General features: G+C 38.7%; 1 long non-coding RNA gene across 1 annotated transcript; it reads left to right on the top strand.

Moving 5' to 3' along the window:
* The first annotated feature begins 31,439 nt into the window (after nt 1–31,439).
* LOC124861642 lies at nt 31,440–56,420 on the top strand. Its single transcript, XR_007036700.1, has 4 exons — nt 31,440–31,568; nt 36,895–36,949; nt 37,051–37,132; nt 56,012–56,420. It is a non-coding gene; the product is annotated as an uncharacterized LOC124861642 (long non-coding RNA).
* Nucleotides 56,421–72,089: the final 15,669 nt, after the last annotated feature.

Genomic DNA, 72,089 nt, shown 5'->3' with positions numbered 1-72,089 from the left:
CATCTCTTCCTTTCTCTGGATACATCACCATGTAAACATATTTGCATATTACTTGCTGAGTGACTAGTTTTCGTTACCTAAAATGCTGCATTCCAGTTGCACTGGAAGTTGTAATCAGAATGCGGTTATTAAATCAATTCCAACTCAACTCCAATCCAATTGTAACTTAGAAAAGGAGTTGGATTTGCACATTGTTGTTAATGTACAAATCAAGTAGATAACAACACATAATATTAATATCATAGTTATATGGGAAGCAGCTATATTGGATTTTGAGATTGTGACCAACAGGGTGGTTCAGTTCATATTCATGGAAACCTAAACTTCTGTATTCAAATTGCATACACTAACAATCAACATTTGGGTTACCAGTAAGAAGACTGGGCCTTGCAGGAAGACAAACTTTCTTTAAGAAAGCAATGTACTGTTTGGTGAAAATGTTCAATTTGCCCATTGTTGTGTGCATTGACAAGGCTTTTGTTGAAAATATAAGCTTTGAACGAGGCAAAAAAAAGGCAAAAAAAAAGAGAACGTTTTATTTTAGGTTTTTGGTTAAAAAGTTTTCTATCTAAGAAAAACCAGCAGATTACATCGAGTCACTGACTTGTAGCATTCCCTCCTCCTGGGCAAACATGTAACGACAGTGGACAGTCGCTTGCATTGTACTGTTAACTCATAGCGACAGGGGAAAGGGAAATTCCCCTTTTACTGGAACGAACCTCCAGCAGAACCTAGCTCAGTGTGAACTGTCATCTGCCATGGCCGACTAGGGGTTTGTGAAGACAGAACATACACATGACCAAAAAAAACTAAATCACTGATCTAGGAGTACCTTCTATGTGAAAAAAAAGTTGAAAGTTATTGGCAGTGGTGCTTTGGCGGCTTCATCTAGGAGAGAAACACTATAACATGATCACTTTCATCTTATAGTGCAGATTAGTTGCAGCAAAAGCTATGTCTATGAGAGAGACAGGGTTAAACACTGAAAGACAGGGCAGAGTGTATCATCTCTAGTAGGAGAAAATTAAGTTGTAGGCAGTAATGCACCCCTCCATGAAGGTGGCACAGTTAAACAGAATGCAGGCTCATATGAAGAAAAAAATCAGAGAGAGAACAAAACGTTAAAGCTGAAATAACAGCAAATAATGCAAAATTGGAAAGTAGTAAAAGAATGTAACAGAGTTGGGAAATGTGGTTATTTTGTCTTCCAGCAGCCTAAGCCTATAGCAGCATAACTACAGAGATAGCTCAGGATAACCTAAACCATATTACTATAAGCTTTATCAAAAAGGAAAGATTTAAGCCTAGCCTTAAAAGTAGACAAGGTGTCTGCCTCACTGACTAAAACTGGGAGCTGGTTCCACAGGAGAAGAGCCTGATAACTAAACGATCTGGATCCCTTTCTACTTCTAGAGACTAGGAGCCACCAGTAAGCCTGCAGTCTGAGAAGAATGTGCCCTGTTAAGAACATATGGAACAATCAGATCTCTTATTAAGGGCTTCAGATATGTGAAAAGAAAATATTAAATTCTGTTCTAGGTTTAACAGGGAGCCAATGAAGGAAAGCTAAAGTAGGAGAAACATGATCACTCTTTTTCATTTTCTTCAGAATTCTTGCTGCAGTGATTTGGATCAACTGAAGTCTTTTGACTGCATTTTGTTTACTTACTCATCATAAAGAAGGCTTTTAACAGCCTTGAAGTAACAAATTTATCAACTAGTTTTTCAAATATGAAATAAATATTGAATTGCCCATACTTGTTACAGGAGTGTATCCTGCACAGGGGAAGTACAGTTGATCCCAGGGTGGCTAAATTGATTGCTGGACAAGTAAGGCTACGTTCACACTGCTGAAATCAGATTTTGTTTGAGTGTTCATTCAAACTACTAACTAAATGCGACCGCCATCAGACTTCAGTCTGAAGGAGAATGTAGACACCACACACTTTAGCATACTGTTTACGGAAGTAATAATGGATGTCTCTGTTTCTGTGTTGTTATTAAGTTGTTGAGCAATGGGAGCTGACGATATTATGACTACATCATAAGACATAGAAAGGTAAGAAAAAAGAGCATACCTATTAACAATGGCCTTTTATGGAGAAGTGCTAATTCTATAGAGAAATCTGTGTGGATGCGTAGTCGGAGCCAGGACGATGAGACAAAAGTCGGATAAAACGCGACATGACCGTTCAAACTGCTGACGCTCTGAAAACTACCGGCTATGTATCCGATTTAGTACCACATATGAAAGTGGCACAATTCTGATTTTTTTGGAGGTGAAGAGATCAGAATTAGGCCATTCAGATCTCATGTCATGAAAAGGTCAGAAATGGCCAATCCAAAAACATTGGATTTGGGTGTTGCACTTGCCCACAGTGTGAAAGTAGCCTAAGTGGCAGTAAGCAAACCATCTGTGTTTCCTATATTAGGCTGGCTGAATTCAGGTTGCCTCGTTGTTGATGTAAGGTCAGCAGGTGAGTTGTATTAAATTCAATTTATGTTTAGGACCAGCAGTGAGCTCCAATTGCAAGGAATTCATTTCTCAAGTGTGTATTGAAGTGATGTTCCAATCAACTGACTACTTAAAGAGCCAAGTACGAATAACGAAGCATTTTAGGCAGCAAGGAACAAGAGCTGCAATGTACAAAGTGGTACAAAAATATATAGATCTATTATTCTGTCCTTATGTTCAGCTGAATCTAATGCTTGTACAAAATTAAAAAATACAATGTTGAGTAACCAAACCATTAAGAACATGAAAATCCATTTATCTTCACTAACAGAATGTCTTCCTGAACAGATGAGATCATCCAAGGTTTCCTTACCTTCCGATGCGTGGGCTGACATGAGTGACAGCACATAAAAAAAAAAAAATAACTACGCTTTATCTAGCATGAAACCAGCACAAATTTTAATTTTGTTTCCCTACTTCAGATTTGCATTCCAGGTCTCTGTGTCAGCTAAGCAAGAATATGTTTTCCATATGAAGCTGCTGCTGCACTCCTTATCTGGCTGCCCTTGGTGTTAGTACAGAATGCAGCACACACCCCCAGACAAATAAAGAGAAAGTGAGCGAGTGAAAGAGGGCAATGGGGGCATTGAAAAAAAAGAGTTTTCTTCACAAATTACTGCACCGGCTTTCATAACATTGGAGGAGGGAGTTATTTGTTTCACTTCCACTGTTGGAGTCAAGAGAAGAGAAAGGAATGAGTGAGAGCGGAAGATAAGGGACCAACTGTAGGGAGGAGATGCTCTCTGTATGGCAATGGCAAATAAAAGAAGGGAAATTTTGACCCGGATTTCTCCCTCTGTTTTCTGTGTTACACTAATTCAAAAGCTTTGCTCTGTTTACAGAGAACGCACTGACATTTTCTCCTTGCAGGCCTTTATGTTGCTGTCACTCATTCACAGCCTGCATTGTAACTTAGTAGTCGTTAAAAGTCAATATTGAAAAGATGATTATGCAAACATGTGCATGCAAAAGGAGTGATGATGCCAAACAAACCAAAAATAGATATATTAAGCAAATAGCATAATTTCCTATTTTAAGTAATAATCAACATGGATGTCAATGTTATAACTAATTCAACGGGATGGTTCATTCAGAAATTAACCAATCATTTTACAAGAAATGCATGCCACATCGAAGTTAGATCACTTTCTATGTGCTCTGAAATTAGATTTTCATAATGGTCTTTATGGCTGTTACTTGTGGAGAAAGGGCTCTACATCTTTTGTCAGCCATGACTGGATTTGAAGACTCTCAACTGGAGCAGTTATAACGGCAAATTGTCTTCACAAGTGCCCCTCACCTCTGTTATCTAAAACTCCCAGGGCCTTCGTGAGTTGGCATCTGACGTCCAACCCCCAGGAAAAACAAAACAACCTGGGAGGACAATTGTAATCTCACAGCAGGTGGGGCAACAACAAATTTATCTGACTGGATATTGGGCAATTAGCTCCAAGTAACGTTTAACATTTTGCCGATTCCTCTTGGGGCTCCTGAATAAGAAGGTTGGTGAGAGACAAAGACACCTTGATTCTGTTCATTTAAAGCATGCTATGATTTTTAATTACGCAATAGAGGAAGTCTTTTATTGAGCTTACATGGCTTCCCGCTGTCACCTGTCCTTTCTAATTGTCTCTGCTGAGGGGAGTTGAAGGCGAATATAATTACAGTGAGATCAATAGACAGGCATCAACGATGACACAGTGGCAATTCAGACTATATGCAGATTAATTCATTTTGTGGACGTTGTTCAGCTTAATTTAATGGAAGCTCAGAAGCTTCAGGGGAGTTTTTTTTTCGTTTAGAGAACAAGACTATAAAGTCAATTATATGGGCAAGTTTAACTGTCTAAGAAATATATGGACTGATTAAGAGCAAATAACAGCAGTCTTCGAGGTAATTTTGAAGGGATGTAGTATACTTACAAAGTCAGTTAATTTTGTTACTTTCAATATTTTATAAAGATGGCCTAATCTAATGCTCTGAAGCTGTCTCAGGCAGATAAATGTTAGAATCGGAACACATTTTATAAACTAAATGATTATTAAACTAAAATTATAGGGTGGGTACACACAATTGTATTCATCCCTATGATTTTTAGACACAAAAATCATAGACACAACTTCCAACAACATGCTGTTGGTAAACTGTAGGAGAAGAGCTGCAATGGGATGAGATTTAGCCAGGGAAACACCAAAATAGATAATTTATGATACTGGTTTAATGATAATGTTTATTTATTTGTATAAAATGACTTAGTAACCCTATTATTTTGCATAGGACAGCCTTTATTTCACATTTAGGCAAACTCCAACCTGGTTTTGATCAATGTATTTTTATTATTTACCCCAAGGTATAGACTCGTACTCGTACTCGTCGTCTTCCGCTTTATCCGGGACCGGGTCGCGGGGGCAGCAGACTCAGCAGAGACGCCCAGACGTCCCTCTCCCCAGACACCTCTTCCAGCACCTCCGGGGGGAGCCCAAGGCGTTCACAGGCCAGCCGAGAGACATAGTCCCTCCAGCGTGTCCTGGGCCGTCCCCTGGGCCTCCTCCCGGTGGGACGTGCCTGGAACACCTCGAGGAAGGCGTCCAGGAGGCATCCGGTATAGATGCCCGAGCCACCTCAACTTGCTCCTCTTGATGTGGAGAAGCAGCGGCTCTACTCCGAGCCCCTCCCGGATGGCCGAGCTCCTCACCCTATCTCTAAGGGAGTGCCCGGCCACCCTACGGTGGTATAGAGTCATTGGAAAAATAGTGCAACCTCTTTCATGTCTGCCATTTTTTAAGTATATCCCATGATTCAGTTACATTAAGACACATCTTGAGCAGTTATAACTTGAAATTGTAATTTGTAAAGCTTTTCAATCAAGCTGTGGTCTGGGCTGGTCCATTGCTAAACCCCGATTCTTGTTTACAATCAGTTTGTTGTTCTGGTTTTGGTGCCTTTCAAGCCAATCTTCAGCTGCCAGACAGACAGCCTCAAATATGGTCTTTTATATTATATATAAGATGGTGTTCATGGTCATTTCAATAAAGGCAACTTGTCCAATATTATCTGCTTTGGTCTTATCTGTCCAAGGACCTTCACATAGTTTGGAAATGAGTTGACCTTCCCAAATTGATTGGCATAAACACATTATTCTCCATGATCACTACTAACATCTTTATTCCTTGGCACTTTCCTATGCACATGTATGCTCCACAGCAGCAAGCCTGTTCAATAAAACATGTTGGCTGCTTTCCCATTTAAATTTAGGTAAGAAACAAGGGTACACAGAGTTTATCTTTCTCTAAAACATATTTATGTTGTAGAATCTTTTTTGTGTTTTTTTATCTTTAAGATCATATTACATCATATGCTTGTCCATTTTTATTTCATAAAGCTCCTTTTGCATTACGTAATTGTCATAGTTTGCCATCAGATAGTTTTGCCACTATGCTATATGGATTAGCCTCGTAATACTTATGTAAATTAACACATGATTTATAACAATATCTCGCTCTATTTCTCAGAAGGTTTAACCTGCATTTACACATTTTGTTAGGCCACTATGTGCAGGTTGGTTGTTTTGTGTTGTTTCTCATTCACTCCACCAGGGTGAGGCAGGCAGGTGCAGCTGCACAGCTGTTTCCTATTAAGACCAATCACCTGAGGAGCTTAAAAGCTGCTGAGACCTTGGAGGAGGTGTAGGATTGTTATCTCTACCTGAGTGGTAATCAGACCAGCAACCCTTGCTCTGTTCTTGCATTTGTCTTGACCAGTTGGTTGCTTAACCCTGCTCTGTTCTCCAAAAGGTTGCTGCCAGCTGAACCCTACTCTGGATTCGCCTAGCCCTGTCACGTTTCTGGTTAGATGTCAGTGAACCTTCTTCCCAGATTACCCGCCGTGGTTCAGTCTCCCTTCAAGCTGGTAAAAGCCTCTCTCTCTCTCTCAGACAGCTACGGAGTGCCATCACTGCCAGAAAACTATCTTTCAATAAATTTAAATTGACCCCATTTAAATTATTCTTACCTGTGTTTTGTGCTCCTCTAGAGTCTCCTGGTTCATGCTGTAATATGACACATTTACTTCATTATAGATTATACTGATGTATCTTCTAAAAGAAAAATGTCATCACACATTACTTGTTGTTAGTATAATTTATTGCCAGAGTGTTGTTTTGATAGAGATTAGCACATTTACATTGGATTGAGTAGTTTGAATGACATTTCTTGAAAAAAGAAGCAAGAATATGCTTGCTTACAATAACAGATATTTTCATGCCACCTTGTGATGGGAAAAACAGTCATGACTTAATAGATACGATAACATTAACAACATCTCAGTTATTCTACAATTGTATTCTCTGTATTGAAAAAGACAGTAAAATGCAAACTTTGCCTCCATTCTAAAGCCAAAGGTAACTATCTCATCAGAAGAGGAGGGTTCTATACACTGCAAAATGCCCATAAGCTAAAACATCTCATCACTACACGATAGCTCATTGGTCCGTGAATAAAAAAAAAAGGTTTTTCATATACCCTGTGTAATTACACAGTAGCTGTATGTTGGTGTACAACTGGGGTCACGAAAAAGTTTTCAAATTTGCTTTTTGTAGAATACAAGTTGGAATATTGAGTTATAGTCAAATATTGTTTAAACTGTCAAAATTTCATTTGACGAATTCCCAAAATGTGACAAATGCAAATGTCACTTTTTTGGGCATGCTGATTTCTTGTCCTTTCAACATTAACCAACATTAAAGCTCTTTGAGTGGCTGAGCCACTAATGTGATGTCTTGGATTTTCTGTGAAGAGTCTACATGAAGCAGACAGGCAGCTTTAAGGGAATATTCAAGAGTTCATAGGTGGATCATTATCATACTTTTGGTGCATCTGCTTGCTTTCATCATTTTCCATAGAGTTGTCATAAAAGAGAATATTTGATGGATGGGGCATTGGTTTGGAACATTATAGATAATATGTAAAAGCATCTACCACAGACTTTCAAGTGCAAATAAACTGCTGAAAGATTTTGTACATTGAAGTCTCCCTCGCGTGACATAGCTACAGCTCGGTGCTTGTCAGCTTTTACTGACACTGCAGGCGTGAACTCTCAGACAACATCTGCAGTAAAACGGCACCCTGGAAAAAAATGACAAAGGAGAAGTTCTTTGAGTGTCTGAGTCATCATATGTTGACAACAGGATATTTGGGAGGGATAAAAAAAGAACAAGAAGTCACGGAAACAGAGCTGTGGAATAGACGTGTTGAAGGAGTCTTTGTCATGTTTTTATTTAAGACCCTCCTGCAGGCAACAATTACGGACACCAAAGAGAAGTTTGAATAATTAATTCATATATGTGAATGATTCTTCAGGGTTTACAGGAGAAATCCAGGGTGGCACTGAGGAGAGGCAACTTATAAGAAGTGGGACATGAGTCAGATCTGATGGAAATGATGGGTGAGATGGTTAGCTTATTGCTGGAGATAGTGGAGAAAAGTGAGAGGCTGAGAACAGCATGTGGGGGTTTTCGATGTCCGATGAGTTAACCCCTCCCTCCTACTTCACTATATCTAAGGGGATTGCTCAATCCAGCTCTCCATCCAACGGGTCCGGACTTCCCTAAACCTGGAAGATCTAACTAAGCAGGTTTACTGAAAGCTCTGTTTAAGCTGGTGTCAGAAAATGACTCGCCTAGCCTCTGAGAGCCTTCATACAAAAGTTTTTCCCCTTCTTCAACTGGAGGTCTGGACGACTGAGTAGCCCACAGTAGTCATTCACACTTCAACAGTCACTTTTGTTCACGGCTGCTCATTCCCTAATTTTACAACTGGCTCTTGATATATGGGCTAGGTTAATTTTAGTGGCTCGGCACGAGCCCCAAGGGCGCTGTTTTAACAAACTTGGCTTAGGCAACCTATAAAAACCTCCTAAAATATCTCAGAACCAGGCGACAAGACTTTTTACCACCAATGAAAAACCAAAAATACGGTGACTCAAATTATTGAATGTCCACGATGTAACTAGAATTTTATGTGCTTTCTTTAATTAGTAACACTTTAGCAGGGGTCAGTAACAGCTTAAATTCGGCAACACATAATAATTTCAATAATAGAAATGAATCAATCAACTCAACCTGTGTTTCCCTGATGCTGTAACTATTGAGTTTGGAGAGGCTTTGAAGACGGAGGTTCATCCATGCACCAGATGGAGATGTTTCTTCTGGTAACGAGTGATTTCTTGAAGGAAATACAACTTAATCTTCAGTTTTCTTCCTTTAAGTGGCAGGCACTGATGCTCTAGGCTTTGATGGTTAAACAGGAACTTTGTTGTCATATGTTTCAGAGGACCGTAACTTCCGGAGGCTGAAGAGTTGAAGGAAACATTGGAGAAATAAATGAGGTTGATTCAGGACTTCCAGAAGCCTGAAACTTAGAGCAATCAGCTGTTCACCGATCAAGTTAACTTCTGTTGTCTGGATAAAAAGGCTTTGGTAAAACTCCTTGCAACACTTCATTCAACATCATGCCAGCGTAACATTGCTGTCAGTGATCATCTGCTGAATGTGCACAAACCTGATCATGGCCAAATGTGCACATAACTAATTAAACGCGCACATATTATGGCTATTTATGATAAACTCCAAACTCTTCAAACGTATACTCTCAAAGATGGCATTGTCTCAAAGATCAAGGAAGACAAATTAATTAACAGACAAATTTGTCTTTTATATTGTTAATATTGATTGGCCAATTTGTTGTGAGTTACATCAAGCAAGATAAGAGAAATAATCTCGTCAGGGCAGATGACAAACCTGCTGTGAGTAGCACAACAAAAGTTAATTAAACCTGCAAGCAGCATTGAAGGCCCTCGCACCTCAGCGCAACTCGGCCTGTGCAGCGATCGCGGGAGCCTGACATCGCCGGCTGCACGCCACCGACAAGGCCACTGTTCGGTTCCAAATGTCGCCTCTAGATGGTGCTGTGAGCGTCATGTCATGTGATCTTCGGTCATGCAGAGTTCTGGTGTGTCGAGAAGCATTCAAAATTTGGAGTAAATTGGACCTTCCAGATGGAAGCTGCACTCAGTTTTTTATTAGTGGGCAAAGCTGAAATGATGTCATGAACTGACTGTGGCAACATATTCAGCATTGATCCATGATGATGTACAGGTCCTTCTCAAAATATTAGCATATTGTGATAAAGTTCATTATTTTCCATAATGTCATGATTAAAATTTAACATTCATATATTTTAGATTCATTGCACACTAACTGAAATATTTCAGGTCTTTTATTGTCTTAATACGGATGATTTTGGCATACAGCTCATGAAAACCCAAAATTCCTATCTCACAAAATTAGCATATTTCATTCGACCAATAAAAGAAAAGTGTTTTTAATACAAAAAACGTCAACCTTCAAATAATCATGTACAGTTATGCACTCAATACTTGGTCGGGAATCCTTTGGCAGAAATGACTGCTTCAATGCGGCGTGGCATGGAGGCAATCAGCCTGTGGCACTGCTGAGGTCTTATGGAGGCCGAGGATGCTTCGATAGTGGCCTTTAGCTCATCCAGAGTGTTGGGTCTTGAGTCTCTCAACGTTCTCTTCACAATATCCCACAGATTCTCTATGGTGTTCAGGTCAGGAGAGTTGGCAGGCCAATTGAGCACAGTGATACCATGGTCAGTAAACCATTTTCCAGTGGTTTTGGCACTGTGAGCAGGTGCCAGGTCGTGCTGAAAAAGGAAATCTTCATCTCCATAAAGCTTTTCAGCTGATGGAAGCATGAAGTGCTCCAAAATCTCCTGATAGCTAGCTGCATTGACCCTGCCCTTGATAAAACACAGTGGACCAACACCAGCAGCTGACACGGCACCCCAGACCATCACTGACTGTGGGTACTTGACACTGGACTTCTGGCATTTTGGCATTTCCTTCTCCCCAGTCTTCCTCCAGACTCTGGCACCTTGATTTCCGAATGACATGCAGAATTTGCTTTCATCCAAAAAAAGTACTTTGGACCACTGAGCAACAGTCCAGTGCTGCTTCTCTGTAGCCCAGGTCAGGTGCTTCTGCCGCTGTTTCTGGTTCAAAAGTGGCTTGACCTGGGGAATGCGGCACCTGTAGCCCATTTCCTGCACACGCCTGTGCACGGAGGCTCTGGATGTTTCTACTCCAGACTCAGTCCACTGCTTCCGCAGGTCCCCCAAGGTCTGGAATTGGCCCTTCTCCACAATCTTCCTCAGGGTCCGGTCACCTCTTCTCGTTGTGCAGCGTTTTCTGCCACACTTTTTCCTTCCCACAGACTTCCCACTGAGGTGACTTGATACAGCACTCTGGGAACAACCTATTCGTTCAGAAATTTCTTTCTGTGTCTTACCCTCTTGCTTGAGGGTGTCAATAGTGGCCTTCTGGACAGCAGTCAGGTCGGCAGTCTTACCCATGATTGGGGTTTTGAGTGATGAACCAGGCTGGGAGTTTTAAAGGCCTCAGGAATCTTTTGCAGGTGTTTAGAGTTAACTCGTTGATTCAGATGATTAGGTTCATAGCTCGTTTAGAGACCCTTTTAATGATATGCTAATTTTGTGAGATAGGAATTTTGGGTTTTCATGAGCTGTATGCCAAAATCATCCGTATTAAGACAATAAAAGACCTGAAATATTTCAGTTAGTGTGCAATGAATCTAAAATATATGAATGTTAAATTTTAATCATGACATTATGGAAAATAATGAACTTTATCACAATATGCTAATATTTTGAGAAGGACCTGTATACTACCATTCAAGTGGATTTGATGATGTATGAGGGAGATATAGCCCTTGAAGTGTCCTAGGGGGCGCTATTGATCCAAATTTCAATGTAATCCAATAGAGCTATTTGGGGTCTGACAAACATCAACAATATTCAGTTTGGAGTAAATCGGACCTTCCATATGGAAGCTACACTCATTTGTTTCTTAGTGAGCGAGGCTAAAGTGATGTCATCAATTGACTGTGTAAACATGTCCATCATTAACTCATGATCATGTAGACTACATTTCAAGTGGATCTGATGATGTATGAGGGAGATATAGCCCTTGAAGTGTCCTAGGGGGCACTATTGATCCAAATTTCAATGTAATCCCATAGAGCTGTTTGGGGGCTGACAAAGATCAACCATATTAAGTTTGGAATAAATTGGACCATGCATGTGTAATTTAGAGCCAAACGTATGGGGGTGGCGTGACATCAGAATTCGCCACGCCGTCATAGCTGCACCCTCCAGCTAAAGCAGTCAGTACTGGCTACTGTCTTAGACCATCATGTTATCTGTTACTTGGGACAGTTTCACATTGATTAGGTGAAGAACATAAAAAATTGATTCTCTAAAGGAAAACATGACAGGTCCTGTTCTGAGGGGGCGGCGCTTCAATGATGTCAGCATCTGATCATTGAATATTGTTCATGGCCAGAGGCAGATATATCTCAGAAGGTTTCAGGTCTCTGTGACTTTCCTTGTAGGAACTATATCAATTTTGTCTTTTATGGCGAGAAGTCATATTTTGAGGCTTAGCCATGCCCACATACTTTCATGTAGCAAAAAGCTTTTAATAACTTTTAATCCCCAATGCCTTAAGACTATACTCATTGATTTCGAATTCTGTAAGCCAAAAGCTGTAGGAAGAGTTTGCTCAGATACGTGGGCTGGAAACAGCAAAAATGGGGTCAAAATGGCAACTTCAATCCAAAATGCCCGACTTCCTGTTGGGTTTGGACAATTGCTCCAAGATACTTTTTTGTAGGTCCTGAGAAGTTACATATGTGTACCAAATTTCAGATTCCTCAGTCAAAGCATGGCTTGGGGCAGTTTTTTTTTTTTTCTAGGGGGCGCTGTGGACGAATTAGGCCACACCCACCAAATATGTCATCAGATCTCTCTTGGGGACTGGACTAGGATCAATCACATTGAATTTGGTGCAGATCAGATGATGTATGTGGAAATTAAAGCCAAACGTATGGTCATGGCATGACGTCCTACTTCGCCACGCCACGCCACCACGGCCATGCCCTTTTATGAAAAGTCACTGTGCTTCAAACAAGGTTAGACCCACTAGTTATCAGTCACCTGACACAGTTTGAAGCAGATTGAGTGTAGACAGGGAGATGGCGACCTTTCCAAGTAAAAAAAGTGACTTCCTGTTCCTGTCCCAGCATATGTCAGCATATGACCCCATAGGATCGTTGGAAACCCGGAGGTCCTCCTTCATACCAACTTTAGTGTGATTTGGCGTTTCTTTGGGAAGGTTATTGCATTTTTTTCACTTTGTGTGCGAATGCCGTTTTCGTGCCCCGTACACGCCCCCTAAACATGGCGGAAAACTCACGATTTTTAGATAACTTTTAATGCCTCATGCCTTAACTGCATATTGACCAAATATGAAGCCGATAGCTCAAAATCCCTAGGAGGAGTTCATTAAAGTTCGAGGTGAGTAAAAGTGAAAAAAGGCCAAAAATTGGCCTTTGACCCAAAATGGCCGACTTCCTGTGCATTTTAGGGCATACCCCCAAGACACTTTTTTTCTTAGTTTGAATAGCTCTACCTGTGTGCCAAATTTCACATCTCTACGACTTACGGTTCGGCCTATCTCACCCACTGACAATGACATGAAGGAACAAGAATTTCACGTGGGGGACAATTTTGTGTAAAATTGTGTGAGTTTTCGTCCATGGCAAAGTCCCCAAAATGCCCCGCAAAGACCCAGCGGAGAAAAGAAAGAATAAGAAATCCTACGATTACAATAGGCCCTTGCAGGTTTCCTGCTCGGGCCTAACTAACTGTAACGGTCCAGAAAAGCAAGGGCCGAACGGAACAGAAGGAAAAAATCTGCAACTGAATCATCTATAATAATGCAGCGTAACAATCCCTGTATATTTCTAGCAACACAGCAGAGGATCTGTTTGCTTTTCCTCTTGTTCCAGCCAGTAGCACATGCAATTTTCCAATTTAAGTAGGCAGGTCTGCACCTGCTTTGCACCTGCTATCCATTGCACGCGCAATCTTTTAAAATCGCACGTAACCTGCCCACTTATTGCATGTGCCATTTATTTATAGTAGATGCAAATTAGTACCCGCTATTTGGGATCTTTGAAGATCACGCCCATGGTGTTTTGCATGTAGGTCGAAATTTTCATCCGTTGTCTAATCTTACAAATACATCTATCCTTTCCCTGAAGATGGAATAAATCCACTTGTGAAAATAGGTTATTCAGTCACAGAACACTAACTACCCTGTACTGAAACTCTGAATTCATGCTACATGAAATGGGCAGGAGCCCATCTGGTTACTTTCTCCATCTCAATGACATTCAATAGTATAAAGCCTTTTTAGATGTACTCGGTAAAAAGGTGTGGCATGATGAATGTTGACCAGTGTTTGTCCAAAAGAAAGAGCTTGATTTCATTAGAGATTTTCAGCAGCAATAAAATGCCCCTGGTGAGCCATTGTAAATAAGATCCATTAAAAGGGCATTCAAACTGAGGAAGGAAAAAGTATTCTTGAAAAGATTTATGACTTAGACAGGGAGGGATTTATGAAAACCAATGTGAAACCATTATGTGAAATGCATGCCACTAATTGTAACTATGCTTTAGGAGAAGATAAATGTGTTTACCCTGATTCAGCTTTTGCAGGTGATTATGTTTTAGATGTTTTTCCTTAGTGATATAAAAGAGAATGCAAATAAAAGGCAAAATGGGCTGAATGTATGATTTTTTTGATAAATATAAAACTTAAATTATGGCCAGATGAGCAAACTTAGATTATACAATTAAAATATATAGCAATGATATGACCACCAACCAAAGAAAAACAGCAAAACTACAGACATTTACATTGCCTCTTACAGATTTCTTGTTTCTTCTTTTTTATTTAATCTTTAAGATTATTATTATTATTATTAATTTCGACATTAGATAAAGATAATCTGAATACTACAACAATCTGTTTTTAAATGATTATTTCAGTTACACCCTGGCCTTTTGTGAAAATGTAATGTCCTCCAAATCCTAATAAAAATTGTGCTTTCCTTGGCAGCAACAAATGCCATCATTTGCAAACTACCAGTCAGTCTTTTAAACCAATGTAGAGGCATTGTGGCCAACTCTACCTTGCATAGAAATTTAAGCTGTTTCTAACATTTTTATTGGATTTGTAAGCTATTCAGAGGTGTCATGATCCTTGGGTGTTCGGTTTTGAATTTAATTTGTGTTTGTGTTTTCACCATTTTCCTTGTTGTTTATTTGTTTTCTATATTCTTGCCATATGTCATCAATTTCTCTGTGTTAATGTCAGTTAGTTATTGCCTTATAAGTTAATTTATTTGTGTTTAGTTTCTTAGTTCATTCCTGTGTTCTGTACCTTGTATATTCTAATTTATTACCCATAGGTTAATATTTGCCTTTCTCCCTGGTTAGGTGTTTCCTTGTGTCTTAGTTTAACTTCTCATTGTTTATAAGTCTCCTTTCCTCAGTCTCTGTGCTTACCTTTTGTCTCAGCTGCTCCACATATCCCCTGATTGACACACCTGTATCTAATGTTATTCTCCACACCTCCCTCGTTGTATTAGTTCTCTGTTGTTCTCACTGTAAGTTGTTGTCTTTTGGTTATCATTGAATCCTTTAACTCACCATGTTGCTTCCGAGTTTCTGTCTGCACTTTGGTCCCACAAACAACCCTCAAATTATGATGAGGAGGACTTGCTAATAAACTTTAAATCATATTCCTGCTGCATAACCCAAATGAACTTGGCTGAAAATTCTTCTGAAGGATTTTCTAAAAAAGAGCAGAATTTAAGGTTCTATCAGTCACAACACATTGACCATCAAACTGCCACCATCATGTTTAAGGTCTGTATGATCTTGACGTAACAGGATAAAAACCTTCGAAAGAGACTTTCAAGCTGCCAAAAACTGTTCAAACATGTCAAAAAATGTGTCAAGCATGAGCATATATTATTTAATAAAAAATATTAAATAATTAATAGTAAATATTAAATATGTTGTGATAATGAATATGAATATATTATTTACTATTAATACTTTAATAATTTATAACATAATATTTCAGTCTGTTAAGGGCAGTCCTGTAAATAACAGCCCAATAAGGCAGTGGTATTAGGACAAAATTGAAAGGGATGAGCCCAGCTCTGGCATTATTGAATAGCAAAACTCTGTAAACACACACGATGAATTTACACAATTTCTTAAAGTACAAGAATTTATTAACAAAAATAAGTCAACTCAAAGTCAAACATATTTCAATCAACAAACTCTTTACTATGCTTAAACAACCCAACTAAACTACCAAGCAGAATGAAAGAATAGGGAAGACTAATGGGCTATGTATAATATAAACAAGGGAGTCAAAGATGGTTGAAAACCATGACCACAAGAGTGATGCAATATTCCAATGCAATATTTATGTTTGAGAATCATGGATTAATTTGAAGAATCTGGAAATGTAGTTACGTTAGTCTTGAAACCAACTTAGGGAATATTTGATACACCTTTAAACAACCATTCACAATGCAAGATCAGATAAAACATTTTGATAAAACATTTTAAATAATGATTTGCTGAATAAAATCAACCTTCTGGATGACCAATTCTCAATGGTGTTTAATTATCTGCCTTGTGCGTTATGGCCGATGTTCTCTTTTTAAAATCACCCTTTAAATAAAGTTTGTCTTAACTTTAAAAACACAAACACAGAACACATAAACTAAGCACATGCGCTGAGCAGCTAATCTACCGGAACTAACATAGCCGAGTTCTCAACACAAACAAAACCAAGCGTCATAAAACAAACATTGTTCAGATTACATCATTTTAAACTAATCTTCTCTGCCCAAACACTTCCTCTTACGTGAACCGTGCTGAGGAGAAGTTGTCCGAGGCGACGAAGTTGAAGGAAACATCCACGTGTGGGTAAACAAAGGGTTAATTTGCAGCTAACCTCCGTAGCTGTGGGAAAGGGCTTTAGTTGGCCTGACCTGAACTGTGACAAAGGCACGTTTGATTCCTTGAGTGGGTGTGATGTGGCGGGGTAGCTCTTGCTACCTGCAAGTACACGCAGGAAGGCATGCGTCGCGGTCCTGGCCTCCATTTCCAGGCCGAGGGGAAATCCTCTTCGATTAGGGCTGCTTTTGAAGTCCTTAGAAGAAAGGTCAAGTCAGGCTTGTCTCTTTACACCCTTTACATGAATGAATGCTGGATACTCGAACAGCAAATCATTACTTAACTTTGTTGCATGTGATCGTAGTCCCTCTGGATCCAGTTTAAAGAGTTATGTCTGTTTGCCAGCAAAGAGACATTAGAGCGCTGTGTCCCTCCTTCCAGTTCCGCTGGGGAACTGCGTGGAAGAGGTCTGTTTGTTGCAAAGCGGTGTAACTGTTGCAAAACCAGCTAATCAATTTTGTTATAATGTTTATTTCATAAATAATTAGCAAAAGTGGGTAACATTTAAATATATGTGAAATGTAAAAAAAAAAAATTAAATATAAGTGAAATGTTAAAAAGGCAATACATTGTTTACCGCTGTTGTTGTTATCTTGGTTGTCACGTGACCTGAGTGGGTAAGAGCGGAAGGGCTCTTGTGGGGCAGATTGAACATGCTAGCAGAAGGGAAACACAGCACTGAAAGTACGGACATTCTGCACTAGATTTACAAGGCGCAAACGGTAAATATGACATAAGTATGGCATGTCGTAATAATTGTGCAGTTTGTTGTAAACGTGTAATAGAAATGACGGTGACACTGTATTGTTCTTCGTTTGTTGTTTAGTTTTCATGGTGTTAAGGTGTTCCAACGTCAAGAGAGAAAGAGAGAAATTAAAGATACCAAGACATCAGTATGAGACGTGGGTCTTCATTTCCAGTGTAAAACCGGTGCAGCTATATGCAGGATTTTTAATGCAGCGTCACGGAAAGTTCGCTGTTATTCCCTTATTCCTGGTTGTGCTGGAAGTAGGTTAATGCAATTTATTTTCAAAGTTCCAGAAAAGTTCTTACTGGCCTTGTTGTAACCCATGGCTGGGGTCCCAGCAAATGGAGTTTAAACAAAAATTCAGAATGAAAGATTCACCCTCACCATCTCCGCCGTCCGATGACACCTCTGTGCATCTCCCAGCCTTCCAATCGGCATCCTGTCCGCCTGATTCATCATCCAATCACCTTCCGACATCTTGTTTTCAAAGGACCTTCGGATGTGTTCCTCCTCGCCTGTCAGCTGAGTCCACCCCACCCCCACCATCTTCCTCCACATCTATTATGGCTTCCTCGCTCCCTGGCCGCCAATCCATCACCAGTGTCGGATCAGGGGGAAGATATCTCTAAATCTAAGCCTTACAAATGTTCATATCATTCTCAGCATTCATGTCTTCCTCCCAGGTCTGAGCGCCAAAGATGTAATTATGTAATTCCTCATCATTAAAACTTTTCTAATTGCAAACCCTCTCTCTGTGAGTCTTTTCAGATTGAAATAATATATTCATATTCATAATCACAACAGTTGCAACTTAGAGATACCTCATAGATATTTCCACAGAGAGGCCACTGCTAAAAAAATGTACTCACATGGTTCTCAAATGCTGGTGCAATTGCTTAAAAAAACATCTTAGTCAATTTGATTGAAGATTTGCTCACCACGGTATGCCAGATTTCTTAGGTAGATTTTCTTGCAGCTAATAATTATTTGACCATTTAGGGCACTCATAGGTTGTGTATAGCATATTTAACTTGCATCTCCAGATTGTCAGTTAATCTTTAAATCAATGTTTTACAACAATGAATGTAAACATTTTCTTATGTTTACACCATGTAAAATGGAAATTTAAATATATCAGCATGCGTAGCAAGGTATGAAATGGTGTGACAAGAACTTAACAAAGTTAAAGTCATGTTTAGATCCACTAAATGACTTTTTAGTCTTTTAGTACATCTAAAGCTTTTTGCTTAGGAAAACATTGTTAGAACATCTGAAATAGAATCATGATGTTTTGTTAAATTCTAATAAATTAGTTTTTGCCCCTGTTTTTGAATCTTTTACACATCTTGGTTTTGCATTTCTTTGTTTTCCAGCATCTGCCGGGCAAAACCACTTCTGACAAGATTGGTGTGATCATGGTGAAGTGAAGTGGAGAGGGCAACGAGAGGGTGGGAGCAAATGCAAATGTGGGCTCCATCCTTACTCCAGCCCACCCTAAAATCTGGAATGTAGGTATTTGGGACAGAGAAGTGTTATGAACATCTAGCGGCATTATTTCATCAAGACAATTAGGATTTAGTTGGAGCAGACTTGGGCATTTTAAACCCATTTTAAATCCCTGTCTGACCCGCGGCACCCAGTTAAAAATAAAAACTTGTTTTGGTGTGCATGCGATGCAGCTGTCTTTTATTTTGAAAGGGCTTGACGCACTGTTTATGAATGCATGCACATAGATGCTAACACACAGTGACCAATGATGCTAGCAGCCAAATCCCTGATCTCTGATCCCCACAAAATGTCATCTAACGGTAAAAAAAGAAAAGTTGATTCTGAATGCCATGTTTTCAACAAGGCATGGACAGGGAATCCACAGTGAATCCAGAATCCGGGACAAAGTGGCAGAAAAGAGCCATGAGCAGAAATGAACTTTTTTTCAATGTATTATACATCAGGAAGTGTTGTGCAAGTTAGTGTTTAAACTGAATCATGTTGTTGATGTTGTAATTAAAACAGTTAACTTTATAAGATCACAGACAGTTTGTTTCACTTTTAGAGGAAACTGAGACTGACCACCATGGCCAAAGCTACCACACAGCCCTCAGGTGGCTCAGTCTGGGAAAAGTGCTGAAAAGCTTCTGTGACACTGAGAGAGGAGATTCAGGAGTCAAAAGTACTCATCCATGTTAGAAGCACTGCTTGTTGAGTTTTCAAGGTGATTCCAAGACTTCCAAACTGTTGAGAGTGAAATGCACATGGTGTCTTCTCCCTTCACTTGCAGTGTTGATAATGCTTCCAGTGATGTTCAGATGGAACACATTGACGTGCAGTCTGGCACACTTTTGGCAGAGCGTTTTGGATCAGTCCCACTGTTTGAGTTTTATTCTTCACTCAAACAGAAGAACTTTCGCCACTTAAGGAGACATGCTCAAAATATCCTTGTGCTCTTTGGATCTGCATATGTATGCGAGCAGACATTTTCAGTGATGAAGTTCAACAAATCCAGATACAGGCCTTCCATAACTGATGATCATCTCACTGCTGTCCTGTGCATAGCAACATCAGATGATCAGCCAGATTTCAGCCCAAGACAGACTGGACTTTTCTCATTGAACAAGTAAACTGAACTGTTGACATGATACTTGAAGCATTATATTCGTTATAGTACTTCAGTTTTGGAATACTTTATTTGTAGTAGAGGATTTTGCAATATTTAGAGTAGTTTGATGCTTTGTCAGTTCTTACAGGTCATTCCAGTTTTATTTTGTAGTTATTGTATTGTTACCTAAAATTCAACTTTTTTGTGTGTACCTCTTTAAGTTTTTGCTGTATTTAAAGTACTTTGTGGTACTTTTTTCCATTCATTTTAATCTGATTGGAGGTACCTTTGTGTTATTAAGTCATTTTCTTCAGGTTGCAGCACCTCAGGTCCTTCAGGCCTGTCCAATACTTAAAACCACTTATTGCTCATGTATGCAGTTGATCAGTAGTTCAACATAATAGACACCATTTCAGTTGTGAAAATATTAACAAGTTAAAAATACAACTTAAATGTAATGACTGTTTGTTTTAAACCATTAATTTGATGAAATTAGTATTAATTCTCACTTCAACCTAAACCACAATTTGTTCACTTTCATAAATATTTACAGAATATTTGTATTTCTTGTTACCAAAATAATCCAGTTTAAGTATTTCATTATAAAAAAGAGATAAAATGAGAAAACGTATAATGAGCCAAGATTAAATTTGAGTCATTGCTGGTTCTGCCCTCACACATTTCAGATTTTTCTTCCGGCCCCATGAAAAAGTTAATTACCCGCCCATGATTTAGAACAACAAGCTCCAAATACATAAAACATAGACTACTGCCTTATTTGGTGAGACAGTTGACTTGGCTTGAGAGACACTGCTGAGCCTCCTCTTTTCCACTAATCTGCCTAAACGTTTTCATACTGTGGTTCATATCAAGTGTTCTACTGAGCTGGTATTAAGAAGAATGTGGTTTGTATCTATATTGTTCAGCACTTCTTCCCCAGCCATTTCTAGTAGTACCATAACACACTTCCCTTTATTATGTACTGATATTAAGATCGGTTATATTGTTTTAATACCTATCAACAAATTAGTTTTATAATTATCAAAGATGAATCTTAAAGATGTATTTTAACCTTTCTACTGAGTGTCTTCTATTACATATTGAAACAAAATCTGTAAATATATGTATATTTCTCAGGATAATAATTTAATTAGATTCAAGGGACTTTTATATTTGATCATTTCAAGCATGTAACAAAAGACGTAAAAGAAAAGAAAACAAGTTCACATTAAAGGTTTGGCACATTAACCGTTAACATTGAAAAGTACAGTTAGAATTTTTAAAAGTTTTTTTTTACCCGTTTGAAAGTTTTTAACCAAACAAAATAAAATTCCCTTATTAACCTTGAAAATAAATATTTGATTATTTTGTCTTTAGAATGAATTTTCCACACATCTTTTTGCAGCTTTTATTTAAACAGGCAGGACAATAACAACAATCAAGATTACAAAAACATCCTTTATTTTGAAAAATTAATTAACATTGTTTGTTTTGACTAAAACTAAATTCTGGCAAAGTAATTAAAAATGATCAGGAGAAAAAGAGTTCTTATAGGTTAAATGTCAATCTGAGGTACGTATGTACACTATAGTTATAATACAACACCAAAACAAGTGCGATCTGGTAGGTTACCTTTAATCCAGTCACCAGTTGTATGTGTTATAATTATGTAGAAAGAAAAACTAGAACAAAAACAACCGACAGAAAATAAAGATGAAAGTAGTTAAAATGTCAATTTTTTTTTTTTCACTAAATAACAATATTGAATACATTAAATCTTGTTTTGACAAAGTGCAAAATCTTACTTACTGACTGTTAATATGAAATATGCAAATATCTCTAATCTCAGATCTTTTTCTCTGTGGATGTCATTGCTCCCAGCGTTATTGCATGAATTGTATGCATTTGTTTGAATTTCTTTTCTTTTTCTCTATGCCTCTCTCATGCTTGTTAAAATTACTGTTCTTTTGTTTTTTACTGAATAAATTGAATGTTTTTTTTTTTTTTACCTTAAACTCATAAACTTATAATTTCATAATATTCGGTAGAATTGCCTTTCAAATTGTATGACTGTATGGGTATCCCACCACAATGTACCATAGTAGTTTGCTGGAATTTTGGCCCTTTTCTTTGCACCGAACTGGTCTAACCTTTTAAGCTCTGCCCACAAGTTTTTCCAGGAATAATTCAAAAACATTGACATTGGGTGTGTCCCAGTTCAGGGGCTGGATCCTTTGAAGGCCGTATTTGTAGGCCGGTTATGTCACAACGCGGCGACGAAGGCTGTCCTAATTCATAACTTCTTCCGAGACTCCTTAAAGGCCACCGACAAATGTGTCCATCTTTTGACCGATTTGAATGATGGGTCGTACGCTTTGCGGTCTATCATTTACCATGATTCATTGCGGGTCGAAGTGGATTGGTCAAGCAGGGACAGCGATGGCCGACCACAGCGGCAAAAGCTGTGATTAAATTGTGAAAAAATTACACTTTATGTGACACTAATGTACTTCTACAATGTTTTTAGTGCGGGAATATAACTATGTAGACATGAAATATCTGCTTGATTTATCAAGACATCGCCTAATTTCAAATGTGCTCCGACGTGTTCGGAGTTTTCTGCTCCAGCCGTAGGAACTGCCGTCTTGCCTCGCCAGCCTTCCCAGCGGTGAGGCTAGACCATCCCAATCCACAGCTGCTCACTTCCGGCCTCTGTGGTTTTAGCGGTCGACGAAGGACCCAGCCCACGTAGACCAAGTACTTCGAAGGATGCAGCCCCTGAATTGGGACATACCCTTTGTTGTGTTTAAGTCACTTTGTAACCAATATGGTGGTATACTAAGGGTCATTGTTCAGCTAGAACACCCTTTTATGTCTAAGACAGCATGTAATGGCTGTCTCGCTTCAATAGGTCCACATAACATTCTTTCCTTATGTTGCTATTTATTTTGTGAAATGCACCAGTCTATCCTGCATCAAAACACCCACACAGAATAAAACTGTACTTCACAGCCGGGATAAATCTCAGACAAGCTTCTTCCCGTGTCCTTCAAATGTATCAATAGTCATTATGGCCAAGCACTTTGATTTTAGTTTCATTAGACCACATAAGAATGTATCCAAAAATGTAGGTCTTTGTCCCTGATTTCATTTGCAAACTTTAATCTGGTTTGTGTGTTGGTTTACATTGATGGCTTCTTTATTCTGTAAGTGACATTCAGATTCATGTCACGGCAGGACTTGTGTCTCTGTGGATAAAGACAAGCTTACCAACTTCAGCCACCATCTTCACAAGGTTGTTCCTAATAGTACCTAATACTTTGTAGTTATATTGTATAAATTAGTCAAATGGTTCTGGAATACATTGAACACTAAAAACAATATATACTGATTGTCCAAAAACTGAAAACTTGGGGTGAAATGACAAAACATATTTATCTTCTGAAACAATCTTTTATTACTATTTATTATAGTGAATGTAGCATGCATGCTATAACAGTCTATAGTCTATTTTTTTTATTTATATTGAGTTAAAAATATTGTGCATCATAGTATTTAGTACTCAAGGATCTACATTCCAAGCAGCTTGCCAATGGCACCTTAAAGCCTTCAACCATACATATATTATGCCTTCATCGTTGTGCATATTTTCAAAACATGACTCATCTCTTGGGGCTGATCTAAGCAAACTCAGACAATCTAATTTGCAAGCTTACCAACATGACACATGATAACAGTCTCTCCATGTCTCCTTTTGCTCTACCAACAAGCTGCCCTTCTATAGAAAATGTGTTAGTCATCGCCTATATGGCAGACAGACACAACCATACTACTGTTAGTCAGCTGAAGGCCATACAAGATCAAGACATTTTGAAGTATCATTGTTTCTATAAAGAAAAGTTCTTAATAGAGTTCAAAGAAAGCACAAGTTGTCTTATTCATAATACCATATGCTTGCAAGAAACCTGAAGTTTTGTAGGTAATTTAGAGCAACTCCTAAATGGGGGTTTTATGACAAACAAAAAACTTCACTAAAACTCAGATATGTCTCTGATGGTACTACTGAATCTAGTATTATTATACCCACCATGGATTTATAACAATAAAAGAAAAAAACATTAAGACTCAAATGATGCTAAACATCATGTATTTGTGTATTTAATGTGTCAGCTGCTCATAGCTGCGGCCGTAATGGTCTGAGGTGCCTGTCACGGTGGCAATCTCCGAACCCCGTGGTGGACACCGGCAGTAAGGGATGCTGTCAAGCTGAAGAATGAGTCCTATCGGCTGTGGTTGGCTTGTGGAACTCCTGAGGCAGCTGACAGTTACCGTGAGGCCAAGCGTGCTGCGGCCTGGGCTGTGGCAGAGGCAAAAACCCGGGCCTGGGAGGAGTTCGTTGAGGCCATGGAGAAGGGCTACCATTTGGTCTCAAAGCAATTCTGGCAAACCGTCCGGCTCCTCAGGAGGGGGAAGCAGTGCTTCGCCAACACTGTTTACAGTTGGGGTGGGTGGCTGCTGACCTCAATTGGGGACATTATCGGGCGGTGGAGTATTTCGAAGATCCCCTCAATCCTGCCATCACGCATTCCCTGGTGGAAACAGAGGCTGGGGACTTGGGGTTAGATTCTTTCATCACCCAGGCTGAAGTCACCGAGGTGGTTAAAAAGCTCCGCAGTGGAAGGGCTTTGACGGTGGATGAGATCCACCCTGAGTACCTCATGTCTCTGGATGTTGTAGGGCTGTCATGGTTGACATGCCTCTTCAACATTGCGTGGCGGTCGGGGACAGTGCCTCTGGACTGGCAGACTGGGGTGGTGGTCCCCCTTCATAAGAACGGTGAACGGAGAGTGTGTTCCAACTACAGGGGGATCACACTCCTCAGCCTCCCTGGTAAGGCCTACGCCAGGGTATTGGAGAGGAGACTCCGGCCGATAGTCGAACCTCAGCTTCAGGAGGAGCAGTTTGGTTGTCGTCCCAGGCGTGGAACACTGAACCAGCTCTATACCCTCTACAAGGTACTCAAGGGTTCATGGGAGTTTGCCCAACTGGTCCACATGTGTTTTGCCCTGTGGGGGGTGCTTATGGAGTATGGAATCGGGGGCCCTTTATGAGGGGCCATCCGGTCTTTGTACAAGTGCAGCAGAAGTTTGGTCCGCATTGCCAGCACTAAGTCGGACCTGTTCCCTGTGCATGTTGTACTCCGGCAGGGCTGCCCTTTGTCACCGGTCCTGTTCATAACTTTTATGGACAGGATTTCTGGGAGCAGCCAAGGGCCAGAGGGGGTCTGGTTTGGGGACCAGTGGATTTTGTCTCTTCTTTTTGCGGATGACGTGGTCCTGCTGGCCCCCTCTAGGCAAGACCTACAGCATGCGCTGGGGCGGTTCGCAGCCAAGTGTGAAGCGGCTGGGATGAAGGTCAGCTACTCCAAGTCCGAGGCCATGGTTGTCGACCGGAAAAGGGTGGCTTGTCCTCTTAAGGTTGGAGGAGAGTTCTTGCCTCAAGTGGAGGAGTTCAAGTATCTCGGGGTCTTGTTCACGAGTGAGGGAAGAATAGAGCGGGAGATCGACAGACGGATCGGTGTGGCTACCGCAGTAATGGGGGCACTGTGCCGGTCCATTGTGGTGAAGAGAGAGCTGAGCTGATAAGCGAAGCTCTCAATTTACCGGTCGGTCTACGTTCCTACCCTCACCTATGGCCATGAACTTTGGGTCATGACCAAAAGAACAAGATCCCAGATACAAGCGGCTGAAATGAGCTTCCTCCGTAGGGTTGCCAGGCACTCCCATAGAGATAGGGTGAGGAGCTCGGCCATCCGGGAGGGGCTCGCAGTAGAGCCGCTTCTCCACATCGAGAGGAGCCAGTTAAGGTGGCTCGGGCATCTATATCGGATGCCTCCTGGACGCCTTCCTTGGAAGGTGTTCCAGGGATGTCCCACTGGGAGGAGGCGCAGGGGATGGCCCAGGACACGCTGGAGGGACTATGTCTCTCGGCTGGCCTGGGAAGGCCTTGGGCTCCCCCCGGAGGAGCTGGAGGAGGTGTCTGGGGAGAGGGACCTCTGGGCCTCTGCTGCCCCGCGACCCGGATAAAGCGGAAGACGACGAGTACTAGTACCAATTTTTTTTGTTTCTTAGCCACTGATATGTTAACATAACACTGGTTGCCATCTCAACAGCATAATGCATCATCTCCAATGCACAAAAGGTGGAGAACAGTCAAAAGAACATTAGATGATCTTCGTCAGGTTCCTGTGGCTAAAATTATAAGTGGGAACAAATCAAGATTTTTCTTTGGATGACACTGTGTTTTACTCTTTTTACATTATTTGTTTTTACCTTCCCATAGAAACTACACCTGGCCTAGTGTTTGCGTTTATTTGTGCCTCTTTTTTGACAAAGCTCTTGTTGTAGGTATTGCTGCTGTTAACTGTCCCTGATTTTTTTCCAACAAGTTATAAAAAACATTTTTCAACGTGTCATTCTTGGCCCCTCAACCCAAAGTTATTAGGAGCATCAGATGCTTACACTGATCCTTAGATCGCCTGAGTTTTCTCCGGGTTTAAAGGTACTTGTTTCTTTCAACTGTTGCTACATGCTTGAGGATTGCTACAAAGTCAAAAACTCTTTTCAATCATTTGAGCTTATTTGGAAAACCTTTTGACAAATAGCTTTAAACATTGTTTTCAGTTTGATTGTATTTATAATAATTTAGATAAAATTTAGCTTGAAGTAATTGGACCTAAATCTGACCATATGATGAAATTGTGCTGTAATAAATTGGTTTGTTTGAAATTTAATTTGAATGGAATTGAGGTCTTTGTGTTTGAATAATCACTTTATTTCTCTTGTAAAGAAATTGCATTTATTGTGAATTGGCACAAAAAAGTGAACTGGGTTAAATTAAAGAGAAAATAAATTGAATTGAATAGATGGGCGGATAGGCCTACCACTGATTACAGCTGGAGAGTAGCAAGTGTTCATCAGTCCAGAGAGGTAGCTAAGGTTATAGGAGTCAAATACAGGTTTTTATTGCTGTTTTTTGCTTTGATGTTTTTTGCATTGTATGCCAGATTATGGTTGGACCTTTATCACTGTTTTCTAAATAAATTCATAAGTTGTAGCTGTTCTGAAAATTTGTATAACCAGGCTGATAAATAGTTGCCTAAATATTTGCATGGTAGTGTGTCATAATCTTTAGAAAAAAAAAGAAAAAAAACTCTGTTGTTGAATCCAGTTAAAGCATTACATATGCAAATCTACCAGCACACATCGACTTTCATAATAATAAAAAAAAAAAAAAATCAATCAGTTTGCTTGGATATCGCAGGGGCTTATCCAGCTCTCACAAAGCTTCAAAAAGCTGCTCATTTCTCGCCTTTTTGCAGCCATAAATTGTCAGATTTGCCGCTTACATACGAAGACTCCAATTGAGTCAACACCATCTGAGTATATCCCATGTTTCTCCTCGTAGTGTGTGTATGCGCGCCCAGCTATGGTTGCCATGGTTATGCCTTTCATTGGCTCAGTCTGCAGGCGGATAAATAATGCACACTAATGCTGGCGTGGTGACAGCACTGCAGCAAGCTGTTGCTCAAAACGGCTCTGCCCTGGAAACACTCACTAATACAGACATAAATATGTTAATGCACGAATGGAGGCGCTCCAACGTATGAACACACACGTCAGTCTGTCTATGAAATGCTTATAAACATTCTTATAGGGAAAGTGGACAGCTAGAAGAAGGTGTGATCTGTATCAGCTTTCGTATTGATTGACCAAAATCCTAACGGATCTGCCAGGCTGTCAGGCATGTTCCAGGAGAGTGAGATATCAACGTTTGTTTTGACACAGGCCTGTTTAACGAAGCAGGTGAATAAGCTGTGATGGACTAGTGTCAATACCTTCTTCCCTGTAGGGTGTATTTAAACTTTTCTATCAGTGATTGCCTTTTTAAAAGCTGGCTGAAATGGGTGATTTGATGTCAAGTGATGCAGCACTCTGCACGTGTGGTCCAGGGGTTAATTGAGATAGAGTCTGGTTTTCCTTTGTGCTGTCACTCATCAAGCATTAATGGTATTGTTAATTTGCATATTTTTCTTTGGTATACATAGTGAGTGACAACAACACAACACCTCTTCATTTGGAAAAAAGCTATCTTTCCCTAAATCAAAATGTACAAAGCATTGTAAAAGTATTGACACCCATTCACACTTGAACTTCTCCATATTTTTATTGTTACAACCATAACCTTGTATTTTATTGTCAGACCAACACAAAGTGGTATAGTAAAGTAGAAGAAAGGTTTTCATGTTTTTTTTTAAATAGATATTTTAAAAAGTGTGGCGTACATTTGGATATAGCCCCCTTTACCTGCTAAATAAAATTAAGAGCCAAGCTATGTTGGGGCCACACGAAGTATGTACAAGAAATTGCTCTGGTCAGTTGGGACCTACTCCGAGCTTGTTTGCCTACTTATATGTGGCAGAAAATGAACACTTATCACCTATTCTCTTTTTTTTTTTTAAATACCATTCTGACAGTGGAACACGGTGTTGGTAGTGTCATGTTGTGGGGAATCTTCTCTTCAGTAGGAATATAGGAACTTGGTCAATGTTAATGGGAAGATGCATGGACTTGCAGACAAGTCAGTCTTGGAAGAAAAAAAGCTGCATGATGTTAGAAAAACATTATTTAGCAACATTACTGCTGAATATTGCAATGACTTTATCTAATGTGACATCCACATTTTCCTTAATTTGTTTTCTATTCAATAATCAGAATTTACCCACCATTTTTTGAGAGCTTAAGCATATCTTATTTGTCCAAATACTTCAGTCAATATTGCAAACATTGATATTGCAGTAATAATTGTGATTCATATATTGAGCGGCTCTCCTACAACTCTACCAATACATGGCCATCCACCTAAAATGACAAGTCAGATAAGCAGAACATTAATAAGAAAATTATGAAATCATGATGACCGAGCGAGGTACAAGTTCAGGAAAGTATCCCCATACCATGACACTTCAACCTCCATGCTTTACAGTTGGTATATGTTTTTTTTTTTTTTTTTTTATATTTGGTTTAAACCAAATATGTCAAAATAGTGTCAAAATATTTATTTCTATAATCCAAAGAACATTGTTTCAGAAGCCTTAGGCCCATAAAATCCTAAGATTAAAAGTAGCTCCTATTGATGTCGTTCTAAGAAAAATCTTTTTTTTTAGTTTTTTTTTTTTTAGACCTTTCTCTGTAAGATAAAAGTTATCCACTAAGCATCTTATGCCTGGTTCACACCACAGAATTTTCACATTGTCGGCAGATTTTCAAAATCTGAGAGACCCCACACATGATTATATAATATCGTAGGTATAACAGGTTTGGTCCTACAATGTGTGGTGTCCAGTCACACTACAAGCACACCACACATGAACAGATTTTTACTCACAAACATTTAGATTTCAGATGGGAAATCTCGCAAACCCTCTCGAGATTAAACGTGAGTTCAGAGGAATTCCCTTCAATATTTCCATCACCTTGCTGTCTGATTGGCTATACCTCTCATTCAACAGGCTGCATGCTCATTTATCTACAGGGAAAACCCCACACAGTAGGATATCAGATCAAGACATTCCAACATGTTGAATATCCCCGATTTGAGGTTTGAGCGGTCTTGACGTCCACACCACACATGGCAGGATTATCTCACAAGATTGGCCATAACAATAATCGGGGCATGTCAGAAGGGGAAGATCAGGGCAAAAATCAGCATAAAATTCCTGCTCTGTGAATGAGGCATTAGTCCTTAAGAGTGCTCTTAAACTGGACAAATGTTAAGGGTAGGGAGGAGGACTTTTAGTGAGCCTAAGAGTGTCTTAAACAGAGAAGATGGTAGAAAAGCAGAGAGAAAGGAGAGATATTCTCTGTACAATGAACAAAAGTGAATTTTTTAATATGCTACCAGCTCGATTGTGCAGGGATCCACCCCCTAAACAGGCAAGATAATGAGCACATGAATTTCTCTAACAATCATATAATTATTACTATAGAGATAAGTTTAGCTTTATCATCCACTAGGGCAAAATTAAATAGTTTTAGCAGCAGATTAAAGGTGCACTTCTAGTAAGATAATATTAGGAAAGATAAATAAATGGTAGAAACAATAATGAATAACCATGAATAAAAAGTTAACAAATTGCACACAACATAGTACAGAATTATTTAAATATTTACAAACTGTAAAAATCCTTTAAAAAAGAAATTGGAATATGAAGAAAAAAAAAAAAAAAAAGAAAAGTAATTGGAACAAAACGGGAATAAAAATGTGTCATGTAAACTTGCTGATCGGAATATTTTGTTGGCATCTAGCCAGAGCGACTGGCCCCTCAAGCCGGAAATACGTCACGTTGACATGTTGCACATACGCACTTAGGTCAGTTTGCCTCATTCAGAAGAACTTGATCCTGTCAAGCAATTACATGCATGTTGATCGGATTGTCAATCAACAAAAACCACCCCTCTCAATCAGATTACAATATAATTCCGATCCTCCTGAATCCATTCCAAATATTCCGACTGACATGTTTACATGTCACATTTTTAGTCCAATCTGCTGTTTTTTCCAATTACTTATGTCCATGCAAACAAAGCTAGTGTCACACCTAGTAACGGGGTCAACCACAACTCACCTTTCTCAGAGTCGCACTGCAAAATGAATCACTCTTAAGCTAGGAGTCCTTGGCAGGAATCTTCAGGCTAAGATAGAAGCTCTCTAAGAGGACTCTGAGAATCTTTGTAAATATGATCTCTGGTCTTTGCCTATGTTTTTTCCTTAAATTTTTATTGTGGTCTTCATGTTTTTCTTAGGGAGCAAAGGTTTTCTCCTTGCATACCTCCCATGAATGTTAAACTTGTGCAATCTCTCTGTGATTATATAGGCATACACTTTAATATCAACAAAAGTAAGAGCCTGCGGTCAATCCTTTGATATTTTATTGTTTCTGTAGCCTTCTTTTAGCATCTTGCGGTCTGCTGTCAGGGTGAACTTGCATGGACTATCAGACCCAAGTAAGTTGGTAGTGGTTTTGAATGTCCTCCACTTATTTCATATTTTTCTCTGGAATGGCTGGTTTCATATTCTTTCAAGACCTTTATAAAACCATACTATATTATGCTGCGACAGTCTTCTTTCTGAAAGCTTAAGACAGCTCCATGGATCTCTCCATGGCATTCACTCTCACTTCAACAGTAAGGAGCATAACAAATGTTTGCGGTTAAAATATGGCAAACCTTCAAAATGAGTAATGTTGTTGTAATTATCTACACCTGATGTGAAATAAAAGAAGTAAAGATGGAAAAGATATTTATTTTTTTATGAAATAACCATATGTCCAAAAATATAATTAAATCACACAGGGTTTCATAGGGTTTCATAATTTTTTCAAATGAACATAAATCAATTAAGAATCTGTGACAAGATTTGTCTTGAGATGAGCTGCAAGCCCCACCAATTTCTGACTAAGTGCAGGTGTAGGTGTGTCTCCTAGCCTAGAGAGAGCGAAGTGCTTGCACCAGGTGGAAATGATTTTGTGATTTGGGGAGTTTCAAGGAACTCACTCACAGAACTGCAAGAAGCAAACTGTGTGAGAGAAGTGCTGGGAGAAGCTGATCTTGGCAGAAGACACTGCAGGACAAAAGCTTGACTCAAAAAAGGAAGAAGGAGCCGGTGAGCTTCTAACTGAACTGTCTTTGTTGCTGTGGATTAAGATATTAAGCTATGTGGTCGGGCTTTGGGTTAGAAAATGGAATGTTTAATGTTATGTGATTTAAAATGAAATTTACAGGAAGTTTATATTTATCAAAGTGCAGTTAAACATGTACATGTTAAAAATAGTAAAGTTAAAATGAACTTGTTAGGTGATTTTGTGTATTTAAATGACTTATGGGTAAAATCTTCACTAATAGTATTTTAAATGGAGTTACTTTATTTTCGGTGCCTTAGATGTGAGTATTTCTACTCAATTTCAAGGTTAGTTATCATAGTTCAAAAATAGGTGATTTGGGGAATTATTTGATCTTACATTTGTTGGGCTACATTTGCTTCAAATTTTCTGTTTTCTTGTTTATACTTAAAGGTTTTAAACCTGCATTGGCCTTGACAACTTTCAAAATAAAGTAAAGAGAAGAAATAATTGATTCTTGGTCATTGAGTGAGTTCCAGTTCAAAGTCTTCTGAGACAAGCTGCCCTTTCAAGTGGGGAAACTGCAGATTTAAACCCAAACATTGGCATCCACTTGACAGTGAAAAAACGGCTGGAAAGATCGGAAAATACCTGAACAGCAGCTAACGCCTGGGAGTCCAGAGGCTAACTTAAAGTTACTTGAGCAGCTCAAAGCTAATAGGACATCTGCGAAGCGGCTGTTCTCCCGGCTGGCCAGCAATATTGTCAGGATGCATGCCATAATGGCAGAGGAGGAGCTCAGAGACAGTTTCAGAAAACTTGTAATTGAGGCTAGCAAAGTCATAGAAGCAAATGAGGATGTGGAGGCCCAGTACCTTACAGAGGCAGGCTGATATCGGCAAGACAGCCAGTGAGTGTGAAATAAAACTGAAAGAGTTGAAGGATCCTGTCCAAAAGATACTCTGGGCAAAATTTGGAGAAGAGGAATTGGAAATGACAGTAAAGGCTGCAGAGCAGAAAGTATGATGTCCTGTGAACTTGGTGGAAGTAAAGAGGCATTTGACTTCACATTTGACTACATGGAAGGGCTAGTGAAGAGAGTAAAAGAGCTGCACACACAGTGGAAGTACTGGGCCCCTCCTGTTGAGCAGAAAGACTTTAGGCAGTGTGTGCAAGAGCTTGAGCAGATTGTCCCAGATTTTATGTCTAGAAGAGTTAATTGAATCAAAGGCTATGCCGACAAAGTTGTGAGTGCTGCCGCTTCCATCAGCAACCCAACATCAGCCATTAAACTGAAGCCAACCTCCCTCCCCAAGTTTACCGGCATCAGGCGAGACTTTCATCGCTGGAAATGAGACTGGGAGGCTTTTCAGAGGCAAGGAGACCCCACTGGGTCAAACAAAGTCAAAAAGTTCCAGCTCATTAACAGTTTAGATGAGAAAATAAAGAGAGACCTTCGATGGGTGACCTACAACACAGCAGATGACATTTCTGTGTCTTTGAGAATAGGTTTGGAAGCCAAACTGCAATCACTGTTGAAATAATTTAAGAGCTCCAGTGAGTTCCAGCTGTTAAAAATCACCAGCCCAAGAAAATCTTTGAGCTTATCCAGACTGTTGAGAAAACTCCACTAGATCTAAGGGATCTTGGTGACACAGGTGCCGTGAAGAATCCTTTGTTGATCAAGTCAATTGAACGCCAGCTTCCTGATGGATTGAAGAAAGAGTGGCTTCTCTATGCAGCTGAGAGGAAACGTGCTGAGCCAGAGAAACACTTTGACAGTCTTCTCGCTTTCCTCAAGATTCAAGAGAGCATCTATGAACAGTTCGAGCAACTGAAGGATGAAGAGTTACAGAAGGAAATCCGAACTGAGCAAAGGCAAGCCAGGACTGGAACTTCAAACTCAGGATGTGTTGTCTGTGGGGATATTAAGCACAAGAAAAAGCTGTACTTCTGCAAAAGATTCCGTGTGCTTAAGTTCACAGAGAAGAAGGATGCAGTTAAAAAATTGGGAGCCTGCTGGAAATGTCTGGAGGTCCATGAGGATGGTGATGATGATGGTCGCTGCAAGACTTCATGTCTTTGCAAAAGTCCTGAGTGCAAGGACAAGGGAGTCACAGACCACCATTACTATCTGTGTCCAAATGCTGAAGCAGCACAGCCCAGAGGAAGAGCAGAAGCAGCACAGCGGGAGGCAGCAAAAGGAAGAATTACACTGAGGCCTGGGAAGAATTCTTCAAAAAGCTCTCACCTGAATTAGCCCAACAATGCGGGATGTATTTTGTAACACGGCGTCAAGAACCCCCCATGTTGCAAAGAGTCATTCAAGTCTTCTGGTAGAGAGCGGGCTAATGGAGTGGCCTGTTATAATAATGATTCTAGAGGTCTCAGATAATGCTGGACAAAGAATTGAAACCCTGATCGACCTAGCTTCTGACACCAATTATATCACTCACGAGGCAGCTGAGTGAAGACATGATGCTTGTGGTCCATGGGGTAGGAGGCATGGAAGTCTTTGTTAAAACAAAGCGGTACCTCCTGAAAATCCGTGTCCGCAACTCAAGAGGCGCTTTCAAGTCCCACCAGCTGATCTGCTATAGCCTAAACAGCATTGCAGACATTCGCAGACATGTCGGCTAAAAAACTGCAAAAGGTCTTCCCAGATATCCCGCTCAGTGACCTGGTCAGGCCTCCTAGTAAGCCATAAAGAGGGCCACCTAGCTCCATAGAAGATCCGCACTGTGGGAGATCTTGTTATGGGATGGACCAATGGGAAAGACAATTGCTGGCAGCCATCCTGAGCTGTTTTATGATGCCACTGTACCAGCCCACACATCAAGAACACACTTTGCAAGCTCTATGAGAACTGCTGCTGTGAAGTATGACAAACACACACGTGTAGTCCCCAGTCATCCTCCACAAAGCCAGCAACCCTCAATTGCTGTCTGATCTCAGCAATCCAGTTGTGCAACTACTACATCCAGCTTTCTCGAGTGGTGGAAATGGGACAGTACTGGTGCTGGCTATGTCCCAACATGTGGGGGGTGTCGCCGGGGAAATTGCCAGCCATGCAGCAAGAAATTACCCTTGCTGAGGAAACCGTTTCTGGAGGTGGTAAAGAGTGGCCTCACATATACAGTTGCTGATGATTAAAGTGAAGAACCTAACTGGCATGTCAAGTATCCCTGGGTAGAAGATCCAGCCACATTACCTAGCAACAGGAGTGCAGTTGAAGCCACATTCTTGAGGACTGAAAAACAGCTGTCTAGGGAACCAGAGTGGAAGGCCACCTATGCTGCTCAAGTTTGTGAAATGATAGAGTGCTGGGCCGTGACAAAGTTGTCTGAAGACATCCTAAATGCATGGACTAGTCCAGTATGATACATCACCCACCTCATTGGACCCAACCTGGTCTAAAACAGTAGTCAAAAGTTCAAAGGCATGAGTTTAAATTATCTCTTGTTAAAAGGCCCAGATATCCTGAACTCAATCCGTGCTGTGCTCCTCAAATTCCGGAGGGGACTTTGCTGCCTTGGGAGACATAAGGACGATGTACAATTCAGTGTGGCTTGAAGACTAAGATGTGCATCTACATAGGTTCCTGTGGTGTGACTCTGAGGAGGAGGAGCTGGCTAAATATGCAGGAACAAGAGTCAACATTGGAGAGCCCGCAGGTTGTATTGCTCAGCTTGTCCTGAGGGAGTCAGCTAATCTACCCCAGTTCAGTCATCTTGTGGAGGAGCGTTGGGTGATAGAGGAAGACAGTTATGTCGATGACCTCTCAAAGAGGAAGGCAATAAAGTTCTTGCCCTAGGCTACATTCTGGAGGATGACAAGCTCCATGTTATGGTTGGGATAAACGTTTCAAAGAAGAAGAGGAAAATTAGACTTGGCCAAGACCTTCAGCTGGAACAGGTGAGAGCTGAGACACCAGACCCACTAACATGGTGAAACTAACACTGCTGAGTTTCTGGACTGTATGATCCAATTGGTCTATCAACACCTGTCAAGCAAAAAGATACCGTTTTGGTTTGAAGAGCATTTCAGGAGGCCAGATATAGAACCATTAAAAACACATGGGACCTGGCACTATCAGAAAAACTCAGGGAAGATCCCATCAGGATTGGTGGTGGATCTCTGGTGCCCTAAACATTGCTGACATCATCATTCGTGGAGCCAGTCCAAATGATTCGGATGAGGATTCCCCATGGCAGCAAGGTCCAACATTTCTGAGTTTACCAGCTGATTAGTGGCCAATTTATTCTGCGAAGGATGTGTCATCAGCTGCACAAGAGTGTTGGAAAGATGCAGAAGAAGTCATTTGCTGCTGCACTCACAAGAGCTCAGGTGAAAAAGGAGCCACCGGATCCCAACCATCAGAGGCCACCTGCTGGTGCTGCAGATTTAAACCCAAACATTGGGATCCACTTGACAATTTGACTGAGGTTGAGATGTTTTTAAAGAAGAATGGTAAAACATTTCAGTCTCTAGATATACTAAGATAGTAAAAGTATACCTTCAAGACTTATATCTGTAATTGCATTTGAAAGTGGGAACTGAGTACAACTGCATGCCACATTTGCAGATTTCAGTATTCATAGGTAAATATTTTTTTTCCTTCTAGTTCACAATGGCGTACTATTTTGTTGTTCTTCTCGAATTCATCATAAAATGTTTTGTTTGTGGTTGTAATGTGACAACTGTTCTGGAGTGATGCAGTCCACATCACAAGATTGAGAGCTCTTTATATTCTTTACAGAAAAATTGGATGACTCATTGTTCATAAAACCATCTTGATATATGGAGGAAAAAAGCGTGTTTCTTTGGCAAAAAGATAGTGCTGGCATTTTTATGGCGTATCACTCTTGCCAGAGAGTAAGCTGACATGGTATTGGCACGGACTGGGAGAGAACAGCAGTTTTCTGCCTAAAAGGCTACAGATGAATGAACAAATCAGTTCATCAGTAGTTGGGAAACTACTGCTATGCCAGGCATGCTCCATTCAGCTTTTTATATTTGTTTTGCCATGACCTTTCACATTTAGAATGCAAAGTAGTGTCATGTTTGTTTGAAGAACAACTTGAGTGCAGGCAACAATAACAGTAAAGGTTTAACAAAAATTAATTGTTCTGTGGTTGGTCAACTGGTTTTACAGCAGGAGTCTGACAGGGCACTGAGAAGGAGAGGTAAGGGATTATTATATAAGTGGAGAACGATTATGAAAATAAAGGATTAAGGAGACAGGAGCTTTCTATTGGTGATATGCGAGAACTTCCAGGATTAGGTGAGCTACCCACAGAGTCCAATGTTGGCAGGTGATGGTGTTTAGTGGTTTGATTGTTTCTAAACATAATTTCCTTTTTCCTTCAGGAAGTCTGCAGTGGAGTGGGTTGCGTTGGAGGGTAGACAGGCAAGTGACCATGAGGTAAGTAGCTGAATGAAGAAACTGTCCTCTGGAAAAAGGTTGGAAGAGCAGTGTGGAAGGTAACAATGGAGACCAGATGAGGATTCTTCTTTGCTTCCAAGGAACGAAGAAACAGAGCACCAGAGTGAAGGAACTCAATCACAGGCATGGACTGGACCTTGACAAGAGGGAAAACAGACTTGGGTAAGAGCAGGAAACAATGAGAGCAAAAGATATTTGAAAATGTAGGCCTGATTACCACGCCAGAAGAGCTAACAATCTGGCATCTCCTCAATATCTGCTCCTCTTTATGCTCCTCCCGATTAGTCACAAATTATCTCCATTTGTAAACAGTCTTTGTCACTGTAGAATGGTGGACTTCGAATTGTTCGTTTACTTTATAACCCTTCCCTGAATAATGGGCTGCAACATTTGCCCCTCAAAGGTTATTGCTAATGTCCATCTCAGCATTGCATCTACACATGCCAATGTGCTACAAAATATCAGCCTTATTAGGGTGGCCAGAATTGCTAATAACCAGTTAATGAATGCATTTGGTTAGCAGCACCTAACTGCTACTTTGCCTCTTAGATGTTCTGGTAGAAACATGGATTTGCTCAGTTGTTTTCCTCATGAAGCTATTTCATTATGGCTTCAGTTTAGTTTAATGGATCATGGCAGGGTATGATATTTAGTTTTTGTACACTTCAGGTTAAATTTATTACAATCTAGTAAGACATATTTTCCTTATCAGCTGATATGTTAAAACCTAGAATTAAAAGTGGTAGCTTTGTTTTTAACTGGTCTAGTACATTGTCTTTAGATGCAGTTTAAAATATGTAACCTTTGGTACTCTGAACAACAAGAGATGAAAGTATTCAGGATGTAAAGGTAACTCACAGAAATCTACACAACACCTAGCATTATGAACTTTCTTAATATTGTAAGCAAATACACACAAGCAAGGGGAAAAGAAAAGAAATAGGCTCATAAAGGCAGTAACAGTTGGGAGAGCACATACGGGTTGGTTCATGAGAAAGGAAGGAAAATAGAAAAGTGCAATAAGGCATAACCACCTTCTTTTCAGCATCTTCTGTTGCCAGTCGAACTAAATCAAATCCCACCTGCAAACATCGTTTGAAAATGAGGAGTGCACTGGTAAAGAAAGAACATTCAAGAGAATATCAGGCTACACTGGGCTGCTTGTGTGAAAAGACCCACAATAACCTTTATTTTAGCCAAAAGTCATCACATCCAGTCAAAAGTTAGAATCAGAAATTAACTGAATTTACATAGCTAATAAATGCTGTTTGTGTCCATTTTTTTTTTTGGAATTTGTTTACTACTCTGTGAAATGTTGTCGTCTCTGTTAAAATCATGTTAGTGATAGTTTTATAGGGGATTTCTTTCCTTTTAAATGTAGTTCCATGGCCTTTATAATTGGAGGTAATTCCACATAGGCAAAATAAAATAGTGTTAAGGTTAAGTATAAAGACCTCAACCTAATAAATGTTAATTGTTGTCTTTAATATTAGGTTTTATAATATTGGTCTTCTTCTAATTCGTGCAAGTGTGTAAGATGTTTTAATTAACCTTTCCCACCAATGAGGATGTGATGATCCAAGCTTTTGTCCAAAACACAGTGTTCATTCTTTTTGAAAATCACAGTGATCCACACAATGAACAGAGCGACCTCTCACCTTGGCAAGAGGGCAAATGGTGTTTCTTTGTATTATAATTGTAATAATTTTAAGTTTTGTCGTGCATGGTGTTCCATATTTAATCTCATTTGTGTTGAAACCTTTAGCTAGTCTTGGAGGAGATCCTTTTGTCCTCTGTTTAGTTTCCCAGTGTTGAGATGTTTTCCTTCAACTACCCTTGCATGTCTTCCTCACAGCGAAAATTTATTTTTCTAATTAGACCCATCTGTGTTCGATCCAGTAATGAACCTCCTCAATATTTAATATTTGTCTCTCAGTTTCTTTCATTCTTGTTTCTGTTGTACTTGCCCTGGGGTCCTGGTTTCTCACATCTTTGTAAGTTGCCATAGTTTTCTGCCATTACATTATTACTCCACCATGCACCTGATGTTTTAAAGCCGGCAACTGTAACCCCACAGGGTTATAAGCAGTACTGATCAGCATTTTTGTAAATTATACAAATCTGAATTATTTAAGGGTAAGCATTGGCACATTCTTACTTGGTGAGTGGCCTTTCAGCCCATAGGGTACATGACTCGTTTCACTTTGGATAAAAACATTCTTTATTGAGTTGCAGAATCCAAACACAAAACTATCTGTTAGCCAATTGTTTTAACATAGATTTGGCACCATCAGGAATCTCAAAAGGTTGTTCAAAGATGAAATAGTCAACTCAAATGCTACAAATTACCCATCAGAAGCTTAAAGAACCATGACATCAGTATCAGGGGGTAAGTGTACTTAAACAACACTTAGCCCAGCTAAAGACCCACAAGCAAGTTTAATGTTGAATTCATTTGGAAAGGTGTAGCCAGTATGAGCAATGAATTATTTATTTGACTCTCTTCATTTTAGTTGTAACATTTAGCTATTAACTGAGTCATACATAAATAGAGAGGATTCAAGCTAACTGTGTAATAACTTTATATGTGAGGCAGGAGTTTATCTAAGATGTACCTAAACAAAATGATTGCCACATACCCTAGTGTAAAGCGCTGGGCCTATGTTTCCCATTAGATCCTATCAGTTCATTTAGCCCTTCATTTTTGGTCATTCAGGAAACAATGGAAAGGCCAGTTTGGTTTGTCTTTCTGATGATTTGACAGCCAAATGTCTTAGCTGGAACCAGAGAAGGCAACAAGGTAACAAATGTTTTTTCCCACCATGTCTTCTGCAGATAAAATAAATCACGTGATTCTGTGATGTAAGCGGTAAAGGCTCCATTGGCAGATATCTTAAACCATTCAGATCAGTATCAAGGGATGAATTATACTAACTACAAGTCTATTCCCTGGATATTTTGACAACCTCTTCAAAACAACTGCATTATGGAAAATTTGCATTATAATCCCCAATATTATTTTCAAGGATTTAAATCATCTTCACACTGTTAATCCACTGCCATTCATGCTTACATGTCCATTCATCCATATTACGGTGATCCTCTGACCTTTTCTTGAAAACCACAAGCTGGTTGACATTTATGGTTCAGAGTTAGGTGTCACCAACTGTTTGCTGGATTATCATGCAGTACATTTGTTGACCCCTTGACACTGAATCAAGGTGAAATTTCTTGTCTTAAACCTTGGGTTAAAAATAAAAATAAAAATCACAATACTGAATGTTTATAAAGAAACACCTTTTTAAGGCTTGGAGATATACAACCAGTACAGAAATCTTCATACAATAACAACAAATTAGAGTACAAGCAAAGTGACAAAAGTATGTAAGTAATAAAGCATCATTATACACACAGTGATGTATTTCGGGAACTATTTCAGGTAATTTGGATGACTGACTTATAGCTAATGAAATTAATTTTAGTTTTGCAATGCTTTAATTATCTGAGAAACTTAATTTTGGTTTTTTTGAGCTATAATCTATAATCGTCAAAATAAAGAGAAATCATCACCCAAAATACTGTATACAACTGTGTATAATTAATAAATATTAGCTTCACTTTTTGAATTTAATGTCGAATAAATTACATTTTGTGATGTTATTGAGATGAGCTTGTAGTCAATTTCAGTCTTACTTGGATCCATGTTTAGTGGTTTTAAATGGGGATAAATTAAATAATAAATAAATTTTGCAGTGACCCATGACAAAACTGTAAATAAGGACACGAGCAACATTTTCAGGGTGTTTGTCCTTATGTTCTTTTTTCATGATTGCAATCATGTCAAAAGGCTGAGAGTCTCTTATTCATGCTTACTTATTTTGCACTCCTACTCGCCCCCCTTTTTTTAATATATTTTTTCAAATTACAGTTGCATAAAGAAAATTAGAGCAAAATAGCCAAAAATGAAGACATTACCATGCATTCAATGTTTTCAGTGATTGAGTCCAATCAATGCCAGTCCTTTTCCAGTTTGGGTCTGGTAACAATCTCAATTTCTCAGTTATCTGGCAAGCCAGACTGGTGAACTACTCTCTAACATCTTTTGATACTAACAAGAACACATCCCATAACAAAAATCCAGTTTGTGCAGTTTAAGGCACATCATGATTACAAAAATCTAAAATTAGGCTCAAGACTTTAAATTCCTCAAAGATCCAAACTTTTTCCATTAGAATTCAGATTTCAATTTTTAGTGGATCTGCATATTAACATCCCCCATTGTTCCAATTATTGATGACTGAGTCCCATGTTACAAATGACTCATTGCAACTTGTTTTTTATACTTAATGTATTTGCTTTTATTTAGTTTCTTATTATGCTCCAGCCATTGCATAATGCCATGTTGAATTGGATGGGGAAAGGGAAAGTCAGAAACAGAATGGAATCCATATCAGTTATGGATTTCATAATGTTTCTCCCTTTATTGTTATCATGAAAAAAAACTGAAAAATTGCAATGCCGACTATTGGTTTCTGCTTATTAAATGTGGTAGATAATGTTTTTTCGCTGTCTGAAACGTTTACATTTTTTTAGCAAATTGAAAAGCTTACAAACTGTATAGAAGTGAATGGAAATAGTTGCAAAGTGCTTATTGAAACCATAAATAGAACTATACTCAACATTATTTTTGGAACATTTCTTTTAAAATAAATGTTATCATTCAGACATCAAAGCAGATATAGAGCACCAATCACACTTATTTGTAATCTTGGTCAAAATGTGTAAAAAAACCTTTTTCTTTAACAGTAGTGGGTTGATTTTTCACAGGAATAATAGAAAATTTGACTATTAATTTGAATACATTTATTCAGTGAGAAAAACCCAATGTTATTTGTTCATTTATTTATTTTAGCAAAATCAGAAATGCCAAACTTATTTTGCTTTATTCTATACAATATGCCTCAGATTTCTTAGCTACATTTAAAATAGAGTTGTGTGTAGACCTTTCATAGGCTGGGCAATAGCTAATCAGCTACACTTGCACACATCTACATTTAGAACAATAAATGAAAAAATTAAAATGATGTGAGACAAACAAGACTGGGTGAGTTTGTCTTGCCCCCACTCACAATAAAGAGGATTGCAAAAAGACAACATACCAAACTGACTTTCCAACTGCAAAAACAGACATTTTGAGGTCACTGGGGCTTTTTAACAACCATTAGACTCTGTTAACCAACTCACTGTTCTTGGAGGCAGGCCTATGAGCCTTTTTCTGTCATACAGTTTCCTAAATGCTACCGAGACTTGGAACACTGCTTTGGTCCAGTGAGAGTTTGCAACAGTCTTCAATCAGATTTCAGAACTGGCTATGGCTACACAGCTGCAGCCCTTACAGTGCTAAATGACAACACTTCAGCCTTGGACACTAAATTCCATTGTGCAGCAAATTTTACTTATTTTTTGCGACTTTTCTTTTCATATTTAATTTTTTCTAGTGGCCAATATTTTGTAAGCTGACCGACAGGAGACTAGCCTCAGCAAATGGGTGGTGCTCTTTACCCTGCGCCATCGCCACACCCTTCGTGAAACTTTTTAAAGATTGTTAGTCCATTAGGTTTTCTTTGGTTGTTTACATTTTGGTAAAGCCTCCCCTTTTTGTGTTTAATTTAGCTGCCTCTGTGAATGTTTAGCTCATATGGTACCTGTCTCTTTCAACAGGGGAAATGGGGTTTGCCTTTTGTCAAGGTGAAGTTCTACATGTGGGTTAATCTTAATCTGTCCTGGTTGGTTAAATAAAGCTCTTGACAGTTTACCATTTCCCTTATCAGAGTGTGACAATTTTTCAAGTATTGTCTCTAGGTTTTTGCAGCCCCCTAGTTCCTTAAATGGCTTTAACCAGCTGTTTTGAATTGCAGTTGTTTATTCACTTCCCTGTCTGTCCTCAGTCTCTCTACAAAAACCCAGCTGTAGCACATCCAAGCAAATAAAAGTATTTATACTGAATGGCTAAAGACATTCAGATTTGCACTAACACATTCTTCTTACTATACTCAAAAAGAAATACACTGAAAGAAAACTCAGAATTATCCAGTGTTTGTGTTAGAGGAATGTCAGATCTGGTTTGTATGGTTACTGCTTGAACTGTTGTGCTATAATCACTGCTAAAACCCACACAAACCTTTTTAACAGTCTATACAAACCTATCGCCCTCAATTTAGATAACATTATTAATCTTGGGGTTAGCAATAATCTCTGACACACTGCATGGAATAACAATCTTGTCAGATTTAAAGTCACATTTTGTTGAAAGTCTCTTTGTAATGCATATAAATGGTAACCACAGCTAATACATTTAAATAACTGAAAGTGGTTGAGTAAGATTATGTGACTGGAACTGTAGCATGAAAATCATGTATGAGAAACCGTAGAATTTGGAGACCAGTGTCTGAGAATACGTTTCCTTTGCTCCCTATTCATCCCATCTGTGCTTCAGCTGGGTATTTGCGGCACTCACATCTCTGGTTTCCCCATTAAAGCACTGAGTACATTTCAAATTGAAATACAAATCCATGCTTAATATGCTGGCAGCATTTTTAACAGATGTCCTGTTGCCTAATGTGAGGTAACTTCACCAGAGGCGTTTGTACCCAAATTTGAAATCTGACAAGATACACTACATCTCCCATGCGAAATGCAAATAAACTATAGAAACAGGTCAAAATAATAAAGCAATTGTAACTTTAGTAAATGTAATGCAGTTTCTACTGAGAATTCTAAATAAGATTTACAGTTTAAAGTGGATGTTTTTGGTTGAAAAAAGAAAGCAGAAATTAAACTAAGGTTAAAAAAAAGTACCTATTGTCATAAATCGTGGTTTGTTTGGACCAATGTGCAGACTGACACTTGTAAGTCGCAAGGTGAGTAGAAAGGTTTCTTCTTCTTTTAATAATAATAAGAACTTACATGGTTAAGCCAGAACAGAGACATGGAGCCAGGTAGCAACAGGAGGAACCAGCGAGGAACAATGAATGAAAACCAGGAAGGTAGTATACTGAGGGAAATAGAGTATGAACTAATGAACTGGGAGAAGAGCTAATCAGGAGAATGTGAGACAGCTCGGGACTAGGGATGCAGGAGAACTGAGGGAGAGTGACTAAGTAACACAGAAGAGCAGGGAGTACAAGGAGGTAACCAAAACACATCTAAATGAAATTAAGCAAGTAAACAATGAAACTAACTAAAGAACATTAACAGGAGGGAAACCAGATCTAAAAGGGAAGGGTAACTAGACACCGAACTAAACACCGAAACACAAGAAGCAAAAAAACTAAACACATGTAACAAAACTAAACAGAAGGAATCTATTAAACATGAATGAACAGAAAAGCAAGTGGCTTAGAAAAGAACACACTGGCACTGGCTTAGAAGAAGGAAATAAACATAACACAAACTCAAAGCCTAACACTGGCAGACCCTGACACCTATCCCATGCATGGAAAACAAAATAAAAATTATATATTTTAAAGTTCTTATGCAGCACTGAACCTTATGGATCTTGAATGATTTAAGACAACAGAAAAATTGAAAAGACTGAATTCAAGTCTTAAATACCTCATCTGGTTACAGTAAAGTAATTTAACTGAGCAGAAGAGCGTTCACAACTATTTGAGAAGCCTCAAGAGAGATTTCAGATTCAGGGAAACTATATAAAGAGTTGTGAGTGAGTAGGGTTATACAAATAATAAATAAACGCGAAAAGGTTAATTATTTTTGGCCTTTTTATTTTTGTGTTTGAGCACAGAGCATAAATAAAACAGCTTCCTGAAGAGTTTGGAATGCAATTATGCTATGGATGTTTTCTGAAATAGCAGCTTCATGTGAAGACTTGTTTAATGGCATAAAAGAGGGTAATAACTTTGACCTTAACTGTAGCTAATCAATATAAAAGCAGATAATTAGGACATTGTCAGAAAAGCAGTTTCTAACAGTTTACTCACTAAATGTAAGTCAGACTGTATTTATGAAAATAAAGAAAATAACTGTGCACACTAATCAGTGGAGGACCAAAATGGCAAAACTGTCTATAAACAAAACATTATTTTATATAGTAATTTGACTATAGCTGTAAATAATATATTATTAAGAAAACTTAGAATTTCAGTGTTTGAATAATTCTTGGAATTCACAATCAAACAGGCTGCCGTGCAGCAACTAGGTCCTGGGTTTAAATCACTGCCTAGACTCTTTCTGCATGGAGTTTGCATGTTTTCCTCGTTAATGCATAGGTTGTGGATACTATGCCTTCATCTCGCAGTCCAAAAAAAGGACTGTTAGTGTAAAGGTCAGTTGTTGTACAATACATTTAGCCATCCAATAATACAGATAAAATTTACAAAACAAGATTTAACTCAAATTATAATTTCAGTACAATTCCACTCTCATCTTGAGCCCACTGGTCTGCCCCAATGAGGTGGATGATAAGGAAACTTTGACCCAAAAGAGAGAGAGGTTACAGGTCCTTCTCAAAATATTAGCATATTGTGATAAAGTTCATTATTTTCCATAATGTCATGATGAAAATTTAACATTCATGTATTTTAGATTCATTGCACACTAACTGAAATATTTCAGGTCTTTTATTGTCTTAATACGGATGATTTTGGCATACAGCTCATGAAAACCCAAAATGCCTATCTCACAAAATTAGCATATCATTAAAAGGGTCTCTAAACGAGCTATGAACCTAATCATCTGAATCAACGAGTTAACTCTAAACACCTGCAAAAGATTCCTGAGGCCTTTAAAACTCCCAGCCTGGTTCATCACTCAAAACCCCAATCATGGGTAAGACTGCCGACCTGACTGCTGTCCAGAAGGCAACTATTGACACCCTCAAGCAAGAGGGTAAGACACAGAAAGAAATTTCTGAACAAATAGGCTGTTCCCAGAGTGCTGTATCAAGGCACCTCAGTGGGAAGTCTGTGGGAAGGAAAAAGTGTGGCAGAAAACGCTGCACAACGAGAAGAGGTGACCGGAACCCGGAAGAAGATTGTGGAGAAGGGCCGATTCCAGACCTGCGGAAGTAGTGGACTGAGTCTGGAGTAGAAACATCCAGAGCCACCGTGCACAGGCGTGTGCAGGAAATGGGCTACAGGTGCCGCATTCCCCAGGTCAAGCCACTTTTGAACCAGAAACAGCGGCAGAAGCGCCTGACCTGGGCTACAGAGAAGCAGCACTGGACTGTTGCTCAATGGTCCAAAGTACTTTTTTTGGATGAAAGCAAATTCTGCATGTCATTCGGAAATCAATGTGCCAGAGTCTAGAGGAAGACTGGGGAGAAGGAAATGCCAAAATGCCAGAAGTCCAGTGTCAAGTACCCACAGTCAGTGATGGTCTGGGTGCTGTGTCAGCTGCTGGTGTTGGTCCACTGTGTTTTATCAAGGGCAGGGTCAATGCAGCTAGCTATCAGGAGATTTTGGAGCACTTCATGCTTCCATCTACTGAAAAGCTTTATGGAGATGAAGATTTCATTTTTCAGCACGACCTGGCACCTGCTCACAGTGCCAAAACCACTGGTAAATGGTTTACTGACCATGGTATCACTGTGCTCAATTGGCCTGCCAACTCTCTTGACCTGAACCCCATAGAGAATATGTGGGATATTGTGAAGAGAACGTTGAGAGACTCAAGACCCAACACTCTGGATGAGCTAAAGGCCGCTATCAAAGCATCCTGGGCCTCCATAAGACCTCAGCAGTGCCACAGGCTGATTGCCTCCATGCCACGCCGCATTGAAGCAGTCATTTCTGCCAAAGGATTCCCGACCAAGTATTGAGTGCATAACTGTACATGATTATTTGAAGGTTGACGTTTTTTGTATTAAAAACATTTTTCTTTTATTGGTCAGATGAAATATGCTAATTTTGTGAGATAGGAATTTGGGGTTTTCATGAGCTGTATGCCACAATCATCCGTATTAAGACAATAAAAGACCTGAAATATTTCAGTTAGTGTGCAATGAATCTAAAATATATGAATATTTAATTTTCATCATGACATTATGGAAAATAATAAACTTTATCACAATATGCTAATATTTTGAGAAGGACCTGTAGTGGTCTTCACACTAAAAGCATTACAAAATGACCTTCGTTTTAGTCCATGTACGTGTGCTTCACCTTAGTGAGGGAGATGCTTCCCAACACCCTCACAGTTAGGTTAACTGGTCTATTTAAATTGCCCTTAGGTATGAGTGTGTTCGTGCATGGTTCTTTGTAGCTGAAAAGGTATTAAGCACTGTAAAAGGAGTATCCCTCAAAATTAGCTCATAATTGCTAACATCCTTTTTGCTTGTTTTTGCTTGTTTTCACTGGTTTATCTTTGGTAGATAGGCTTTAATTTTTTGTAGCCAGAATGCCCTGTTGACACAGATTCTCTTTCAGAGTCAAGTCAGGACAGTTTGAGCACTTAGTCAAACTTTGTCATCCTTCATCACTAAGCTGTTAGTCATTTTATCTAAAAGCCTGAACATAACTATAAATTATGCTGACCCTCTTAAAGCTCAAAGTCCTAATAATTTATTCTGAAATAAGAAGCTATCCACATGCAGCTGGACAGCTGTCTTGGAATTGGACGCCTGAGGGTTATCCTTTTAACTTTAACATCTCGCACACAAAGAAGAAACTCGCTGTCAGGGTGTTTTATTTTTGAAAAAAAAAACGTCCCCCTCGTTTATCTGTAAGACACGCATTTCTGTTTTATAATTTCCTTTTCCGTGGAGGCTCCTGCCTTTGACGTGAAGACCTCAGAGACAAGCGAAACAGGCCTGGTGAGATCTCCCTCAAGCCTTCATTTCTGCCAATATCAGCTCAAAATGCCTCCACTGAATGCTAAAAAAGTGGTGATAAAAAACCTTGAAAAGTTTTTAAAGTAACCTTGAACAATACTACAATTTGTTTTCTGAAACTCAAAGGCTAATACTCCAGGTGGGATTTGTAGTAGTAGTAGTGGTAGTTGGATAAGGCACAGCGTAATAAACAAAGTGTAGATATGAAGGTAATACAGGTCAGCCCATCATGTTCTTCCACTCAGTATTTCAGCAGAGAGAAGTATGAGCATTCACGTTTATTTGTTCTATTATTAAGGAGCACGTAGAGTTCTGATGAGAAACCATCAAAATAAAATGATCCTCCATTGTTCTCCAAGAAATTAGGATTCCTATCAAAAGGTTTACAATAATAATTTATGTAGATTAGTTGAAAAGAGATAAAATAAATTAAAAAGGATAAATTAGAACAAAAGGATGGGAGAAAGACTGCATAGAGTCTGATAAAGCGAAGCGAACATCAGCCTCTACTTAATCGAACTGATCTCCAGTCCTGTCAGCTATCTACAATGTGTTTTTCCTGTCTATACTTATCTGAGGAACTCCGTTGCTCACTTTTTTCCCATCGTAGCATTGCTTCACATTACAACAGATAAATAAATATGGCAGTATTCTGCCTACCGCTGTTTTAGAGTGGCTCAGCAGGACCCATCAATGCCCAAAGGTGCAGGCTGAAGGGTGTTTTAACTGTGCTCCTTCTCCATTTTTTTATTTCTTCAGTTCCCCGGCGGGTTTTTTCTTTTAGACACAAGCAAGCATTTGAGACCTTGCTGCTGTGGTGAAGCCGTCTGTTGGTGACTCAAAAACAAAGAAGAAAAAATATGAAAAAAATAGCCTAGATGTCACTAAAGGACTCAGTGCACAGTGACTTGATGTGAGTAGACCAACAAAGGGTCACTTACTCGGATTTCCTGACCTACTGAGGTTTACTCCAGTTTTCCATCCACTCGAAGACTCACTAAAATAAGACAACAGGTAGACAGGAGTGTGGAGAGCAGCAGCATGAGATCTGTGTTTGGCTTTAAATCATGCACAAGACAGACAGGCACCCCACTGAGCTTTTCTGTAGGTCACTGTAGAACAATGAGTGGGTTAGCAGGAGATCAATTTTGACATTAAAGATCAACCGAACCAGAGCATATCTGCATTACTTGCAGGTTTCCATCATGGCTATAGCCAGTGTACAGGTTGCCGAGCATGCAAAAGAAATAACACATTGGTTTATTTGTTGGAAGACAGCACCATTCACATTACTGGTAAAACACCTGGAGGGTTTGTTGCTGAAAAGCTCAATCTTAGCTTCATCTACCTTTTGCGCATTGCATTTATTTTGTGGTTTTAAACCACAAGTTAGCATATAGATAGCCTATAATTGCTGCTATGGAGATGTGATGACCCCAAAGAGCCACTTTGATTGCAGTTTTTTAAATGTGAGATTTGAAAACTTTTTATATTTTGAGTAAATTATCTAAACTTCACTTTTCAAAATAGTAAACAGGCTTGGGCCCTTGTCCAGTTTTGTTTCTCACACTTTTAGATGTTTTTAAACCTTTTAATTATTGCCCTGACTTTAGACAGGAGCATGTTGAGGTGAGTAGCTGCTTAGTTTTAGTAATTTGCCTACTTAGGGAGATCAACACACATCTGCTCTTCTTGAATGTGTCAGGGTTTGACACTTTGGACTCTGTTTGGCTTTGTGTTTTGCTTTTTAGTTGGATATCTTATTCTTTGGCCTTAGCAGTTTTGTTGTTTATTTCTCCAGTTAATTTGATATTAGCTTTGTTCTCTCTCCTGCCTAGTGTGTGTTGTTTTCTTTCTCTTGCTCTTAGTTTTCTTTTGTGGTTGCTTTCTTATTACTTTGTGTGGTATTATTATTATTATTATTATTGTAATTATTATAGTTCTTTGTCTTCCTTGGATTCTCTAGTTTAATTTCTCTTTTAGTATCTTTGCGTTTATTTATGTTTAGGTATTTGTTCCTTTGCACTCTTCTTGTTTACTAGTTTCCTTTCCAGTCTATTCAGTCAGTGTGGTTAGGTTTGTTTACTTTTGTATTCAGGTTTTCTTTATGGGTTCTTTGTTTGTTTTTAGGTTGTTATTGTTGTTCCTATGTTTCCCTCTAGTTTCTCTGTTTACTTTAGTTCATTGTTATTCTAGTTTTCTCATGCTTCATTTGATTATTTATCTTTGTTTATAGTCTTGCTTGGTCTGTGTTTTCTGTTTATTGGTTATTAGTCACTTCAACCATGCTCAGTCTTTGTATTTGTTTCACCTGTTCCTTCTGCCTCCCTGCCTCCTTGTCACACCTGTTCCCTGTTTCTTTGATTACCTGCCCTTTGTTATCCCTCAGTATATTAGTTGGCTTTGTGTCATTGTTTGTTGCTGGTTCCTGTTCGTCACAACCCCGTTCCCTACCATGACTATGGTTTTTTATGCTTCGCTTGGAAACTGATGCTATGTTTTGCCATGAGTACCTGCAGTGTGTTGTAAGTTTTTGATCTTTGAGAATAAACTAAAAAATTACTACGATGCGGCTGCCAAGCACTTGTCTGCACTTTGGTCTGATCGAAAACCCCACCTTGACAGAATGGTGTGGAAGCTTGTCTTTCTCATTTTCAAAAGTGGCTAAAACATAGGCCTCTGGGTTAAATCATTCATATATTTTAGGGAAACAGGAAGTCATTGATTTCTAATTCAGTTTGTAGATCTAATGCTCTAAATCAACAAAGGGAACCTGTGGTAACTCTTCAAATGTGGTGTTTACATTGTTTTGTTTCACTTTACTATTCTCCACTACCTTTTTAAAAGACCAATTAAAACATATTGGTCTTTTGTTTAAAAATGGGAAAATGTTTAAAGAGTGTGCAGCTTTTAAAAAGGTCAGTCTGGCTTTTTCCTTTGAAAACTACACCTAAGTAAAATTTTAAATACAGTAGCACTACGTACAAATATGGAAGACTTTCCTGAGATGTTTTTGCATGCTTCTGAAAATTATTCTCTTGTATTTTTTTCTACTTAAAAATATGTGTTCAGTTGTCACCTTTTAAATAAAGCATTAAAGGTCAGAACCAAAAAAAAATCTGATCTGTCAACCTGCATGGCCCAGCTCTGTCCCATATGTGTACAGATCATTTCTAGCACTTACTGTAAACACATCTCTTGGCAGGTTCAGGTTTTGAGAAGAAGTGGAGGGCATGTTGCAACAACCCCCTGTCCTGGGAAGCCTGTGATTTTGGTGTAGAGGACAGAAAAATATGTGTATGTTTGTTCTGTACTTGTGTGTGAGTTTCCAAGCTATTTTAGTGCCAGGTTTCTGCTGTGCCAATCTGTGGCTGCCATGGAGCAACCAGGATTTGCTCAGCCATCAATCAGTCGCCTGCCATGACTGAATATATTCAGACTCTTACAGAAACATATACACTTCACAATGAGCATGCACAGACCTCTGATGTGGAGAGATTTAGAGAAAATCATGGTCATCGTGTAAAGTTCGGTTAAGAAGTTTACATCTACATGCTAAGGATGTCAGTGTCATTGAATCTGGGCTTGTAATGCTATGTTCTTTTGAGCCGTTCATTTTTTCCAGACAATCTGACTTGTATGACAGCTGGTTTCACTCAAGTAAGCAGTGTGTTTGAGATGTTATCTCAAGATCCAACCACAGGTATGCCTCCTGTTAAGTTAAATGTTAAGTAAAATTAATCAGACACAGTACAAAAAAAAAATCTAAGCTGTTCTAGTATAACCCAGGTTTTTCCAAAGATTAATTATCCTGGTGGTTCACCGTGTCCTTACCTTCAATGAAAGTGTTTTAAACACAGACATATTGTTGTGTCCAAATATGGTGAGTAGAAGATGACTTCGATGGCCTTTGCCTTACTTGAGCATTAACTGGAGACACTGGTGACAAAAAAGTCTCTTTAACATGAGCATCTTTTCCCCTCTAACTATGTTTTTTTTTTAAATATGATTAAACAACAATTCTTCATCTTTATTTATTTATTTTATCCATTTTTCAGTTGCTTTCTGAAACAGTCTTTCCAAGCTGGGCACATACTCTGCATAATCTGCCCAGTGTGCTCGAAACAGATTTGTCATGTAATCTCCAGGGGAACTGTTTACCACTCATTCCAAATGGCTTAATTGAACAAACAAACTAGCTGCTTACAAGCTTTCAAAATGGACTTACCGTGGGTTGTTAATCAGGCGAATGTTTTAAATATCACTACTGCGTGAGACAGGATTCATAAATAATGTGATGCTATTAAAGAGAACGCTCATCTATAATTCATGGTTTTGTTTGCCTCTCATCCTACTGGGTGCTGTGGTTGTCATATGTTATAGATCCAGTAGACACACATGTGGATTAAATATTTAAACTGTTGTGTAACAGCGGTGATAGAAATCCCCCACAGGTAGCAGTGCTCTCAGAGTGTTTTATATAAGAGTGAAGCTGGAGACACAGTCAAAAGAGATTAAAGGTAGGAAATAACAGATATAATCTGATGAACTGAGTCCTTAATACTGAATGATTTACATTGTATTGCTGTCTTTAATATAGTTCCGAACCAGCAACTGATACATGATGTCTGAGGCCTACTACCATAGATGGATAAGTAGCATTATACATATTTAGCTTGTGACAATCTGGTTGTATTTTTTCAAACAGTTGAAAAGAGAGAGTGTCGTTTGTACTTTGATATTACTAACTTTCATCATTTAATCTCTTTCTACATTATATGTAAGGTATATGTACACTATTGGTCAAAGGTTTAAGAAACACTTTCTCATTTAAAGGTTTTCATTTTGTTTGTGACTATTTACATTGTACATAGATTCTCACTGAAGGCATCAAAACTGTGAAGGAACACATGGAATTACGTAGCAAACAAAAAATTGTGAGATCACTTTAAATATGTTTTATATTGTGATTTCTGAAAGTAGCCGCTGTGATGATTAAAATATTAACCTTTGGCCGTCTCTCATTGAACCTCTGGGAGGTTCTTTCAAGACTCTTTCGAAAACTATTTCAGGTGACCACCTCATGAAGGTCATGGAGAGAATGCTAAGGGCAGTAGTTGGCAGTAATTGATTTCTGACCGGTTGTGTGTGTGTGTGTATATATATATAGATCCAACAGCCTTTCTTCCATTATTGCCCCATATATGTAAGTGCATCCATCATCTAACCAGATTCCCTGTATCCTGCTAAAGAAAAGCATTCCCACTGCATGATACTGCCACAACCATGTTTCCCTTTAGGGATGCTGAGTTCAGGTTAATGTGCAGTGTTAGTGCTCTACCACAGATAGTGTTTTCATTTAGGTCAAAAAGTTGCATTTTTGGTCTAATTTGACTGGAACACATTGTTTCATTGTCCCTGATACTTATTTACTGACCAGTAGTTGAACAATATCGTTACTGAGGGATAGATTTTTCAGAGAAATATACTTTTAAGTAATTCAGCTATGTGCATCTGCAATAATAATGACCTATTGTAATTAATTCTATCAATACAATTCCATCATTCCATAGTGTATGTTCTACATAATCATCTGTCTGCATTGTTGCAGAACTTAAAATTTTTGATGAAACCATCCTTTATTAAAAATTGTTTGATTGAGTCCTGACCACTACCTCATTGAAATGCAGTTGTGTTACCTGAAAAGTTCTGGAATGAAATGAAGCAACAACAACAAAAAAGATTGGGCCACAATTTCTCCACTACAAAATGAGAAACTGATAAAGCCATACAGACCCCATCACTCACGGAGGTTCTAAAGGGGCTTCAGAAACTGACAAATACCAGATTAATTCTAATATATAAATTGGACCCCTTTTGCCCCCAAAGGGGCTTTAATTATGCATTGCATGGATTTAACAAGGTGTCAGAAATATTCCTGATGGATTTAATTAGTTGTTACAGTGCAGGCAACAGAATGCAGCCTCTCAAACTGGTGTTGCACATTTATGAAGTATTTCAAACACAAAATTCAACATTCTTTCTGAAGACAGGACGATGGAGCAGTCGAGGCTGGATAAACATGTAAGAATTTTAAAGTGGGAACATCCTGAAGCAAGCAAATCAGTGCACAGACAAAGCCCATCATGAGGTGTCAGTGAGTCAGCGGAGCACATCAAATTGTGACTTTCAACACAGTATCAGGGCTGAACAGAGCTGGTGTTTACCATTCAGCCTGTTGTAAATTCAGGTCAGATCTCTCACAGATTTAGATGTTTCACCCCTCACCCACCCACACATACCCCTCCAATGAGAACCACAGGTGTTGGCAGTAATGATTATGAAATGAGCCCTCACTGAGTAAGGGCTTCAGTCTTGATTTACAGACATGAGCTTGACATGTACCACAATACAAGCTGTTGATCATATTTGTTCTGGTTATTTTTTGTACTTCTTTTCTTGAAGCCACTGTTTTTATCAATAGGGAGTTATCAAAATGAGCCTACAAGACACTAGCCCAAGAAATAAATAATGGCTGTTTGGAACATACCATATTAATGACACATGTATGGTGTTTGCATGTATTGTGTCATCCTATTAGTCATAGTGGAGGTTGCAGCTCTCCTCGGGTTGAGTGCACTAAAATAGTCCAGAAAGTGTACATCACATTAATGATAACAAAGCTCAATCATACAGAGATTGTGGGATGCTCTTGTGGAATTCCACTAAGAATGCTAATGGAAACAGTGCAGTGCTAACTCATTAGAAAATTGGATGCTTAACCTGTATGTTGGGCCACATAATTATGCAAATGCGATTTAAATTTGAGGGACTAAGAGTGCAACGTGTTCAAGTTCAGGGAGCAAAGAGGGCATGTTGCCCTTAAGTTTTTTGTTTTTTTTATGATTCTAATTTATGTACACAACCATGATGGAGACTTTTGACATCCGGAATGATCAAAGCAGTCACACAATTGCACTTTATTCACTACGAGCATAATTGATTTCCCATATCACGGGAAACATGAAAGTGGATTGTTTGGAGTTGAGGACCTTTGCCATGGCCTTTGATCTTCCCTCACTGTTTTCATTATTGTCTAAGCCGTACTAATCGGCAAGTGGGTTCTCACTCATTCAAGCCTGTCTAATTATGGAGAGTTCATGTTTTTGATTAAAATGAGCAGAGCCTTCTATATTTAAAGAAATAGTTCTGAATTTTTAATTGAGGTTCTGTGAAAAAGTTAATAGTTTAATAGCTTACCCATAATAGTAACTCTCTTAGCATCATCACTTTTTGTATACTTCAAACACTGCTGGATTTTTACCGATGGGGTAGATCTTGGGTTCTTTTGAGCAAACATTTGGCTACAAATTGTGATCCAGTTCACAGCCTGACATTTTGAACTGCACAATGACCTGATCAAACTTTGCTAAACCATTTACTTGAGACAAAAAGTGAAATAAAAAGGTGGTAAAATATACAAATAATGTTATGGCAATGTTCAAACTCAGGACCTACTTGAGGACTCTTTATTGTCATTATACAAAGTACAATGAAACAGGAAAAAAAAACAAAAAACTTGTGGCTAATGAACCCTGTGGCACTTAATCATTATATTTTACTTTAACTGTACACAAAGAATTATTAGATAATAATTAATCTAAAATAGCCTGACTATGCTAACTTTAGTGCGTGAAGGTTAAAGAAAGATGGCACTAGCTAATTCTGAAACAACTTCCTAACCACAACTCAATTTCTTTGATGAAGCACAAAGTCAAGCTAGGGCACATGTAAAAAGAAGATCTTTAAAAAACATTAAGAAATATTTACAGGTTACTAATTAAAATTGTATTTCTGTTTTTACATATTTAACAATTTAAATAAGTTATATAGTCTTATCTCATTGACTGTGTTGCTCTTGCTGTTGTTTTAGATTTTAAGATAGTCTGATGGTTTACATTTATTTCAATGCTTAAGTTTTAGAGTCATTATAATTTTTATGTTTACTATGTTGGGACCCACAGCCATGGTTACAACGTGAAAGGCCAGTACAGACTTTCCTGGAACATTCAAAATAAATTGCATTAACCTACATCCGGCACAGCCAGGAAACGGGGTAACTGCGGACTTCCTGTGACGTCACTGTCCAAATAAAAGCACCGCTCTTGCTATATCCTATCTCTTCCACCCAGACTCTGTGCGAGGGTGGCAGCTCGCTAAAGTCTCTTTGCTGGCAAACAGACATAACTCTTCAACTGGATCCAAGGGTGTCATACGATCATCAATCATATGCACAAAGTTAAGTACGAATGAATTGCTGTCTGTGTATCCAGTATATTCATTCATAAAAAGGGGTAATTATGGTATAAGCCTGTCTTGACTTTCTCTCTGAGGCCTACAGAAGCAAGCTGTGTTCCCTGCAGATATGCTGTCTCTACAACGCAGAGTGGAGCAGTTTCCCAGTCTGAAAGGAGGAGAACAGAGGCTGCATCCCGTGGTAACGTGCAGTGTGGTCAGCTGACAGAACGGGCCGCCCAGCCACTGCTCCGGAGGTTAGCTGGAAGCTAACCCTTTGTTCACACATCTTTCTTCAATCAAACTTCGTCGTCGCCCGGACAACTTGTCAGCACGGTTCATACGAGGTTAGGTTTGGGCAGAGTAATAGAGAGATATTTAGGATGAAATTATCTAAATGTTTTTCATTTTATGAAGTTTGGTTTTGTTTGTGTGAAACTCAGCTATCTTGGTGCTAGCAGGCTATCTGCAGCACACGTGATCAGGTTGTGTTCTGTATTTGTGGGTTTTTAAAGTTAAGACAAACTTTATTCAAAGGGTGATTTTAAACACAGAAGATCGGCCATAACGCGCCATCCGCGCTTATGCATTTTAACCCTTCTATTGACGGTATTTTAAAAGGTGTGTGTTTGATTCTGGTTATCAGCTTCGTTTGTTAGCTTTCACTGCTAACAAGCTAAGAACATGTGCATGCCTGCTAGGGAATATTTAAGCCCCATTTCTCCAGAAAGATTTGGCTCTTTTCCAAAATATGTCCTTGAATATTTGACCACTTCCTTAATAATATTTCTTTAAATATTGTTTTAATAAATAAAGGCATCTAATGAGACACCGCTGATAATTAGTCATCCAAAAGGTTGGTTTTATTCAGCAGAAATACTTCTTTGCATTTAACCTGAAATTCTGGAATACAGCTGCAATCAAATTGAGCCAAACAAAAAGAGAATTATAACAATAACTCTCAGGATTGTAGTTATTATTACAGAGATACAGTACAAAGAATTAGCAAAAGGTTTCAGCATCAGTGAATTTGGATTCATTTAAGAGAAAACTGTTGCTGTGCTTCTAAATACTTTGAGATCTTTTTGGACTATGTAAACTCATTTTTAAAAAAGGATCCTGAAGATTGTCATAACAAAATTGATCAATTATAGCATTAAAAGATATGGCTGAGAAAACATATTCTGAAAAGAGATTGTTAAAAATATCTTTGAATTCTCGAAGCTTCAAATTTGGCCATTTGTTTGTCTTTGATGTTTTGTCTTTGTTTTGTTGGAATGAATGTTTGTTTATATGTTGCATGAAACAATAATCCATGTTTAGAATAATGTTTCTAAATCCCAGATTGATTAAACTTTGAGTTTTCAGGAGAGTTAAGAAGCAGCTTGTTTCTGAGGTAGGTGCATGTTAACAGTTTTGTAGTTTAAGGTTCACTAAGATGGGTTGGAATGAAGAAACTGTGGGTCCGCCCATAGGCTGCCAATCAGAGGTTAGTTCTGCCTTACTCCGCCCACCTACCAGGTTGGTTCACACCTTTGCTGTCATGGAAACGCTCAGCACCTCCCTTCCTGAGTTTTAACATTGTTTAAGAGACAATAGAATCAAAATGCTTGTAGTGATTGTTGCCTTAGTAACATGTTTTTTTTTATGTAGCATGACTTTTAGATTTATGTGTTTTACTATTAAAAGGTTAGTGAAATAGTTTAAACTAGTTTGAAGAATTAGTTTTGCATACAGAATCATTGGTGATTTATTAGATTGGAAGTTTCCCTGGTACCATTAAGCTAGCTGACAATTCAAGATATGCAAAAGTAAGGAAAATATTTTTGATAAAGAATCCGAGTCATGACTTTATACTTGGTGGGAATTATGTATTAGATTCGAATTTGTAGGGATTATGCATCTGAATTACATTAGATGTCCATTAATCTAATACTCATCTTCTTACAAGACAAATCAGGATAATATGTGACTAATTTCTAAGTGAGACATTGATTAACTGAATAACTAAAGTTTGTGTTTAGTTGTTAATGGAACTGAATTACAGTTAAAAACATCTGGATTTTCTTTGTTGCTTTAGTTAAATTCATAGTAACACGTAGTTATGTCAGAATTCATTTCTTTGGTTCTATGTAATGTGATCCTGGTTACTAGACGTTTTTAAACTTTTTGCTGGATTGTCACATGGGTTGGACCCTGCGCCAGAAGAGGGGAATGTCAGAATAAAGTAACATGGGGTTCCAAAAGTTGTACCACTCATGGGAAAAGGGTAGCTCAGACCTCCAGTGAGGACTTAGTGACAATGCGAGAGAAACGTTGTACTTTGTTTATATAAATGGTGCATAGCTCCCTAAGACCACATTCTGAAAACCTCTCTGAAATTATGGTGTTGATTCTTTTGTGAAATTTTACATCTCCACAGATTAGACCATTTTTGAAATTCTTTTTGGGTATTCTGAAACTATGAAATATTGACCTGTAATCAGACCTTCCTCAAACATCATGTCACATTTTTGATATTCAGAATATTTAGCTGATGGTCACTGCTAGAATACCAGGTGGAGTCAGAAGATCAATTCTTTTGATTTTGTTGGATGTTTTGATGAAGTTCATGTAGTTAAGCACTTAGGTTTGAGAATGGGACTTTGAAATTAAAATTAGCCAAGCATTGTGAAGGCTCTGCCTATTGTTCTCACTTATATGAGATTGAGACAAAGGACACAGGCAAATCTCAGTCCTTTTGAAGTGCTGTGTGGCAGGTCTCCTAATTTGGACATGGGTATATTGCCAAGATCATTTTCTTCCACATCTTTGTGTGAAGATAGGATGTTGTTTTACTGTCAAAACCTGTCCACTGTGTTTTCTCAAGTTTCACAGATGGTGAAGGCTGCATTACCAGAAACAGCCACTTCCACCCTCCAGTCCTTTATTCCTGGCAACTGGATTCTGCTCAGAGAATTTAGGAGAAAACACAGGAAGTCCAGGTGCTGGAATGGCCCATATCAGATCCTACTAGTCACCCAGGAAAGCTGCAGGAAAGCTCTAGCTCCTCCAGCTTCATTTGGCTTCCAGTACACAAGTCATCTTCCAACTGGATCATCTACGGCCTGAAAGGTGTGAGGACAGCGGACCACCACAAGACAAAGAACTGTAAGCTGATCACTGGCGAGTGATTGAAGAGGTGGTTGAAGAACACTGTTCACAATAATCTCTTGGGCAGTGCAACGTTATTTCAGAATCTACTTAAGGCCATCGCATTGCCTGAAAGTTAGAAATCATAAGGTCATTTGCCTCACTGCACACACACCACAGTGAGAGACACATTAGGAAAACATACAGGGAAGACCTCTACACATTTGCACATAACCTTTCTCTGGATGATGGACTGGCGACGTCTGCAACAGAGAGACAGTCAAAAATGCGCCATGATGCTTATTCTCCTTAATTTCTTAACATTTGGAGGCTACTAGGCTCCTTTGCCTGGACAGTGAGGGTCAGCCAAATTCTTTTCTCCCACTTTGACAGCGAAACTGACTCTGAGGAGGAAATCTCGGATGCTTTTATCTAACTTTCATGTTTATTGCTTGATATCTATCATTATGGTATTATTACAAATTTGAATGTGTTCATTTCCACTGTTTAGTTGGACTATGGAAGCCTAACTTCCAGCAGGTTAGAGTTCCTGTTTCTAAATATATTTCTAGAAGAGCTTCCTACGACCGCCCACCTGTACCAGACTGGTAACAGCACAGCTTGAAGCCACTCAGGAAAGGCAGCAGGATTTTAGTTTTTTTTTTTTAAGTTGTGTTTATAATTTGTTTTCTTTGAAAAAAAACTGTTTGCTTTCAGTACCAGAAGAAAGGACATTCCACTTCAAGGTCACGATGCAGCTATATGGAAGATGGTCTGTTCTGATGCTAATGATTGGTAATGCAAGTATTTTTATAACTTTTGTGTTCATTTGGGAAAAGGTGCAGCAAAGATAATGTATGGCTAATCTGAGGAATTATGCTAATAATACTCATCAGCGGATTCGAAGAGAGATTCATCACTTCTCTGACTACCATGATCATGCTGATAATGTTTGGTGGCAACAGATGCATCAAACTGTGAGGAAGATAAGAAACGACAGTTGCTGTTTGTTGTTTGATTCCACGTGTTATTAATGATCAACCATTTTTAGTACCTGTTCCTATTGATACTGCTTATACTCTAGCTACTTTCTTTCCAGGTAACAGGTTGGTGGAGGTCATTTTTCCTTGGGTGAGGAATTATACTGTAAGGGAAAGCAGAAATGTTAGTAGATTTTCTAGTGAGATTAATTTAACGTGCGCGTCTACGGGAACTCTTTATAGAATTCGGGGTATTAGAAATCCGATTAAAGGTCCAGATATTTGTATTACACAGGAGGAAAGTAGACCTTATTTCCTTGGGAAGACAGTAGGTTGCGAAGCTATTATATCTGTTTTATGTGCTTTAATCAACAGACATAAATTTCCTATCAGAACTACTCCTTACACTATTTCAGAATCTTTGGCTCCAGATCCCTTTGTGTTAACTCTTAATCTTATAGCCTTACCGGATGGAGGTTAGTTGTATGGCCAGGCAGGTAAATTAACCAGGGTTTTTGTTACTTTTCCTTTATGAGATGGGTACTCATGTCCTCAGAACATGGGTTGGATGTGTGGAAGCAGATCATATCTGTATCTGCCTGCTAATTGGTCTGGAGTATTTTATCTAGCTCATTTACCACCTACGGTCACAACTTATGATTCAATCAGCCTAAGCTATTAGAACGATGAGTTTGCAAATAGAATGGCTTTGGATTATCTGTTAGCTGAGAGGGGTGATGGTTTTGAAGAATTTTCCTTTAGTTGTGATTATCTTGTAATCAGAAGAAAGGAGTTGTAATGGAAATTCTTGCAGTAAGCAAGCATTTGGTATAAATACTGTGTGTAACTTTTGATCGGGGCTCTGTTTCACTGACTAACCTCAGTGTCAGGGTCTTCAAATGCTGAATGCCTTTGAATAAAACTTATAAAGACAAAGTCTGGATTTTCTCTTGTTATGAGTCAACTTCTACCCACTTTGGTAAGAAAATTCCACAACACTGTGAAGAGATGAAAGTCAACTTGCTAAAGGGGCTCCTGTTTTTCAAAGTTGTAAGACCAAACAATGACACCAAGGAAAAGGATAAAACTAATTTTATGAAAGCATGATTAAAAAAAGGGTAATTTTGGTTTGGTCATTATTAAAATGACAGAGTTTCATCAGGCAGAAGAGGTGCTGATGTGACTTTTTGCACACTGCCTCAGTTGGCTTCAATATTCAATTTGTCTTTCAAAAGAGTCCCCATCTATTTGTGAAAATACATACTCTTAATAGCCTGGTCTTTGATAAAAGTGACTTTATACTTGTGAGGTTTACTACTAAAAGCAATAATCATGCCTTTAGTCTTATCTGTATTAAGATGAAGATAATTCTCTTCACACCATCACCAGACCACAGCTGGTTTTGATTTTTTGGAGCAGACCAACAACAACAGTGTTGGGTCTTTGCCCATTTTGACCGGAAACTAACTACTACTACACCTCCCAGCATGCATCACAGCTCAACAGGCGTCGTGACTCTGACATCACTGGAGGTGAGCTTTATAAGGGCTTGCAAAATGCTCTGCCCTTGCCATTTCCAGCTGTAGTGTGCTAAGACTATGGTCCGAGGTGATATCTGGAGTAATAAAAGCTTGCAGGTGGGTCTAATTTTCCTCCACACCGGCCATTCCCGGAAGACCTTAAAAAGCTGGAAATCTGTCTAATATAAGAAGAAAAGAAGATCCACATCCCGATCAAAGACCATCATACCCCGATGAAGGTGAAAACCCACAGAGGGTTCCCCAAGGAGACAAGTTTCGTCCTTGTGTTTCAGTGAACTGCAACAGTGCATCATATTTTCCCCAGTTTGGACGAAAGAGGAGAAGGTGACCGTTTAGAGTGTTTGCGGACATGCGGCACTTGCTGCCTATAACTTCACCCCTTCCTTGAAGGAGGCCCACTCACCAGCACCCCTTTTCCAGAGGCCACCAAGTAAACTCGTTTTGTTTTCTATTTTTGGTCTCTAGTCTGGGCAGGGTGAGGCATGTACTTAAGGTGACCTAGGATCACCATTAGTTAATCCAAGGTATTAACTTGTTGCATGCAATTTTGAAATGTTTATTCTGAACTGTGATTGCTTTTGAATATTGTTGGAATGCGAAGCATGGCTGCGATCAGCAAACTTTGAATACCGGTGCGTGTGTACCATGTTTTGATCAACTAAGCGCTGACCCAGTTTGGAGTTAAAGTGGACTTTAAAACAGACTGAGGCTGTGAACTGAGCATCGTGTTTCCATTGTTTCACAGTTTATGGCCTTTTGTGTTTCACTGATTTCCTGCCTTGGGGTTTTATGACTGCATGCTGGAGTAGCTCTGTTAGCAGATAAAGAGCTAAGCCGGTCCCAAAGGTGCTGCCTATGTGGAAACTCTTTGCCTCCGACTATTTGTGTTTTTTCGATATTCCAAGTGGCTTTGATCCATTTCCACTCAGTCCATAAACTGCTGGTTTGATCACCATCTACCCTCAGCACACATCCTTATATTAATGTACCCCTTTTATAGAATTATTTTCTTTAATAAATTTTCACATGGATAAAGAGACAGCGGTTGTTTATTTTGTATAAGAGTGATTATCTGTCTATGTAAGGTTAGTGTTCCACACTATTCGGTAAAACAGTTGATAACACACTGACATCTAATGGAAATGAGCTAATTGTAATTATTAAGTGCTGTGAGCCCAATAATGACACGACCACAGTATCTCTGATCTCTATTCGTAAAAAAATGCTTTATGGTTAGAATTTATTTATTCTGAATTATGATTTTTTTATTATAATTTTTGATAAATATTTATAATCAGAATCTACAACACAATCATCAGCATACGTTATAATAAATCTATTGTTATATCTGCTCTGACATGTTTATATACAGAATAAAAGTAGAGGTGATAGCACACAGTCTTGAGGTGACCCAGTTGAAGTGTATTTAAAATCTGAGACACAGTTAACTCTCACACTCTGTCCTGTTTGTAAAGAAAAATCCAAAATCCATCCCAGCAAATTATTACTTAAATCAAAGTGTTTGTGGAGCCTTCAAATTAAAATGAGCAGTTCAATTGTATTGTATTGGCATGTGTCCCAAAAAAATCTAATTGTTTAAAAAGTAGGTTCAGCAGAGTGAGAGTTGCATCCTCCACTCCTCTGTGCGACTTGTATGCAAACTGCATAGGATCTAAAAGATTCTCAGTCTACTTTAAAATCTCACATCTGATTAAAATTTTTATTATTTTTAATAAAACTTAGATTAAAGCTACAGGTCTAAAATAAAAATTGGATTTAGGTACAACAACACCATCTTTCCATGTGTTAGGAACATGTTGCGTATGTAACATTTCTGTTCCTCATTAATTATTTTATGTTCCTTTCAAAAATGTTTAGCTCACTTAATTTGATACTGTCTTCTTTAGGTTTGCTATTACCAGATGTAAAGCATGTTTTGTTAGTTTGTGTGGGATGAAAATTGAATGACAAATCAAATCTGATTTGTTGGTTTATACATGTATGTAGATGTAAATGTATGCAGTGCAAATACAAAAAATATTAAATGGTGCTAGAACATCAGATTTTTTGGGTTATCATAAATCATAAACTACAGTTTATTTCTCTCATGCACACAAAATAACAGACTGCCTTTTTGCCAGGATACTGTAGTTCAAAACTTGCCTAAGATCAGAGCAAGCAGACAGAGAAAGAGGTCACAGTCTCACTGCTTGACACTGAGCTAATTGATGCCCTCCAGCTACAGGAACGCTAACAGCCTGTCTGTTGTATATATCATCTACAATCCACCATATTAAAGTATCTGTTTTGGATCAAAATATTTGTATTAGTACTCATGGTGTCATGGTTTAGAATATAAACCATGCTGCAATTACTGACACAGCACTGAAAGTTCAGAAAAGGATTTATAGTATAATGCAAACACAAATGATATTCTGCAGGTTTCTGGACCGGGTTCAAGGTTGGAACAAGGAGAAGAGGTAAGTCATTAGATAAAGTTATGGAGATGATAAGTAATAGGTTGATATTAATTGAGCAGGACTTACTGAGGCAAAGATAGCTGATATTCATGGTGAAGATAAGTCTATCCATAGGTCCTAATGTTGACAGGAGTTTGATGTATGGTGGTCATGTTATGTTTTGTCCTTATTTCCTTGCAGGTGGGAGATGGTGAGCAATGACTCAATGGAGGGTAGACAAGCAGGTGACTGGAGCAGAGGCAGAGGTAAGGCTTCTAATAGCAGTTACCAGAGGTGACTGAGCAGCAGCAGAGAGGAGGAGAGGGATCCAAGAACATGTTCTTCACACAGATGCTAGGAACCAGGAAGCGGATTACTGGAGTCCAGGACTCAGACATTAACAAAGGGATCTGGTTTCTGCCAGGGAAGATAAAAGAGGTTAGTGTTAGAGCTTCTAGGAGCAAGGAAAACAAAGAGATGGGAGCCTGAATACCACTCGTGAGCAAAACAATCTGCCATCTCTGTCAGGGAACCAGCTCCTCTTTGAGTTCCTCCTGATGAGCCTTAACGAGCCGCAGTTGTAGACCCTGCACCTGCCGGTCAAACCCTGGAAAGGAAGGAGGAAAAAAACTGCAAAAAACCTTCACACAGCTCTGTGGAAATGACACTGTACATTTATTGTGCTTAAACTGTTCCTATATGGGCTAATGCCTGCAATTTCACACTGAGACAAACAGCATAGAGCTGATAGGTGCCATGTTCTAGTTAAAAGTCATCTATATCCTTTGGCGTTTATGTCACCTTAATGAAAGAGGAAGCCTTCGATTCAATTCAGTCCTTCCAGCTCTTTAAAAGTGCTTTAACAGATTTAGCGACTAGATGGATTATATGGCCATTAAATCCATGACACAAGGACAAACTTGAAAGCTTGTTTGTACCTCAGAGGTACACAATGTATTTGGACATAGTGTTACAAACATCTGAAAGGTCCTGTGTGTTGTACATTACTTTCATAAGACCATCTAAATCTGAGCAATTGTAAATATGTATTTTAAAAATTTGTTTAAACAATAAAAATCTAAATATAGATAGAAAATAATACAAATGTTAAAGCTTTACAAAATTGGGATCAACATATTTACCCCCATTTCTTACCAATAAAAAAAAAAAACGCTTCCAATGTTTTGTGTATGCATGCCCTGTTGTGCGTACATCCTATCCATTGTACAAGTAACTATAGCCAGAATAACTGCATTGTCCTAAAATTGCATTACTGCAGGTATTGTCAGTTGAGGTTGGGAACAAACAAAGCTAGGACTTAGAGTAGGTTTAAACTGAAGTCAGTAAATATATTGACTATATTAGATATTCATTTATTATTTTGAGGGGAAATTTGCAGTGTTGAAGTCAAGTTTATGCGACCACACAAAAAACCTAGAGAGAAAATGCAATTAATATGTCAGGAAGCAGCCAATGAATACAAGATAATTAAATAATTATATGGCAATTGACATATCACATCAATTACTAATATTATACAAGATTCTATCTTGCTATAATGGCTATAATTTAATCTTTGTAAACTGAATTTAGAATTACTTGTGAAGTTAACCTTTCACAACACTAGGGATGCTGAACACAGTGAAACACTGCAACCACCCATTCTTGCAACCTAATTTGACTGTGATCTTGATTGGACTAGCAATGTTTTTTGTAAGCAGCATGGCAAAATGTGCTTTGTGATTTTGAGATAACAGATTATTTTCAGTTACATTTCAAAGCAATTTTATATAGTAGTAATTCACAAAGATTTTTCAAAGTAATCTCAGCTGGTTTAATCAGCTAGTAACAACATATTTTGAGGCATTGCTAATGACTATTGCAAACTGTAGCAAGGAATCTGCAAATTAAATTTCAGGGTCATGTTAAGAAAAAAAGGTTTTTCAAGAATTCAGAATCAGAATCAGAAAAGCTTTATTGCCAAGTACGTTTTTGGACATACAAGGAATTTGTTTTGGCGTAGTCGGTGCAATACAATACAAATTAAACAGTATAAACATATCTACAATATAATATAAATATATGTGCACAGTTTTAAGTGAGTGAGAGTAAGTATAGAGCAGTATAAGATGCAAGAGCAATACAACAGTGCAGGTGATCATTGTGCAAGTATGGCAGTGCAAGTAAAGCAGGAGTCCAAGCTGAGCGTTAATGTAACTCAGAGTTACAGGTTACAAGTGTCCTGTCAGCAAAAAAAAAGGGGGGGGGAAGGGAGAGTGTCAGGGTGGTTAGATATTCATTTGTTATTTTGAGAGTAAATTTGCAGTGTTGAAGTCAAGGTTATGGGAACACACATGTGTTTCAAACAGAATTATTTGTAAGGTTAAAGAAGAAAAGACAAAGGTCGTTGTGTGCGCAGTTAAGAACTGATACTCTGGCGGTTGAAGTGGGGAGATTCAAAGGGGTTTCTAAAGACCAGCAATTGTGTGTATTCTGTAAACTCAATGTTGTGGAGGATGAATTTCATTTTATATTTCATTGTCCTTTATATTTTGATTTGAGAAATATTTCATTTAAGAAAATGCAACTGAAAAATCCAGATATTTTGTGGTTGTCTTAAGCTGATATATTAAGGGGACTATTTGATGAAAAGACTTGTTTTAGTACACTTTATCGAAAATAATGGCAACTGAGACAGAGGGTTTTGTATCCCTCATAATATACGTCTGTCTTTTAATTTAGTTTTGGTAAATGTCTTGGGTGTGATTTTTGTCTGTTGGTCAAATTGGTGCTCCTTTTGTTTTTTATACAAGAAGATGCATTGTGTCTTATAAGCCTATTTGTGCCAAAAAGTACATGACACTTTAATAAATCAATCAATCAATCAGTGAATGTAAGAACACAAAAATGACTATCTCCAATTCCTTGTTTTGGACTTAGGATGACAAATGCTTAAGTGGAAGTTAAAACTCAACTGAAATATTCTACACTCTTCTACATTTTCTGCATTACAGATTTTTCAAAATACTGTTAGTGTCTGTAAAACATTTAGCCTATTGGTGAAAGCTAAAAATAATTTTTTTGCTCTATTTTAGCTCTAGTTAGCTTTTTAACCAAGCTGAAAAAACATGACATGAAACATTGGAGGGATTTATCCTTGTACAGTTTTGGGGAAGCCTTGGAGAGGCCTAAAAGATAAACGTTTAAATAATACAAGAACAGCTGGTAGGTTGAGCTGTTTACCTGAATTCACAATCAATTGTCAGCATCAGCCTGCCTCTGACAGTATTCTGCCAGGTCAGGGTTTAAGCCTGACATCTACTAAAAGCCCTAAAAATAGCAGAACATAGAAATCTGAAGAGCTATTTTTGAAGATACAGGGTTAATATTTATTTTATGATTTATTCTGTTTTTATAAAAAATAAAAATAAAATAATATAATAGGTTTTACAAATACTTAACATGTCCAGACAACAACCAGTAAAATGGAGGAAAATCCAAAAGGAGTACATTGCAGAATGATCAAATAGCATTCCTAGATAAAAAATAGCCTGCGTATTTTACATCCATCTAAATCCAGTGTTATCCTGTTTAGTATGGAGGAGAGTAAGGTTTTGGGCTCAGGGAGTCAGGCTAAGCCAAAGCTTATACCATTAGGCATTGTGTTAGAAACATCGAAAAATTTGTTGAACTGTATATTGTTGGCAGTAGGTTTAGACACACTTGTTTGCTGGTTCAGCTTCAATAATGTATATATGCAGCAAAATGTGGTCATATATCATAATTTTTACAACTTTTAGACCTTTTAGGTCACAATAATTATATTTATTGTCTTGTTTAATATAAAAAATATGTAAAGAAATATGCAAATAGAAAAAAGAAAATAAAAAGTTTTGTTCATCCTAGAACAGAGCCTAAATCTGCTGAAGAGTGACAGCGCTAGGTTCAGAAAACTGAACTCGACTAGGAATGGTTTGTCCTTTTAATTGTCACTCATATTTTCTAAACAATAGCAGGAGCAATTGTTTTGAGCAAAATTATTTGTTTGGTCAATTCCAAGCTGAGGCTCCATAGTCTCATCTGACAAGGAATTTGTTACGCAGGGACACCTTTTGAAAAATAGAACCAGGAGGTCTCACCATGAAAAGAACTGTTTAACCTTTCACATCTATACTTCTGCTTGCAGATGAAAGGAGCACCTGTGGCCCCAACCAACTGAGTTATTCCTTGCCATTTGGCAAGGGTATATTTCACAACATAATAAACTGTGGTTGTGGAAAATAGGGAAAAAGTGGATGCACACCAAAAATAACTCTGGATTTACTTTTTCAGTTTCATTACAAGCCAAATTTTGTCATCAGTGTGTATATTATATCAGGGCAATGCTCTGCTGCGCGTGCACAATCATGCACATACTCTAAAATACACCAGTGCAGAAGAAGTAATATTTTGTTTTCTAGTGCTTAATCCTTACGTGTCTCGGATCTGCAGTATCCATTACCTTGGTCTTTGCAGTTCCCCAAAGATTACTTTATCAACCATTTATATCTGTCTCTCAATATTTTTCTTCTTCCTGTAGTAGAGCCCTTGCCCACCCAATTCCCCTCCCCTGATGTCTCAACTAATTGTATGAATAGAAACCCATCACTCAGACATCGGGGGATTGTAAATGACTGCAGTCTTTTTTTCCCCTTTGCTTCATGAGGATAAAGTCGAAAAAGAATTTAAAAGAAAGAGAGGAACAGTGAGGGCAAACTCAGACACAAGATAGAGGAAAAACAAGTAGGGGGGTGGAAAGTAATTAGAGTGAGGGAAGAGAAGGGAAGGTGGGAGACCCCACTCAATAAATCTGAGCTGCAGAGCAACCTGTCAGTCTCGGGGCTATTTTTATTGGTCACTAAGGATCAGCTAGCATTAGTCACCGAGGCCTTGCTCTGTGTGTGGCTGAATGGTTGAGTTTGTGTTTGCGTCTAGAGAGATTCCATCTATAACACCTGGATTGGGTCCATGGGCAGAGATATGCAGCCACACTGAAGATGATGGGAGATGTACACTGGAGGAGCAAACATCCGCAGTTAGATGAATGTGTACATCATAATGAATGAATGAGAGAAGTAGAATCTGAGACAGAAAGAGAGAGAGGAGAAAAAAACAAGTAATGTATTCATGTTGGAGAACTACAAAGCGTACAGCGGCAGAGCAAGCCCAGATGCAGCCTTCTGACAAATGTTCACTAATGATCTCCTGAACCTTTATGTGTGGATTGGGTGCTTATTTTACTAATAAATCCCTGTGTACTTATGAGATAGTAAGTAATTTAAGGTTAAAATAACATAGCACATATTGCACCAGGTCTCTGTCTCAGCTGGTTTTAGACTGAATGTGAATTATTGTGAATCAAACCAAAAAGGTTTGCAATAATTTTACTTTTTATTTTTGTTAGAAGCTGAATGAAGGATAAGGAGAAACAGAGTTTAGGCCTGATGAAAAACCATTTTGCTGAAGCAAATAATGACACATTTTGAGGTATTTAGAAAATAACTTAATCTGAATTTTTCGCTGACAAATGTTTTTCTTCTTCAGTTTGGAGTTAAAGTCAGAGATGTTTACTATGGGCCAGATAAATGTGCTTCTTATGTCATCTACATAAATTACCTTTTTTAAACTTTACATTCTCGTCGAAGTGTTCCACTCCTGAGGCTCCATTGTCTTTATTCTTATATTTCAAAAAAGGAAAGTGGTATAAAGTTGATTTTCCTAAATCTTAGTCAAATGGTAAAATCCTAAAACACATTTATTTTATCATGCCAAGAGCTTTCAAAACATTTAATTAAAATTGTTCCTTCTTTTATGAACCTGTTATCTTTTATCGCCATCTTTTCAGTCCTTCATTCCACTTCTGAAGAAATGTGGCCTGCCAAAAATAATAAATGAAACATTTTACACCACAGTCTTCTGTTCTGCACTGAGCATGTGAGACATTAGTGCAGTCCTTACTATTAAACACTTCGAGAGGAAATGGTGTTAAGTTGTGGTGTTTAAAATATAGCATAGAGCCTCATCCTGGACCATATCATTACTAATATTACAGTTATTAATAACTGTATATATATGGTATGTACAGGGGTTGGACAATGAAACTGAAACACCTGTCATTTTAGTGTGGGAGGTTTCATGGCTAAATTGGACCAGCCTGGTAGCCAGTCTTCATTGATTGCACATTGCACCAGTAAGAGCAGAGTGTGAAGGTTCAATTAACAGGGCAAGAGCACAGTTTTGCTCAAAATATTGAAATGCACACAACATTATGGGTGACATACCAGAGTTCAAAAGAGGACAAATTGTTGGTGCACGTCTTGCTGGTGCATCTGTGACCAAGACAGCAAGTCTTTGTGATGTATCAAGAGCCACGGTATCCAGGGTAATGTCAGCATACCACCAAGAAGGACGAACCACATCCAACAAGATTAACTGTGGACGCAAGAGGAAGCTGTCTGAAAGGGATGTTCGGGTGCTAACCCGGATTGTATCCAAAAAACATAAAACCACGGCTGCCCAAATCACGGCAGAATTAAATGTGCACCTCAACTCTCCTGTTTCCACCAGAACTGTCCGTCGGGAGCTCCACAGGGTGAATATACACGGCCAGGCTGCTATAGCCAAACCTTTGGTCTCTCATGCCAATGCCAAACGTCGGTTTCAATGGTGCAAGGAGCGCAAATCTTGGGCTGTGGACAATGTGAAACATGTATTGTTCTATGATGAGTCCACCTTTACTGTTTTCCCAACATCCGGGAGAGTTACGGTGTGGAGAAGCCCCAAAGAAGCGTACCACCCAGACTGTTGCATGCCCAGAGTGAAGCATGGGGGTGGATCAGTGATGGTTTGGGCTGCCATATCATGGCATTCCCTTGGCCCAATACTTGTGCTAGATGGGCGCATCACTGCCAAGGACTACCGAACCATTCTTGAGGACCATGTGCATCCAATGGTTCAAACATTGTATCCTGAAGGCGGTGCCGTGTATCAGGATGACAATGGACCAATACACACAGCAAGACTGGTAAAAGATTGGTTTGATGAACATGAAAGTGAAGTGCACAGTCACCAGATCTAAATATTATTGAGCCACTTTGGGGGGTTTTGGAGGAGCGAGTCAGGAAACGTTTTCCTCCACCAGTATCACGTAGTGACCTGGCCACTATCCTGCAAGAAGAATGGCTTAAAATCCCTCTGACCACTGTGCAGGACTTGTATATGTCATTCCCAAGACGAATTGTCGCTGTATTGGCCGCAAAAGGAAGCCGTACACCATACTAATAAATTATTGTGGTCTAAAACCAGGTGTTTCAGTTTCATTGTCCAACCCCTGTATGTCTCACCTTCACTAAAACTGTATCCTTGTTTAATTAGTTTAGTTTATATAATATTACATGTGTAATTCAGAAAAATAAAATAGTTAACTAGTTTACTTTTGTACTTTCTACTACGTCTTACTGGCACCAGGAGATATTTTCCTTATTTATTTAGCAACACTTTTTTCTGTCTACATGTAGAACTAGACTATAAGACTGGCTGCAGCCATGAGATCAATGTGTTGATCGGAAGGACCTTTTAATGTTTTCAGCTACGTTAGAATTAAATGCTTTTATTTTGACTGAAGTAAAGGACCAGATATTTTCACATTTTGATGCAAATCCCGCTAAAAGCTCACAGAGAAGGTTGCTGCTGTTTTCTATCACAGAGATAATTTAACTTCACCTGTAGCTCAGGTGAAAGTTCCTCATCATGACCCTGATGATGCTCATTAGAGTGAACCTCCACCTCATGTCTTGCTGGTGAATCAGTGATTAGCTGTAACTT

This window comes from Girardinichthys multiradiatus, chromosome 24 (assembly GCF_021462225.1).
Source record: "Girardinichthys multiradiatus isolate DD_20200921_A chromosome 24, DD_fGirMul_XY1, whole genome shotgun sequence".
Classification (NCBI taxonomy): Eukaryota; Metazoa; Chordata; class Actinopteri; order Cyprinodontiformes; family Goodeidae; genus Girardinichthys; species Girardinichthys multiradiatus.
The sequence above is the reverse complement of the archived record's forward strand: the minus strand, read 5'-3'. Positions and strand labels throughout refer to the sequence as shown.